Source organism: Colius striatus, chromosome 3 (assembly GCF_028858725.1).
Source record: "Colius striatus isolate bColStr4 chromosome 3, bColStr4.1.hap1, whole genome shotgun sequence".
Taxonomy (NCBI): domain Eukaryota; kingdom Metazoa; phylum Chordata; class Aves; order Coliiformes; family Coliidae; genus Colius; species Colius striatus.
Genome location: NC_084761.1, coordinates 19,815,144 through 19,877,216, shown reverse-complemented (window position 1 = coordinate 19,877,216; position 62,073 = coordinate 19,815,144). Strand labels below are relative to the sequence as shown.

The window sequence follows — 62,073 nt, the reverse complement described above, 5'->3', positions numbered from 1 at the left end:
TCCCTCTTTTCTGAGACCAGTTGAGATGGATGGGAATTAGCTGTGGGGGATGTTTTTCTTTCTTTTTTAAATTGCTAGCTAATGCTGACCCAAGAAGTTAGCTAAGAAATCAGTGAATTTGGGGGATTGTTTTGTTTTTGGGTTTTTTTTAAATAGCAAAACATCTGTGTTGTCCAGTAGCCTTGACCTCATCCTGCATTTACAGGAAGAGACATCAGCCACTTTCAGCTTTGGGGGCAGCGTTTTGAACTCTCATAGTTTATAGGAAAGCCTGGTTGTTTAAGAACATTTGACCTAACTCCTCCCTCACATACATGGCAGATTTGAAACTGACCTTTATCTGGAGTAAGTCTGGCTCAAAGTTTTTCCTTCCTCCGTTTCCTGCAAACCAATCTCATCTGTGTATCCCAGTTAAATATGTTCACTTCTTAGGCTGTTTGTGCTCACGTGTAAGCCCCACGCTTTTTAGCACTTAAGGTTCTCACACTTTAATCCATAGCTCAAACGAAAATGCGGTCGAGTGAGCTGCACTTCAAATAGCTATCTAATCTTTTGAGAATATTTCTTGAGGATCTCTCATGCTGCACAATGAAAGCTAGCTGTATTTACAGATGTGTCTTACACACATTCTGACGTGTACTCTCAAGCTGTTTCCAAAAATGCTGGCTGATTTTCCCAAGAATTTATGAAGATGCTGCTTTTTGTTACTTCATGTGTGTGTAACAGTGCCACGTGCTTCAGTGCAAGACTAGGAATGATTTTTCTTCCTGTTTTAAAAATGTCTTCTAACCAAAAAAATATTGTTTTACAAATAGGTTTTACTCTCGACAGACAAAACCAATGCAGATCCATCCCCATAATGGCAGTGCATCAAATTGGATGCAAGTCCTACAGAGAACAGCTCAAGTAAGTAGTGTAGTCTCTTGTCTTGTATGGTTTTAGTTTTGTAAAGGCATGTACATGAAGTGGCAGTTCATTACTATGAACACATGTATCTGTCTGCAGCAAATCACCATGGGGAAAAATATTTTCAGGAACAGAAAAATGTACATTTAACCTGTGTTTTTTCTTCTGTAAGCTGAAAAGGGTATGTTGTTCATAATAAAACCTCTCTGTGTTACTAGTGATAAACTAATAAAGCTCAATCCATACCCTTTAAATAATCACTGCTGTGAATCTGCTGCTCTGTCTGAAAAGAGGAGAGATGAATACTTGTGACAGTGAAAGAGGATTAAGGACAATATGGACTTGAGTTGAGCCTGTGTACTTTGTAAATAGAGGTTTTCTTTAAAGATGGTTAGTAAGCCATTGCAAGGTAATAAAAGCAAGTAAGTCTTTTGCACAAGTTCTTAAGACATTTTCTCTCATACTTGTTACACTCTGTAAAGAAGATCCTGAGAAGTCAAAGCATTCTGGGGGCTACTTTTGCTGGTCTGGTGCCAAGTGGTGTAAATCCATCATTGCCTTGAGTTGGGCGTGCCAGCTCACCCCAGCTGAAATTGAGGCCACTAGATGAGCTGCATCCATGATTCTCGGTTGCCCAACCATTGCTGCCTCTCAGCATTGTACAGACCTGTTGCTTCCCACTCAGATCTGTGGGATGCAATGAATCTACCTTACAGTGACCCTATCGGTGCATGAAGGCACTGCTCAGCGTGTACAGCCTCTTGTAAAACTGGCTGGTATTCAAAGGACAGCTTCCACGTCAAGGAGAGGATGGCGAAAGCCACAAGCGGGGATACCAGATGTGGAATCACATACCACGAGACAAAGAACATTACAGAAAGATGAAACAAAGATGTGTGTTATGATAATTGTTTTCCATACATTCAAATCTGAAAGAGGAAATTCCAATGAATTGCTCCAATTGTGTCAGCATCACTTTGTATCTGAATACCTACACAAAACTATAATTAAATGCTTTTTTTTCAGAGGATAAATCATGCAGGAATTTAAGGATGAAATTAATTATGAAGTGGAAGTTCTGGAGTGATGCTGCTTTTTAAGACATTTGGATGCCCACACACAGAAATGCTTTACTAATCATTGCAATCTTTCCCTTTACTCATTATGATCCCTGAAAGCAGACAATAAAATCCTTAATAAAGGGGATCAGCCCAAATTAAAGAAGCAACAAAAACAGTCATGCAGCATCAGAAAAAGCTACCATCTGCTAATCTTAAAGTGGTATACTGATTGCATGGGGCTAAGCCATCACCCTAGGGCTAGAGGCGACAAAAGGGGACTTAGAAAAAAATTCCGACTATATCATATCCCGTTTACTTGGGCATTTACAGGACAAATTTCTAAATTCTACTTCCACATTGATCTTTATTACATTTATCTTGCCAACTCTCTCACCATCTGGATAATGAATGAATGGTGCTGACATACAATGCTGTAATAACATACTGTCTTTTCTTCATTTCAGCATCTCCACACTTCTGTAGGCCTAAGAAAATGCACTCAACATAAGAAGTATGATTTGTAAGTACCAGATCGATTCCAGATCCCTGAATGAATGTGTTTAGAATTGCAGTCTGACCACGGAGATGTGGTATATCATATTCTGCAGTAACTTCTGTGCTCTTGTATCATAAAACACTTATAAAATGCAGAAACTGTATACTTGAGTCATCAACTATTAAACTGCACCTCACCATCAATACTTAAGTTCCTTATATGACGAGATAAGCTTATCGGTTCTATAATAAATTGGGTATCACCTTGCCTTTTTTGACAATGGGAAACAGTAAGGCAGAGGAAGAAGTTTTTTGCTTTAAAAGGAAAAGGCATAGCCACCGTTGCTGAGCAGCTTGTTTAGATAAAAGACACTATATTCCAGGAAAATGTGTACAGTAGGGATTTGGGAGTGGGATGTCCCTCAGCTCTCCAGTGATGGGTTGGAAGCTCCAAGCGGGGCCTTGCTTGATGTAGGGACAGAGTGTGTGGGCTGCAACAAGGTGCATGAGAATTTTTTTTTAAAAGTAGCCATAACTACTTGGCCACTGTCAAAGTAACTGAAAGATCTGCTGCTACCCGGAACTGCCTGGGCTGCCAGGCTGCGGCAGGCCAAGGGCTGGAGGGACAATGCAGTGTAAGCACTCACTGACCTTGAGACCACGGTGGCAGGTCCTGGTGCTGGGTGAGGTGTTGACATTCCTATGGCCTGTGCTGTAATTTAATAGACCCCTTCTACCCCTAGCACGGAGGCTCCCTGGCAGCGGCACATGTGTGTCGAGGGTCACTTCAGAAACCCCGGGAGATGGGAGATTATGGAAGGCAGTAAGTTCCTGTCTGTCTGCCCCGAGGTGTTTTCCAAACCGCGGTTTAGGCGCAGGCAGCATTCCGGGCATTGCGGAGGCCCATCGGTCCCTCGTGCGCAGGCAGAGCCCCTCCTGAGCATCCCTCGGCACCGGCCCCACGCCGCAGCTGGCCCCATCTCACACCTCTGTGCGTCATGCCGACGAGCAGACGGCAGGCGGCGGGGACCGGTGCTGAGGCTGGGATGGCTCAGAGAGGCCGGGCAGGCTGTACAGCCCTGCGGACTGTTTGCAGTAGTGCTCACTAGAATAAGGAAAATCAAATTTAGCTGTGCAGCCGGGCAGCAGCCGGGGGCTCAGGCAGGAGTGTGTCCGGCCGGGACCGCCCTCCCCTCCCGGGAGCTTGCCCACCCTCTCCCCTCCCCCCCGCCATCGGGGCACTGCCCCCGGGTTAAGGGGCCGGGGAGGGCGCCTGCCCGAGGCCGCCGATGCAGGGCGGTGCGGCGGGGCAAGAAGCGAGGAGGCTGGGGCCGGCACCTGCCCCGAACCCCGCAGAGGTTTCATCACCGGCGAGCGGGCGCCCCGCCTCTCCCGCCGGCACATAAAGGTCCGGGCGGCGCGGCCGGCGCTCACACCGCTCCTGCCGCAAGCCGCCTGCAGCTCCCTCGCTTCCTCCTTCTGCTCTCCCCGGGGACGCAGGGCAATGGACGCTGGCTGTCTGCGAGCCCGAAGCCTGTTGCTCTTCCTCGGTGAGTGCCGCCGTCGTCCCCACCGCGAGTCCTGGCACCTTGGCGAGACACTGAACCCTGCTCCCACGGGCAGGCAGCTCCTCTGTCCCCCGGGGCAGGGGCTTTCAGGGCTGGAAGGGGATTGGGTGCTGAGCCACGAGGCTGAGGCTTTCTCTAGCTGCTGGAAAATCTCTGGCAAAATGTAAAGCTCAGCATCCCTTCAAGTGAAGCCAATGTGTTTCTTCTCAGAGATGAAGTCATGGGCAGGGATGGGTGTACCTGGGTGGCTGTATGAGTTGAGGGGTGGTGCACACGGATCTTACTCTGGGTGTGCTGTTAGGGGCCGTTTCATCATTTGTGTGATGCCCAGGTGTGTCTTGTGACTGAGTGAAGGTGAATGTTCATTCCTCCTCTCCCCAACACTGTTCGCAGCGCAGCGTGCACAAGGCAATGCAATCTCTTCGTCTTCACTTTGTCCTGTCTTGTTTGTAGTCTGGTCCTGCTGCCTTCACCTTGGCCATGCTCTGGGTGAGCTCAGCAGGTGAATCCCCACAACAGCAGAGACTTCCTTATGGTAACAAAACAGGTTGTGGCCTCCTTCTGTTTGATGCTTCTCCACCTCCTCACTGGGAGCGTGTTAGTCTACTGAATGACATAAGCTACCTGAAAGTCCGGAGTGAACACGTGTATCCTTAGAGCATTGACTCCTGGAGCCTGGGTGTGCTGTGAAGCAACAACTGATCTTTGCTACACACCTCTGCTGGGTGCTGGCAGAGACAGGGAATGTGGAGAGCTGGCCCTGTGAGGTAACTTGAACTGTGGGCAGCAAATGTTTGAGGCAGGGTCGAGACATGGCACACTTGCGTGCTGCTCTAATAACAAAGCATATTCTCATACTCATGTTGTTGGGCTCAGGAATGCAATCAAATGGGAAGCTCAGTTACCAAGACTTCCCTTTGTTGAAGATGATCCCTCATCTGCCAAGCTCACTGCAGCGTGAGTTGCCATCTTTCATCTTGGCCAGGTATTCCCATAATAGCTTATGGATCAGCAGCTGCACAGCATCTTATTTGCCAGGACAGCGGGCTAAACGTCTTTTAGTTTGTGACTCAGCCATGCTTTTCACAGAACTGGCACTGGAAAGAACTGGTATGTCTTCATGGATTTGTGTACAGATTTATTTATTTCCGGGGCAGGCACAAAATCTAATATTAAGGGACAGATTAGTCATAGCTAGATGGCATCATCACGAGTGGTGAGAGCACTTACTGCCTTTCCCTCCCAGGTTAGTAGTGTAAGCAGAACTTGGTGTCACTGGCAGAAGTTGGGAAGATTGCCTGTAGCTGATGTTATGTCAGACACGGAGAGGTTCGCTGCTCAATGACTGAAGCCCAGCTCAGGTGACAGTCATTGTAAGCTTCATATGTGTGTACATATTGCATGTCTTCTCTCAGGAAGAGGAGTGTTGGACGCCTGCCTTGATGGGCATGGTCAGGCAACTGGGCACTGGGTACATCCTACCCAAAACATGAAGAAGCAGCCAGATGATGTACTCTGACTGCAAAGACAGGGAGCTGTACTCTGCCTGAGGTGGTTAAAATTATCTAGAATGACTGCTTCCCCTTTCCGAAGGAGAGAAACGCTCAGTGTACAGGGATAACTTGAACTTTAGATATGCTGTGGTTGATGTGAGGAATATAGTTGCATAGGACAGGGATATAGTTGCACAGACAAACCTTGAATAAGAGTAAGATGTTTGCAAGGCTTTTCTGGCAAAAAACAGAACCACTCACCTAGCCTTAATTGCCAGAGGTGCTTGCTTTCCATGAGATGGCCTGCAAATTTCTCTGGCTAGCTAGGAAGGTTAGCAGCAGAGAGATACAGAAAGCAATGTGCAGGAGTTAAATGGTGGTAATAGCGATGCTTACAAAGCCAATAGGACAGACTTTCATGTTTCCTACTTAGTCTATGCAAAGAAAGCCTTAGGCAGTCAGATATGCTCCAGATATGGAAGATCAGATGATGGGGATGCACTGTGGTCTGCCTCTAGAGTTAAAATGGGCCGAGATCCTCCAGGTCTGTGTCACCTGGACACCTCTGCGCTTAGTGGTGCTTTGAAATTGGAACCCACATGCAAAATGTAGGTGCCACTGCTGTGGCAGAGGGACCAGAGAGATGCCAAATGTGAAGCAGCATTGTGGGTTCTTCTTTAGATGAATTAGTACAAGCCTCGTCATCTTGGCAACAGACAATGTCAACTCAAACGGTGATTGACCTCTTAGGAACCTGACAATTCTCTTGCAAAGAGACTAGTTCTTACTTGCATGTGTCCTGCCTGTGCATCCTTCATCCTTAGCAGTCATCCTGTAAGTGGAAACTATAGCTGGCTTTCAGTGGATGAACTGATAATTAGCCCTTACGTGTCATCTCTGGTGAAGGCTGCAGGGAGCAATGGCAGCCAGTCTCTGTCTCTTTCCTTTCATCCTTTGTGAAAGAACGAGTCAATAGCAGCATTACTCTTGTTCCAGTAGTAGCCCCTGCTGTTGGTGTTAACCTTGCAGGAGTACCCGTCATGCCGGATGGTGTCGTGCCTGCATGCTAGTGGTGTATCAGTAAGAGTAGCTCTCACATTCCTGCGAGGCACACGTGAGTACCCACTGTCTCATTACTGTTATCTTGTACCCTCGGGAGTATTTGCTTAGTGAACAGTGATGGAATAAAAATATAACTACCTCTCCCAGGTCCGATGTTTGGTATACATCATCTGATAATCATTCTGGGAAAGGCTCCCCTTTGCCATTGCGGTGCGTGGATCCCTTATCCTCCTGCAGGATCCCCCTCCCACTGATGTCAGAGGAGAAATATGTGCATGGGGGAAAGGGCAAAATACAACAGTGCAGAGCGGGAAGAACTTTGCCCGAACACAGAAAATCCTGCTGGGTGTCAGCAAATACCCACGCCTGCGCTCCAGCCGTCCCGGCCTGCGTGCCTGCAGTCAGGCAGGGGAGGCTGTCGCTTGTGCGTGCCTGGAACGGGGCAGCCTTTGTTTGGGGTTGGAGGAGGAGGTTATTTTTTATTTGGCCCTCATAGGTGTCTGAGTTTTGGCCTTTCCTCTAGCTGGAAAGCGATGCTTCCTTCTGGAGCCAAGAGAAAAGCTCCCACACACCTAGGTTTGAGTTTCGCAAATGGCAGAAGTCAGGTTCTGGTAACTGTCCAACTGAGGACTTTAGATGAAAAGGCAGCTGCTCAGATTATTCAAGGACGCATACAAACCAAACCAGAAATCTATAGGCTAAAAGAGATCATCAGCTGGCCTAATCCATCTACTTGACTCAGTACAATAGAAGTGGATGTCTCAGGTATCTATAACATATTTTGCCTTGACTTACGGTCAGTATTGCTGTGTGGCCCCCAGACCAAATCTTGCTGTAGCACATCGCACAGAGATGATAGCAGCAGTACACGGGGAACAGGAGGGAGTCTCAGGTCCCTGTTGCTAGTCTCAGGATTTCAGCATCCCTTCTTGCAATGGCATGGTGTATACTTAGTGGGACAGAGCTGTCCTGTGCCATAGCTGCTCCCTGCCAAGGGAGCAATTTAGTCCATGGAGCACTCCTGAAATGTCCCTCTAGTTCTTGGGAAGAAGGATTGACTCGATATCTTCTTTCCGCAGCATCTTTTGGGACATGGAGTCTCTGACTGAAGCTCAAGGTCTGCCCTTCAAGCAGTAGCTGAGCTGCCATCATCTGTCAGCTCATGGCCTCATCCTTCAAACACATTAGGTCGTGGAGACTCAGATCGGCCTTACAGAACTGTTAAACTGCTTTTCCTCGTGAAATCTGTAGTGAGCACAGTGCTGTTTAAATATATATATACACATATATAAATATCCCACCCTGAAAGTAAACTCTTTGGTCCTGCCCCATTGGAGTGAAAGGCAGGTCCTGCTGAGTCACACTAGCAGGTGCAGGTGTCTCCAGCTTAGTCTCCTGTACAGTCAAGATCATCGCTCCCTTTCCATGGCTCTTACTTTGGTGGACCTAGTCTTTGTCCTTTCTTATAAAGAGTGGTGGAAATGTGGCTTTTGGCAAAGAATGAATTGTAGGGGAAGGTAAGGAGAAGGAATGGTGTTTTTAAAGAAACAGACACACAGGAAAACCCTGTCCCTCTAAGATGGATATTGTTGCTGTTCTTGTATCTAGCTGGAATAAGCCTCAAGGAAGCCTACTAATCACCTAGAAATAGATGAACTGCAGGAAATCCGTAACACACTACTAGATTTAACTCTGAGATGTAATGAAACTTTCTAATAACTGGAGTTGAATTAGAGTGATCAAGAAATTATGAAGGCACGCTCCCTCCATTAGACCTGCATGACCTGACAAGTTAATAGAGGCAAACAGCCCAAAGACACAAATTACAGACTCCCGTAGAATGGGGCTGATGACGAAGCAGTTCACGAGCCGGTTAGTTTGTGACCACAGCAGGGGTGTTAGCCAAGTGGATTTCATGGCCAGCTGGGGCAAACATTGACTGTTCCTCATGGGCTAGCCAGGAGTACTTGTGTTGGCCTTCAAATTCTGTTTGGAAATGTTAATTTAACCAGTACAATACCTGAAAGCTGTCCCTGTGAAGCACTGTACAGCCTGAAAGATGTCAAAATGCTTTATAAGCTGTATTTCTGAAAGGAGAGAGGAGGGCCCTTGCTGCCCAAGGAAATGCAGCTACTGCTTCAGTAGCTGAACTCAGCAGGCCGTGTGGTGCAGTCTCCTATCACGGCAGGTACCCACACCAAACCTGCTGAGCTGCAGTTTTCTTTGATGTGGCTGGTGAAGGAAGGCTAGAAATGTAGCTATTTTCTTCTGTGTTTCTGCTGAGATAAGTAACACTGGCCTGGGATCCGTAAAGTGATCAGTAGTCTTTCCAACCCAGTGACCAGAGAAGATGCTTTGGGAGCTCCTGATGGCTGTCTTTGCAAGTGGGCTTTTATGTGAGCAGCTCCAGCACAACAGTGGGTATTAGTGCAGGAACTGTCCAGCCTGACAGGCTGAGGAAGCTCTGTGATGATGAAGAGCAGCTTTTGTTTCAAACCTACCTCGAACAGTATGTGGTCTCTGAAGCCAGTGGTGGGGCACTGGGCCTGGCTTGTCACTGACCTAGTGTGCTGAGTCACCACCTGCACTGGTTTGCCAAGTCCTAGGAAATACTCTTTCCTGCTTTGGTTGCTCACCAAGAGAACTCTTCCTGTGATGAATGCTGGATTGTTAAGCCTGACTGTGGAACTGGCTCTGTCCCTTGCACAAATGCCGTGCCAGACTAGTCAGAAACCTAAGAAAATTTCTAATTTCTGCCTCCCCTATGTAATGTCTCTAAGCTTGTTCCAGCCCAGTATCACTCAAGTGTGGCTGGGAGATGGTCGCAGGCAGCAAGTTTCGGTTTGTTGCTGATCTACATTATAAGTTTGTATTTCAGAGAGGTCTCTCTGGGGCTGCACAGATGTCAGATTTCTTGGTTCTATATTTTTTTCAAGTTATAACACCGAGTTTTACCTACTAAGACAATAAGTTTCTCTTCTTCCTGTAAGTTGAGTACACCAGCTGAAATACTTAACAGTACTGGAAAAGCATCTTGTTTTGACTCTTCTTTTTATTCTCTTCCAGGTTACCTATTGCAAGCAGTTCTGGGCACAACAGTGATCCCATTATGTGGGCCTGGTGAAATGGAGAATTGCACAACAGCCCTGAGTAAGTGCACCACACAGCTCTCTCTGTCAATAACAGGCCTTTGGTTCCCATCTTCCTTGGGCTGGTGGCCTCACTGAGGTGCCCTTGGAAGTAATTTCTCTGTTGAGCAGCATTGCCAACATCCTGCTAAATGCTCAGTGGTGTTGAACAAGAGCCCTTTTTCTGCCCTCATTTCCTTTAATATCGCTTTTTTGGCAGAAGAGCTCTGTCTGGGGTGAGAAATATGCTGTAAAAGCAGAAATAGCTTGTGTAGAACTCCTGAAGGAAAAATCAATAAGCTCTGGAAAATCCTTTCAGAAGGCTTGCCTGCTTTAGTGCCTTCTGCATTGGACATCTATTGGTAGCAAGACTGCTAGTTGCACTTGTAAACCTTTCACATTGCTTGGGAAATAGAAGGGGAAAATAAGGCTAATGGTATGCTAACAAAATGCTAACAAAATCTCCTTGCAGTCCAGACAGAGGACAGTCCACGTGTGGCTCAAGTTGGGATAACGAAATGCAAGCCTGAAATGAAGGATTACTGCTTCCACGGACAGTGTGTGTACATAGTGGACTTGGATGAGCACTACTGCAGGTATGGACAGAGTGTAGGGTGTCCTCTGGACCTCCCAGACATGCCCTTTGAGATGAACCATGTGTGGCTTTTCTTCTCACTGCTGTTGGCACTTAGCTGGAATACCAATCCAGCAAAGTATTTAAATGCTCGCAAGAACTCAAGAGGAGCAGTATATTTAGAACACACCTCAGCTGCATTTAAGCAAGGTTTCACCCAGGGCTCTGGTGAAACCTGGGTGAGAGTCTTAGACACCTGAAATAAATTACTCACCAACTCAGCTTAAACTTGGGACACTCATTCTGATGTGCTTCCCCATTAATCTGTATTTACAGTACTGTGAGATCCAGAACTCAGGCAAGCAAAACTGTCTCTCCTTTCATCATTCAGCCTACAAAAGAAAGGTGCTCTAGGCATTTTTAAGGGTATTCCTCATTTACTTGAATTTACAACCATTTGTAGGACCACATGGGCTTGAATTACATTAGTTCTAATTGTTTGTCCCTGAGGAAGCAGTGTAGCATGCTTTGTGGACTGCTAAAGTGTAACCCCATGGCCATGTCTCTAATTCTGCATCTCCTCTCCTCAGGTGTGATGTAGGCTTCTCCGGTGTCCGATGTGTGCACTCAGAACTTGTCAGACAACCCCTCAGTAAGGAGTATGTGGCACTGACAGTTATCATAGTTCTGCTTTTCCTCGCCGCCATCTGCATTGCAAGCTACTACATCTGCAGAAGGTAAGAAAGACATTCCTTGTGTCTCAGGAAGGCAGGTCAGCTGTATGTGTAGCAACATGTCTGCTGAGTACCTCCAGATAGCAGCATACACTTACTTGTCTGCATGGAGATAGTCTGATATGCAGACCTGCTAGCCTGTGCTTAGGGAAGCGTTCAGAAAAAGCAGCACGCTGACTGCAAAGCATAACTCCCATTGCAGGCCAGGCACCACTACCCTCAGGTGCCTTTTAACCCTGATAGAAGACAGCATAGGTTAGTTCACATCTGTCTTAGAGGGTGTGTTCAGGCAAAGGAGAGAGCAGACAGAGAATAGGAGAATTGTAGTTCCTTTTCTTGGTACTGCCGTTTGCCCAGTCATCAGGAATTAGGTTAATAGTAGCTAATTGTTTATAAGCTGTGTGACTGATATCAGGAGCGTTTCCTTGTCAGTTTTACCAGGAGGACAGTAGTCATCTCCATCAACAGATCCACAAGCAGTAGGATTCCCTTTTCAGGCTAATTACTCATTCTAAGTAGCTGCCAGAGTCAAGAAGGTGCAACAGCAGGCAGAGGAGAGCTCAGCTTCACAGACCTGATAGGTAGATGGTCACAGCTGCAATTCCTCTTCCCCACCTGAAGGCTCAACAGCACATCGTCTCAAACAAAGACAGCCTAGCTGGTTAGGCTGCTCAGTTCTATGGCAGGGAAGGATCCACCAGGATTTCTCAAAGACAGACCTAGTACCACCAGCAAGACTCTAATGCAGGTGTGAAATCTTCAGTGAAGAGCTGCATGCAGGCTTTCTCCGTCCTGGAAATGAGCACAGACAGAGCCTAGCTGCTGGAGGTTTAAAACAAATGCGAGGAGGTCATACAGCTTTTTTTTTCCTGCCTTCCTGCCTTCACACACATCCACACACACATACATCCACACACACACTCCACCCCCTGCCTTTCACTCCTCAAAATGTCATCTGGAACAACAGGCTTCCCAGAACTCACACTTCTCTACTTCCAGGTACCGAAGGAAGAAGAGAGAAACAAATGCCAGAGAATACAAGGAAGTTGGTGCCGTGTAGAAGAAACGGTGGCTGCTTACAGTGTCCACTCACCTGGAAGGACTCAGTGGCTTCCCATCTATTTAAATGTTATTTTATTAATAATATTTACCATATTTATATCCTTTAAAAGATTTCAATTGTTTGGTGATCCAATCAGTATAGGTCAAGCATTTTATTTTCAGTGTTTTATTTTTTTATTAAATAATATTTCCTAACGAGAACCTCACCTAAGTGGTTCTGTGGGATAGAGATATATTTTTATAAAAACTCGTCTTCTTACTCTGAAGAGTAATTTTATATTTATTCTTGTGAATATGCTCAAAACAATTATGCTCCTTGAAATAAAAGTTCTAGACCAAGTGTCTGTGTGGTTTGACTGCAGTGAGACTTGGCATGGCTTGGCTCAGCAGGATGTCCGAAGCCCCAGCAGTTATTTTTGTTGATAGGAACCATAGTATTGCAATAATACATACCAGTGCACCTCAGTTCCAGGGAATGTAGCTGTTTCAGAGGAAGACTTAAAGGAAGAAGGAGTGCAGCTCCTAGAGCAGCTTGTCCAACATGTACTGCCTGACAGCAGGATGGATCTTGGCTCATCCATGGCCTCAGGAAAGTTGTGCTGGGTGTACCTTGGATTACAGTAGAAAGGAAGCAGCACAAATTGATGGGTCTCTGCAGCTGAACACAGTAGCACAGGGCAGCCCAGGGTATGAGGGTTGCTCCAGGAAGAAAGCTCCCTCCGAGCCAGTACCAGCTCTTGTGTCCTCTCCATAGTGTGTCTGCCATAGTGTCTATCATACAGCCGTGAGCAGGTGAAGACTTTTGAGTTTGGGCTTAATGTAGATACCTTGTTGGCCTAAAATAATGATACAATAGCCTGCTGGGCTTAGTTGCACCCCACTTGCAGCATCTGCCTCATCCCCGTTAATCCCATCACTTCTCAGGCTTCCAGAAGATGCGAGGAAAAGCACCACCTTTACGTCCTTCCCAGCCTTGGCCAGAGGCCTGTGTGAGCGGCCCCGGCCTGCGTGGCCTCGTGTTCATGGGTGTGAGACCTGCAATTGCTTGACTTATGCAACAGGATCTTTGTAAGGAAAAGCAATGGCACCTGAGACATCACAAAGTGAGGGTGCTATTTCAGAAGCTCTCAGTCAGCTAGAGGCCCTCGTAGAGGAATAGACTGACTCTTTCCCCTTAAAGTGCCCTCCTGTATTAGGTGCTCTTCAGATCAAGAAAATGAAAAGGGAAATCTTATTCTCAAACGTGACTTTCCTTGCTTTTCTGCCATATGTTCACCAGTCACAGTTTTCAGATGAGCAGGGCTTAAAATTTTTCAGGTGGCAAGGCTTAAATCTGCCTTGCATTATCCTGTAGAGTAGTGCCTGCCTGTGTCCTGCCATGAAAGGGAGCCTGTGAGTTGGCTCATGCCCACACACAGCATTCCAGAAGGAGGAGGCTGGTTGTGACAAGTCCTTGGACCAGCAATAGTCCTTGGGAGTGTTGCTGTTGGTCTGCTGTCTGGAGAGCCGCTGTGAGGAGGGTCCCTGTAGTCACGGCTGGGAGGCAAAGGTGGGAAAGTCTTGCCGGAGTTCCCTGGCCATGTGGCCTGTAGCCCTGTCTTTGGAAATGATTCATGTGAAATGTTAGCGCTGCCTGTTTCCCAGCTTGATACTCACTTCCTGACTTGGACTTACTTTCCCTGCTACCTTTCCTCTGACAAGCACCAACCACAGCAAAGGTGTGGTCAGGCAGACCTGAGGTGTGACCAAATAGCTCTGCCCAGAATCTGCCATTGCACATTGCACATCTCTCCCCGAGGGGGAGTGCCTGAGGTGAGGAGGAGCAAAACAAAGGCGTGATCTGAGCAGATGACAATACACACGATAGATGGCCCCAGCAGCTGCACAGCAGGAGAGCCCAGATGCTCCAGGCCACTGCACATGAGCTCTGGTGGCAAGACTACAGCCTGGGATGGAGTTTCTTGCTGTGCTGCTCAGTCTGCTGCATTTGCTACAGACCTTCTAGAACACTCTGCTCTCGTGGTCTTTCTCTGGCAGATACACCACCAGCTTCTGAACGCTGCAGTCACAATAGCATTTCTGCCTGCCAGGGGCCTGCAAGTAGGCTGAGGGCAATCATGACCCAGGCCTGCTCAGCCAAAGTACACGATGCTTTGCACATCACATCTTCTCAGGAGGAAAGCTTCACTGAGCAGCATTGAACAATCTTCCTGATCAAATATGGCAACATGGGGGTAAAAGGGACCTCCTCTTGGCCGTAGGCAAGCTGGCTCTTGCTGTTTTAACTTGAGGTCTGTCACAAAACAGCTTGTGTTGATCTGACCTTGGGGTATCTTGCCCATCTTTTTCAGCTACTGGGTTATCCTGTAGGGATTATGCTCGATGTGCTGGGTCTGTGTAGATAGCCTGTAGCTACCTTCTGCCATCTTCTTGAAATAACCTTAAGTTTAATTTTTGGCAGTGCTACAGATCAGTCCTTATCCAGCCCTCAGTGTGGGTCAGTCAATGTTTAAAATAAGTCTAGTCCATAAAAATTCTTCCCTGGTTTGCCTGGGCTTTTGTTTCTCCCTTCAGCATGGTTAGAAGGAAATCATTGGTCATTCCCAGTTAACTGGGTTAACTCTGCATCACAGGGCCCTTATTAGCTGCTTTTCACTTCCTCTCTCCTCCTGTAATCCAGCTGTCACACAGGAACCTGTTCTGCCAGGTAACTGGTGACAGCTAATGGCAACCCCAGCCACAGCCTCATTGTTATTGCAGCCTTTGGCAGTGGGAAGAAGGGGCAAAAATTGATTCTTGGAGCCTCCTTCCATTCTTGTTGTGACCCAGTTAGGATACTTGGTGACGCACCTTTATTTCCCCCTCAGGCATCCTTGCCTGTGCGTGAACTGCTCTGGCCAGTCCCTGTTCATTCTCCAGAAACTTTTCCTGGACTTCTCAGAGAGACTGAGCCCAGAGGCACACGCAGCCCAGCCACGTTTCTGCTCCATCTCCCACACTCTGTCCTTCCCCCTCCTCTGCTCCACTTGGCAGGAGCATCAAAAAAGGCAGCCCCGTTCTCTCACCCCACCTTTTGTAAATGATGACCCGATGTGTCTGAGGTCCACTGTTCAAAAGGCTTCAGACCCTATCCCATCCCTGCTGGCTGCCAGCCCCTCTGCACCTGAGCAGCCACGGAAGCCAAAGATGCATCTCTCTGCTGCAGTACTGTGGTCCACTTGCCCATTGCTACATTTGCAGAACTTTTTATACTGCAGTTAACAGTAGCAGCCTAGGGTTCTTCATGCCTTTAGCCACTTGGGTCAGGCAAATCTGAGCGGAATCATCCCCTCTCAGGCCTGTGCAGGATTTGTTTGCTCTTTTCTCTCTGTCCTAACTTTTAGCTGACTGTCTTGATTTGGCTTGGGCTTTCTCCACCTATCCTGTTTCTCATCTTACTCCCAGCCCATAACATCCCTTCCAGACCCTGTGTTTTTCTCACTCCTGCACATGATTGAGCAACTGAAAAGCTTGAGGCCACATACCAGCCTGCCACCTCAACAGCTTGTGCTGGCTGGATGTAGACTGCCAGTCCAGCAACCAAGCGGCCGGGTCCTGGTGACACACCCCAAATAATTTGTCTCAGAGAGTGAACCTCCCTCATTCTTTCCACGGTTTCTGCTGGCACCACCTCCATCCCTCTGGTGCAGCCCTTCCTTGCCCGTACCACCCACTGCCAGAGTCACCTTTGGCTGTAACTCTCCGCTGGTGAGAGTGCCTGCAGCATGCCTTCGAGGTGGCCCTGCCTAAGCCTTCCTTACTGAACAGCTTCGCCTCCCGCACAAGGATTACAGACTCCTACCAGGGCAGGTCTCCCCTGCCTGTGTCAAACAGTGGCACGGCAGGGTAGATACATGAAACAGGCAGAGACAGGGACTAGACACTGGTACTGAAGAGACCGATCTGATATGCAGCCATCTATGTGTGTCTTCACAAATTCATGGGCCTCTGACACAGCCCTCTGCAGATCTTCTGCCTGGGACACTTCTGCTGGCAGCTCTCTGTGGGGACTGGGCAACCTCATCTCTCATCAGGTGCAGTGGTGCTTCATTTGAATTCTCCCTGTCATTTGAAAACTTGCCCCATCCCAGACTTGCCCTGTCAGTAACCCTGCTGTGAAGTTCTCACCCACAAGTTTTTGCCACAATTTTATCTAAAGCCCATTCCAGCCTCTTGGGATTTGGGCAAAGGACAGGTGCTGCTTGCTTTCAAGCCTGGGGCTGTCTGACCTAGAAAGCAATGCCAACAACTCCTCCCTTGGCGCTCTGTGGAAGGACAGTGCTATTCTGAAGTAAGGCCTCCTGTAAGCTCTCCGTAATGTTATCCCTTTGTGCAAATGTTACTGATTTTAGCATTTCCCTCCATGTATCTGACTTTTTGAAAGAGGGCATTAGAAGAGAAATCTCTCCAAAAGCAGCAGCCAGCCGTAAAGTTGCAAAGAGATCAGAACTGGAAGAGTCGCAGTAACCTAGGCCATGTATCACCTTATCACTTCTCAAGTGAGAAAACTTTTTGGCGTCTGTGGTGTGCCCACTGTTGCCAAACCTGGAATTACCCTTACCACAGGAGTTAAAAACCAAGCCTCCTTTAGCACACTTTTCACCTGTGGCTCATGACAGGGCAGTGCTTTTAACTTGGGAGGTTGACCTTTCTCTCTCCAGATGCCATCTTGCCTGTTGCATGCTTCACGGTAATGTCACTAGAGGCGCTTTGGAAATCTCAAGCCTTTGTGAGTCATGTGTCCCCTACAGCAGGTTTCTTTGGAGTGCGTCAGCCGGTCATGTCACAAGTTTGACAAGAGCCGGAGGAAGCCTCCATGACGGACTTGGATTACATCACAGAGGTGGAGGACATTTGGACAACTGGTCCTAGTCCCTGCCTCTGGCACGTCATCTTGGGGCTTCTTGTGAGATGGGCACAGGGAGGAGAGAGAGCAGGTTAAAGGGGCTGAAAAGACAAATCACACACACACACACTCACTGCCAGTCTGGGCTGGGTCAGTGGCACTCATGCTTTGTGTTTACTATGAAGAAACAATGGTTGGATGGATAGATGGGTGGGTGGATGGACCAATGAATAGATGGAAAGAGGGAAGAAAGGATAGATGGAAGGTGTTCCATAAGTAAATGCAGAAGTCTGGTCTTGCACAAATAGTCATCATGATTTTAATAAAGCTAGAGCCAAACCTAAATTACTCCAACACTCCCATTGTATAATTCCATCCTGTATGATTAAAAGCTTTCCCAGCAAACTGGGAGATTAAAACAACTGATCAAAAAATATTGAGAAATCTCTCTGCCCTACCCTGATGGAAGCCAGTCTGATCCTTCTGACCCAGTCACCAGAGGGCATCAGCTTCTTGACAGGGAAACCCAGAAGGAATTTAGGAAACGAGATGCAATAGCAAACAGGCACCAGCCCCAACTGGGAGCCACTGTCAGTGGTCCTGTGATGGTAGCTCTTCCTATTCGGGTTTGTCATGCTGGTTGTTGCTGCTCTTCATTATAACGGGAAGCTGAGGCAGTTGTACAAGCCATGCAAGGGACAGAGGAAGAGAAGCCAGTTTAGCTGCCTCTCCCAGGATTGCTGTCATTTAGGCAGTTGAGGTGGGGAAATAGGGGTTAATTTCAGGAGAGAAGACTAGCTGATGAGAGGTGGATATCCATGTGGATACACACATGTGGAATAAGGCTTCAGGTCACTGCTGAGAGTGGAGTGGTGGAAACCCGACTGAAGAGTTTCAATAAGGAGGCAAAAAATAAGGGAAGAATAGGGTTTCTGTGAGGGCAAGAACAGATAGTCAGACTTTTGACTGTAAAGAAGACACAGTGTTGAAGAGGAAACAAGAGAACTCAATACCTCACAAAATCCACGCAGCTGTAGCTTCCCACGGCTCCTTCAGGAGACTCACGTGCTTAGCTCACCCATGCCAAGAACAAGCATCATGGAGACAGTGGAGCACGGCACAGCAAATTTCAGCCCCTGCAGAAGGCCCATTGAGAGGATGGGAGCCTCATTTAAATGAGGACAGTCAATATTAGAAACCAAGACTGGGGTTACAGCGGCAGGAAACCCCAGCAGTGTGAGTCTAAGATGTCACTTTCAGGCAGCCTGGTTTCTAACCAGCTCCTCTCATTCTCACTAGTAACAAGTTTGTCTTTGAAATGGGAAGAACCCCCAGAAAAGAGTATGTCCAACCCCACCCTCAGCAGCTGCAAAGGCTCAGCAGGGAAAAGGCTGCTGTCAGGGCTGCTGGTGCCCAGTCAGCCTCCTGCTGCTGTGAGCAGGGCCCCGGTTCCAGGCCATGCTGTGGGTACCAGTCCTTCACCCAGGCTTCATCCTCCTCAGCCGCTGCCTTCTGGAGGCATCTCACGCTGGAGATGCAGGGCTCTCCTTCTGCTGAAAAGTTCTACTGGCAAAGGAATTTTCTGGTGGAAAATACAGGTTGTGAAACAGACAAGTAATGTGACTTAGGATTGTTTTTTCTCCCAATATATCCATCTATTTAGTTTTCCTTTCCCCTGGGATAACTGAACTGGAATATTTAATTTCAGACAGTCAAAACTTGGTCGTGTATTTTTTTGCAACTCCCTCAAGTTGTGTTGTTCCAATGAGCTCACACCAAGCAGAGTTAAAAAACCCCATCCCTTCCTGGGCCAGTGCTCCTGAAGGGCTCAGTGCCCCATGACACCTCTGGCCCTGCTTTCATTCCCACCTAGTGGTCACCTCCAAGACTGCATTCCTCCACTCCAGATCCACATTTCTTTGCATGGGGCATCATGAACGTCATCCCACACAGCCCTGTGTGGGGCTCTGGTATCATCTCAGTGCAACTGAAGAGGAAGGTGGAAGTGCAACCTCCCTGCCATGTCCTGCGTGGGGAGTTAGCTCGGAAGTTTCCTGTGGGAAAGCAGCGCTTTGTGCTCATCCTGAAAACATGCAGAGAATGTTCTGAGCTTACAAAACCTGCTATTTTTATATGGATAAAAAAGTGGAAATCAAGGCTTTCAACATTTTCTTGATGCAAAATTTGGAGCATTGCCAACCCAAACATGGAAAAGAATACGGCTGGCATTTTGGTATAATGGCCTGCTTTGGAACAGAAATGGAAGCTGGAAAGCCAGACTTCTCCAAAGGGGCAGACATGTGGCTTTGGTCAGTACTGATCTGAAATGGATAGCATCTCTAGAAGACTCTCACCGCTCCTTGTGCATGCTGTCCTTGGGGTGATCATTACTGCAAGGCTCGGTTTCCCGATAGTTACCAGCAAAGCCATCCCTTCTTCCCAAACCAAATGCTGGCATCAGCTGCCAAGGAGCCATGCAGCCACAGAGTATGTTGTCAGCCCTGTCCCTTGCAGCCGTGGGTACCCCGGACCTTGGCTTGCCTTTGGCGGAGGCTGGAAGAGATGCCAAGTGATAGGACGGATTTTGTTCACCCACAGCCGCCCTTCCTATTAATTCATCAACTTCAAAACAAGCTGCTCAAGCTCATGATCTGACAAGTCACCATGTCCTCCCAGGGACTTGGCAGTGACCTCAGCCCTGATGTGTTTAGCCCACCGATGGACACCCAGCATAGCAAGATCTCTGATTGCTGGGGTGGCAACTTGACAGTCATGGATGGCAAGGAAATGGCACTTGTGCAGTTTTTGGCTCTCTTAGTGTGGAGTGCAGAGAGAAAGCCATCCCTTGGACTCCCCTCTCCTCACTGATGAAGTCATGCTTTACTTGTCTGTCTCCCTTGCAGATTTTTCCCTGCTGTGCAGCAAGGAGTCACCATTTCCAGCACCGGCGCTCAAGGGTGGTGGAGAGGCTGCCTTTATGCCCCACTCACTGCTCCTGGGATGGCCAGCAAAGGGACAGGGTCCCTTCCAACCCCTACCATTCCATGGTTCTATGATTCTATGGCAGCTAGTCTAGCAGTGCCGCAGAGCACAGGGAAGGTGTGGTAGGGTACACAGTGCCTGGCAGCCACAAGCAGCGAACCGACAGCCAAACCCCAGTCCATCTGAAAAGCTGTGCAGAGACCTAGGGTCGAGCCTTGGGGAAGAGCAACCAGGCAGCAGGGCTAAGGACATCGGAGCAACAGCTCTGCCTCCTCAGGCACGGAAAAACGTTGACTCTGCATTTAGCAGTAGGGATAGGACAGAGCCTGTGTGAAAATTGCTTTTGCAGAGGCATTTCTAAAGTTGAGTGTACGGCTGCATATTGTTGTAGGTCAGTAGGGCCCTGAGAAGCCTTGGCTCACCTCCTTTCAGTTTCTTCCAAAACATCTAATGTGTTTGATTACTGTGTGGCTTAACATGCAGCACCCAACACCTGCAAAGCGAGGAGTCTGGCATTCACAGAGGTCAGGGTACTTGAAATGTGACTCTTGAATTGGTACTGTGTAGCCATTTCTGAATTTTCCTATAAAGTCTTGTGCAATTTTTTGGCTTGTCTCTTTCTTTCCAATGTGTTTTTAAAATTTTATTTGCTGCCACTCTGTTAATGTCAGGGGGAAATGGCTTCCTGGCTGCACAGGGGCCTATTTCACACCTGTTAAGACAATATGTCTTTAAATCCTAAAATAATTTGAGTGTAGACAAACACCATTGAATTTTCTCTCTTTCTATATAGAAACACGTTAGTTCCAGGCAACTTGCGCAAGCTTGGGAATAGCTTTCTGGAATTAAGAGTGAACGAGGTCGTTCATCACCAGTGAAGCGGATAAATCTTGAATAAAGGTTTCAGAAGACACTGCATGGGGGCAGAGGAGCACAAATCCTGTCACCAGAAGCTTGTACATTAACAGAGTCCCTGTGGCAGACAAATCAAATCTGCTGTTCTGTAACTCAGAATAGTATCACCCAGGTGAGAGGGAATAGAGATAACTATCTCTACCTGACAGGCAGCTGACTTCATTACAAATCCCTCTCACTACCAGGATCTCCACTCAGCACCTGCTCTCCAGCACTAGTTCCCGCACAAGCCCAAAACCAGTGTAATTCACCTGCTGTAGCTGAGTTTCCTCTCACAGTGAAAAGGGAACAGAGCTGAGCTCTCCAGTACAAGGAAAGCCTTGGGTGGTAGAGACCAAAGCACTCAGCCTTGTGTTGGACACCTCCAGGTTCCTCCTTCCCCATTCAAAACAGACCTCTGCTCCTGCTGAAACCTCCTGGGTGATGCCCACAAGGAGAGGAGGAGCCAAGAAGACGCTAGTTGATGTTGAAAAGCCTTTTAGGAGTGGAATGAGAGCTCCTATCAGCAAAGCACAGCTCATGGAGCGGAACACCAACATCCATGCAAGGAAGAGACTCCGTTTTGCTTCAGAGGGGCAGAGTGCAGTCAGACTTGGGCGGACCCAAACATGCCACGATGGCATCATGGCGTGCCAGTGTAAACTGGTTTCTGTCCAAGGACTTCAAGAATAGGATTTTTTCTACATGAAGGTAAGCCTACCTACGGAAGGAAATGAGACTGAGCCAAGGAAACCTCCTTCACAGCATGAGTGTGCAATCATTATGCAAACGAGACCTTACTCATACAGTGTGTCTCAGCAGTCCTCTCCTGGGAAAGTACTGGCCCCAAGCTTCAGCCTGCCAGGGACACGCAGCATGCAGGGAAGAGGGGACACGAGGTACACTGCCTGCGGAGGTTTCGCTGGGACTGGGAGCAGCCATGCAAAGAATTCACTCGCTGATCCCACTTGAGCACATGGAAATGAATGCCCAAACTGCCATGACTGACTTATTCCAGCAGCACCTGTATGGTTTGCCAAATTTGATGCTTACTTCCTGGCACCTTGGCACAGTTAAAGGCAGTGACATCACGAGGGCACAGCACTTGTAGCCAAAAGCAGGCACTACCAGCAAACAATGGGATTTCCAAGGAAGCATAACAAACATGCTCATGAAATGGAGTGTTCTCCTGAGCTCTGCTTGCTCACAGCCTGTGAAAAAAAACCCAAAATCCAGAGTGATCTACGTAATCATTGTTGTGCGTAGGAAGGCTTGCTTGGGCTTTGTTCTAGGGGAAAAAATCTAGCTTTGGCAAAGGTGAGAGGAAAGGAGTTTCTAATTGCTGTAGGCTTCTCTTTGTGATTCATTGTTTCTTCACATAGAAATGACTTCAAGTAGGTAAAGAAAATTTACCACCTGATGCACAGATGGGAAGGCACTAGGCAAAAACTCAGCTGTGGTAAGGCGGTACCAGATGCCCTCCTCTTCCTGACAGGAGGGTGAATCAGGAGGAAAACCGTGCCCGTCAGGGGAAGTACTGAGTCTCGTGTATGCCAAAGAGCCTTTGCTCTGCTCCAGTTGCTGGCAGCTCAGCAACGCAAACCTGCACACGACTTGGAACAACAGCAAAGGGTGCACAACTTCCTTGTGGACTATTTCTGCTCAGTTTGCCCATATTGGGACTGGGTTTGATCTTTGCCTCATCCAGCCTTTGTTCATCTGAGAGAGTCAGGGGCTCTAGATCCACTTGCCATCAGGCCAGAGACGGACAGAGAGCATGACCCGCGGTGACCGCAGTGAATGTGAGAGCAGGGGCATGAGCTTATTTCTAAAAGTTCTGTTTGAGTCTCTCATTAGGCAATAGGACTTGAGTGCCAACAAACCAACAAATGCAGTGGAGAGCAGAAACAGGCACACAGCAACAAAAGGGCAGCCTCTCTCCCATGCCACAGGCTCTGTGTGTCTTTACAAAGCAGTCGAGACAAAAACTCATTCCATTTGGATGGGAGAGGACCCTTCTTGGCTGAGAGGGTTTCCCTGGGTTCCTTCAGGGGATGGACCCAGGCAGCTCACATGGTTTTCCTGCTGAGATGAAACCCTCCCATGCAGGAGAACATCCATGCTCTGCTTACCTGTGTGTGTTTATCTGCCTCGCCAGCTGTGCAACTTGGGAACCAGGTTGAAAACGACATTTTTGCAAGAAAGGTAAAATAAATTGCCAAGACTTTACCTGCACTTGCAGGAGAAAAATCCCAAACAAACCTCACACGTGCTTTGTCTCTTTATCACTCTGGGTGCTATTGGAAACAATGTGCAACACAGAAGGAAAACATCATACTATTTCTGTCACATGTTCTGAGTCCTCATGTGAGGCTGCAATCCCTCCAAATGTGTTGTACCGTATAATTTACTCACATGCTATGTGATTTCAAATGAGTTGTGATAAGCATCTCCAAGATGACTTCATACCCAAGCCACTAAGGTGAGGAAAGGGATATATAGCAAACTTGGCTAGTCAAACTAGCTGCTGCAGCTTCCATTGACACAAACATGCTTTAGGGCAGCCAGACTTTCTTAGAGGATCCTTAAAATTAGCCCCAAATTGTTGCCGTTTCATCTCAATGAGACCACCTCAAGGAAGTTCTCCTTGCCTTGTGCCTATAAAAGATTGTCCCTGCTGTTAGAAGTAGCTGCAGTCTTTTCCCTGATTGCAGCAAGCAGTGCTCCTTAACAAGAGGTTGCAGGCAGCATGTGGTAATTCAAACCAATCTGTGTCCTACAGCAAGTCACTTCAATACAGTAGGCACAAAAGTGGCACGGAATGAAGAAAGCAGAAGATTCACAGCTAAAGTTTCAGGCACTACAAGTAACCATGTTTCAGCTTTTAAAACCACCCTGCAGTGGCATTTTGTTTTGCGGAGGCTTTTTTAACATGAAGATTTTTGCTCTGGCTCATTATAATTTCGATGATGCTAGAGCAAAAAAAAGCCTTTATTTTCACAAGTAAAGATGTAATTTTTCCAACAGCCACGCTAAACTCATAATTACACGTGCTCAAAGCTGAGTGTATCCTTTGATTGAGCTGGGAGACCACGAGAACTTAATGAGCATCACTCATGCAGCTTTGGCTACCTTGAGTACAGTTCCACATTTAAATGGGTTTTTTTCTCTTCTTTTTAGATTGAGCACTTTTGGAGCAGTTGTAGAATGATCCAGTAGCTACATACACCTTGGGACAGCAACGAGCTGGGTGTTCTCCTCTATAGAGACTGTGCTAGGCTGTAATCCTGGAAACATTATAGAGAACTGATCTGATGATTCTGCCTGTCTAACAATAACGTGGTATGCTGAATTTATCAAATAACATTGCAGTGCAGGTGAAACACTATCATATGGAAGGTAAAGGGCCAGGTAAAGCAGTGTAATGGCACTGACTTCAACAGCTGAGCTCGGCTTTGGGTCCTTTAGGGATTCCTCATCAGGAGAGTGGTTTTGCATTGAGGCACCGTGGGTGGCCTGCCTCAGGGGGCACATGGGTAGGGCATGAGCCTTCCCTGACCAGAGAGTCCTAGGGGAGGTTTCTGCAGATTGCCTGAGGAAATGGAACAAAGGGCAGCAATTTTCAGGAACATGGTATTAGAGGAGAAGATTGTTAGCTGAAGGACAGCTCCCCATTCTAGTGTAAATCCAGTATTGCTTCACACAGCTCCCAGCTTCAGGCCGTTAAAATTACTGCTGGGGTCAGGAACTGCCTCCTGAGCATTTGCAAATTAAGCCATTGCACAAAAAGGAGTGGGTGAGCCTGGAGGATGTGTTTGGTCCAATGAGAGCTGGTTCGTTCTCTGTGGAAAATAGAACTGTCAAAGCCCAGGGCAGTGTGCTAACAGTGGGCAACTTCCCAAAAAAACTCCCAGCACGTGGCAGGGCCACTGTCCCGGGTAGGCCTGCAACACTTTTCCCACCACCAAAGCCAAACTGAGCCCGGCATGTCCTGCTCAGCTGCATCTAGTGCCAGTGAGCAATCAGGCTCCAGGAGGCTCCAGCAGGAGCCACGACATGGCCTTCAATATTTTACAAATGATCACGCCTGGTGTCCCCCACTGCCATTCATGAAAGCCCATGGGGAGCAAGCGTAAAAGCTTCCTGCTGTGATTTGGTAGCATTAAACTCTTTGGCACTACTCAATGTTTCATCAGACTAAGCAGGATGCTCAGGGTTGCCGGAGTTTACGTTGGCCAAGAAGGTACCCCTTAGATTTTCAGAGGGGCTGTTTGTCATTTGTGTTGATATAAATGAGAGAGAAATTGAGATCTTGTCAACATGGGGGCCAGCAGATTCCATCCTTTTTGGTTTTCTCTTTAGATAAGCTCCAAAAGATTTTGTGGTCAAATGCAGAGTGGCTGAAAACACATGGCACCAGGCAGACTTCCCCAGGGTGCAGAGCTCATGCAGCTCACGTGCATAAATATTCCCTTTCTGGACAGGCTTTGCTCACACAATCCCTGCTTCAGCCTAAGTCTCAGGGAAAGGAGTGGAGCACAGGGAGAATGTCACCATCTTAGAAAACCATTATCCGCTGAGGGCTCCCGGGGCAGGGATTCACAGCCACCTGAACGCTGGCGTCTCTGGGGGCCTAGCAACATCTGTACTCATTGCCAGAGAGGCAGAATCTGTGCCTTTGCCCTTCCCTTCTCCCCACTACCCTGACTACACATATACATCCTCTTTATTGCAGTAATCTTGACTTACATCAGCAGGAACCAGAGTCACACATGCCTCACTTCAAAGCTCCCTCCCTGCCTACGAGGGAGCTGCTGATAGCAGAAGATACTGGCGTCTGCAGATCACAAGTGAAGTGAAAGTCTGGTGAGCTGCCCGGACAGACATCACTCTGGTTTGAGTCATTACCCTTTTCCACCTGTTCTCAGTGGGATGGATGAGAAAGGATAACTCATGTTCAAACACCCAGGTCAGCTGTGCCCGCCCTTGCAAAATAAACGTTTGATGTCAGTGAAGAAAATTAATGGGCAGGTATTTCAGATACTTCCTTCCCTTCACGCATTTCTTGGGGTTTTTATCAAAAGTAAAGAGAGTGAATAATGAGCTCTCAGTTTACTCTTCTGGAAGACACCATGGCTGAGAGTGCTCCGCCAAGGCCCAGCAGCTGTCAGCATCGATGTCGCTTTGCCTCCTTGAGTCCCTGCTTACACTCTTGATTGCCACAGCATGGCTGGGGAAGGGATGGGATGTGTGCTGGCTGCCCCCTCCGGGGCAAGGGCAGGGTGGCTTTTCACCTTGTTCCCTGGGGTCAGAGCAGAAGGAAATACAATTAAAATGCTCTGCCAATCTGGGGGCTCTCAGCACAAACTAGAGCTGACAAAGTGTGATTTCACATTCTGGGCACATCTTTCGTTTTCTGTCATCTCAAGGCGCCAGACCATGGGCTGTGAGGAGACCAGAAGATCCCAGCAGCTGCCAAGTCAGCAAAATTTTCAGGGATTCACCACAGAGCAGGAGGTGCCGAACTGCTGCCTCAAGACATCAGGTCCTTGCCAGGGCTGGCCCTGTGGCTGCAAGTAGCCAGATGATATGTTCCTCCACATCAGGAAATACAGCCACAATCTTCATCCCTAGGAAGTTTGATGGAGATGAGCCTTTGAGATGAGAGACAGACTGACAGAAAATGCCCCTCCGCTGTGTCTGTGGTGCCGTATTCCACAGACACAGACAGAGACCAGAGGGGAAAAAAAGTTCTCACCAATGTCACCTGTGCTGGGTGCTGTCGGGCACTGAAAGTTTTTGGAGCTAACAAAAAGAGGATCAAGCCACAGGGAGGACCAGCTTGGCTCCTGCTGCGTCCATTTCTGCCAGCAAGAACGGGGCAGCATACCATCAGCCCGTCTCTTCCCCACTGTGCCACCAGCCCATGGAAAATAAGGTCTAGCTCAGGGCAGATGCCACAGAGAGACTCAGTCTATGCCCATGCATACAGCTCCTGCACAGGCTCCCTGCCTATCCCTAAAGTGCACCCTGTGGGGCTCATCAACATTTGGCACAGCTCCCTGACCTCTAGGACTGACACAAGGGACCAGCCACCATGGACAAGGGCACTTTGAGCAGCAAACCTGACCTGGGTGTGCTGCTGGAACCCCAGGGTGCTGCTGGGAGCTGCATTTCAGTAGATGGCACTCTCCATCCATGGGGAACCAGTACCTTCCAAGGGGAGAGCCTGCCCTTGCCTGCTCCGCAACCTGCCCCACCGGCCCAGCCGCAGTGGAGTAGTCCATGGAAGGCGAGGGGGGGGAGAACCTTGCAGCCTCCTCAAGGCTTCTCCACCTTTCACTGCTCCTGGGGACATCCTCCAGGAGCTCAGCCTGGAGGCAGAGATCAAGCGTCCTTCCAACCCTGGAAGAAGGCCACAGGCAAGCTTAGTCCCTGCTCCCCAACGGCACACAGCAGAACTAGGGCTTGCGGCGGGATCCCACCCTGAACATCCTGAAATGTGGACTCTGCAGGGTGTCCTTTGGAGAAGCAGCCAAGGAGGGTTTTGCCAGGGCACCACCATTTGGGGACACCTCCCTTGATATCCCACCTGAACCTCCTTGTGCACAGTCAGTGGCCATCACCTTTTTGCTGCATGTTCTACATGTGGAGGAACGGTGCTGGTTGATGCCAGGCTGCCCCTTCTTCTTCAAGGAAGCAGGAGCAGCAGGAGGAAGTTGGCAAAATGCCTGGCAAATTCAAAGAATGCGGAGCCAAATTCCTTGCTGCTGCTGCTGCTGCCAGACAGTGAGCCGGAGCCATCAGCTGGAGATTTGAAGAGAGAGGGAACATAGTGAGTCAGGCGTGGAATATGCTATGTTTGGTCTCCAAACAGCGCAGGTAACACGGGCAATTGCACCTGGGTCATTCAACCTTTCCCCTGCTAAGCTTCTCCTTTCAGCTGCTTAGCAGTTTGTCAAGCATGGGGCTGAAATAGGCAGTGCTCATTATGTTCCTCTGACTGAATATAAAAAACTTTAACTGAAGACATTTCCAGTGGATCTCTGATTTAAACAAACAAACAAACAAACAAAAAGGGTGAAAAACTTCATTTTTAGTTGCAAAAAAAAGAAAATTCGGGAGGGAAACTGCAGCCCTTGCTGAGTTAGCTGGGACAGGCCTTGAGCGTGGGAGAGGAAGGAAAAAGCTCCCAGCTTACAAAACCTCCCTTTGGTCATTCTCACACAATCAACCCCACGTCTCAACAGGAGAGACCCCAAGTCCAAGCCATTGGAGGAACTCCACACATGGACCTGGCCTCTGCTAATGCCAGGCCCTGAGACTTACAAGAGTTGTGTGGGAAAGGACCTCAGATCTAAGGGGAAAAAGAGGGCCCTTTGGAACACCTGAGTGACCCAAATGCTGACTGAGCTGAAGCCTGGGTGCTGCCTGCAAGTGCTGCAGCTGGACCAAGCACTCTCTGTCCCAGGGCTGCAGTGGCCAAATGGGATTCATCTTTGCTGTATATACTATGAGAAAATGCATGGGAAACGAGCAGAAATGCACCTATAGAAAATTCCCCAGCAGTAAAGCTGTCAGCTGAAGATGATCAGTTTTAATTGCACTACCCACAAAGGGGCTGAGGGAGGTTTGACGGGTCTATCTGTAACAGGTTATCATCAGAGTGACCAACCTGGCCACTTCTTTTCGGGAGCTCTTGGGTTTCACTTCTCAGGATCGGCACATTCAGGTATTTGGAGGATAGGGGAGCCACATATCCTCCTTTGGTCTACGAGGAAGACAGGAGAAGATGTAGAGACTGACTAACTTGGATCCTATCCACCTCAAGCAAAGGCTCCATCGGCTTCCTGAACCATGAGTAGCAATCCTGCCCTGTTCACTTAGGCCACTGGACCTTGCTTTCCCAAGGCTGGGCAGCATTGCCCCTGCTGCCCTCTTGCCCCGCCATGTGATGCTGAGCCTTTGGGGACCAGAGTGGAGGGATACTCATCCGTCCTTCATCCTCACCCCCTCCCAGGGCCTTTCTGGCTTCTTACACCACACCAGCACTTTACAACCCACTGCCCTAGTTTTTTCCATGAAAAGAGGCCCTGCTCCATGCTTCCTTACACAAACATGTTGCTCAGGCCACGCATCCACGGCCAGATGCCCTCAGCTATGGGCTACTGTAACAATCAGGAGCTCAGGTGCCCCGAACGAGCACATTTGCCGTGCCTGGATGCGTGCCCACCCTCCTCTCTGCTGGTTACTCAGTCATTACTCACGCTCTGCCCGAGCAAACGCACAGGGACCCAGGCCAAGGGCGAGCACCCGCTTTACTGCGGCAGACCTCCCGCCGCCCCAGGGCCGCGGCGGGCGCGGGCCCGGGAGCGGGCCCGTTCGGTGCTGCTGCGCGGCCCCGGCCAGCCCGAGCTCCCGCGCATGCGCCGAGCACCGCCCGCCGCCCTCACCTGCCGCCCCGCCCCGCCCCGCTGACGCCGCTCCACGTCTGGGCGCGCGAGCGGCGGCCGCCTATAAAGGCGGCGGCGGCGGCGGGCGGCTTCTCATGGACCGCTGCGCCCCGCCGCCACCTGTCGCGACACGCGTCGCTTCTCTGTCACGACACTCACCTTTCTGTTGCCGCCCGCCCCGGGACCACCAATGCGCGCCGTGGCGTTGGTCGCCGCGCTGGCCGTGCTGGCAGGTGCGTGCGGGGCCGGCGGGAGGGCAGCGGAGCGGGGCAGGGCAGGGCGCGCGGCTGAGGGGGCCTCGCGCGGCAGCCGTCGGGGCCGCAGGTGAGGCGGTGAGGGGGTCGTCGCCTGTCGGTGGATCTGAGCGCTGCTCACGGTGCCGTGTCCCCTTACAGCGTGCCAGCCTGTTGCCGGGTCCTCGCCCAACGCCACGGAACCGGAGCGGCAGGGTCTACCCGGGCAGCGGGAGCCCGAGGCCCGCGAGGGCGAGGCCGTCTCGGGTCCCGACTACGAGGAGGATGAGGAGTACGAGGAGGCACCACCCGTGCACCAGTACATCGTGGACGACTTGATCCGAGGTGAGACGGCAGCCCTTGCGGGGCCAGGCGTGAGAGGGCCTTATCAGCTTGATGGGGCTGGGACTGAGGTGTCCCACCTGTTTGCTGATTTACCTCTTCTGTGAGGCGCTGCGCTTTGCTCGTAGAGTGTGAAGCCAAAAGCATGCTTCTGCTTGAAACTGTTGGCAGTAAAAGTAGGCTATCAGAGAGGAAAACTTCACATTACTGCAACTAGGGTGTGTGGAAGCTGCAGCTCAGCTGATTGCCTGCTGCACTGCTTTCCTGATGAACCTGGTAGGCAGACTGTGATGGGATAGCTACCACCTGCTTAGCATAGAAGCATCAGTGGGGCTCATGGGGGCTGTTTGGCCCAAAATGTGGTGTTTAGCTCAGGTTCTCTCTCTTGCTGCAAGGATTTTCTAGGAGTTTTGACTTGATGGCTTTAGTTGACTAAAACAACTTGCAGGGAAAGCAAACACTTAAACCTCTGAAGTGGCTGCAAGAAAGCTTGTTAAGCATCATGCGGGCAACATTTCACCGCTAGTAGGTATTGTGTGAATTTATTGTAATTTGTCCACTTATTAAGGTGTGAGAAGGTCTGAATAGCCCACCTGACTATAGGGATGAGGGGATCTTGTTGCTTCTGCTGAAGTGCAATTGTAATGCAAGCTGAGAACCTACAAGCGATTCGAACCTCAGGAGATGTCAGCAGGCTGATGTGCTGTGGCCCTTTAGGGTGGATCTGGCTACTTTTTTGCCTGTAGAAACACCCTGAGACTTGAATGAGACTAAAGGATATGTTAGGTGAAGGGAGACTATGCTCCAGATGCTCAGTCTAGGGAATTTGTGGACATTTGCTGAAGTTTTTTCCTGAGTTGGAGACCTCCAGGGGAAACAGGAATGTCAAGAGTTATTGAGCAGTTCAGCCTGTAAAACTACTACTTTGGTGACTTAAGCGTTGTATAACTGCACAAAAACCAGAATTGTTACCAAAGGTGGTTGGTTGCAGACCAGCTCTTCTACTTGGCATGAGATTTATCTGTGGAGCCTTCAAGCTCTAATGATTCAGCTGTGGATGGCTTTCCTGGCTCTGCAGCTTGCAGACATGAGCATGGAGATCAAACTGACAAGCTGAGCCTTGAAGAGAGAAGAATGGAAATGACCTATTATGAAAGTGTGAACCTAAATATCAGGTTGAACTGGACAGAACAGGGTCCTTGGCTGTCAGTAGTAAGCTCACGCTTCCAAGGGTAGGAAACTTTGCTGCAGGAACAGTGCTTCTCATTTACATATTAATATAGCTTATACCATTTGAATCAGACTTCGGGTTGCTGAAGGCATTCTTGCTTTTAAGTAACTTCAAGCCAGGCTTGTTGCTCTAGAAGTTAAAATGATCAGCCGTCTAGACAACAGTGACCTACACCTTGCTGCTTTTTGCAGACTCCTTTCTTGTCACTAGAAAAATGGGGTTATGAAGTAGTTGGATCCAGTTGCATCCTAGTGTGGTGGTTGCCTATGTGCATAGTGATCTGGGTAAAATATTAGTCTTCCAAGAATTATTTTCATTGGGTTTGCACAGCACAGTAGAGAAATTGAAGGGTATCATAAATAGCTCGACTGTTCTCGAGACTTGTTCAAACTCACCTGATTAACTTTTCCTCCTGAATAGCAGTGTTGCATTGAGAAGACTTGCTTAGTGGGTAACAGTGAGGAGATTGTTTCTTCAGAGAACCAAGTTCTACCAGCATGCTCTAAAACAATGCTATTGAGCTTTGACTACTGTGTGGATCAGCTACAGAGTTTACAAATCCTGGCTTTTCCTTTTGCTGGGGAGAACAAGCTAGGCAATTGCCAATACTTAAATTCAAAGGCTGCTAAGTTAACATGGGCATGTTAAACCACACTCTTCTAGACGTTTGCTTTAATGAGATAATGAGGGACAACAGTAAGCAGGAGAACAAATTCCTCGACTCTTGTAGGCTGTCTTGCCTTCACTGCTTCAGTGCACTGAGCATCTTTAAGTAGGAGAACTGCAAATGAACTATCTTCTGCTGAAGATGGCACCGCAGGTTATTTAGGAGAAACAAGTAGGCTAACTAGTTGTAATGCATTTTGTCACTCATGCTAGGAGAGAGTTTAGGGCTATGGAGCCTGTAACCCTTGTATCTGAGTCAAAACTAGTGGATGGTCTGGCTCAGCGTGAACTCAATGTTATTTACAGATCTTTGTGTAAACCTGTACAGATTTGCTCAAGTATCTTATGCCGTGAAGAGTCCCAGTCCTTCAGCTCTGCTGCTCTTCATCTCTGGTAGTTTTCTCAGCTCATCTGCTTGTACTGCTGTTATTCTGCATTGCACAGGACTTGATGGTGGTAGAGTTGCACTTAATGAGCTTCTAAGCTTGCTACCTTTGTGCCCAGCTGCATGCTCACTTGCATCCTATGCTTTTTGGTGACAAGTTCTTCTGCAGCGACTATCCTCACCAAGTTCTGTAATTCAGTTTTCACAGAATCCAACTTTTTAGCATTGCTAGACTGAGTCATCTTCTCCCTGTTTCAGTTGAACCTGTGGTTAAACCCAAGCCAGCAAAAAGAGGGGGTGAGAAGAACGCTGTCAAACCAAGAAGGAAGAAAAACAAAGGGAAAAACAAAAAGAAAGGGACTCCCTGTGAAATGGAATACAAAAACTTTTGCATCCATGGCGAATGCATATACAGAGAACATCTCCAGGTGGTGACCTGCAAGTAAGTTGCTTGTACCTGTGAGTTAGATGCGATTGGCATGAGCCGGTAGCGTTTGAGGGCTCGGGAAAAAAAAAATCTGTCAACTTGGCGTAGATCCATCTCCTGCTGTATTTTGACTGAGAATCTTTCTGCCATGTAAATTAAGTGATGATGGAATCTGAGATGCATAACAAGATGCTGAACTCATCAGTTGGTCATAAACTCAAACCAAAAGAATGAAAAGGCGTGTCTTCCTGGAACATCACGCCCAAACTAATCTCGACTTGTTGAAATGCTGACAAACCTTGTGCTAGAGCAGTGACTGCATTTCATGAACATGCTCTGAAGTGAGCATCTTGAGATTCATGGGAAACTCTGAAGATGTCTAAGTGAGGTTTGAATGTGTGTGGGTGTCCTTGGCTCCAGACAGCACCAGAGCTGATAAGCACTTGTGTTAATGTTTACTTGCAGGTGTCATCAGGATTTTTTTGGTGAGCGCTGTGGTGAACAGTTCATGAAGACTCAGAGGAAGAATGATGTGGCAGACTATTCGAAGACTGTGTTGGTAGTGGTAGCTGTCCTGCTTTCAAGCATCAGCTTCATTACTGTGCTTATCATTGTCATAGTGCAGTAAGTATTACACTCTCTGGTAACTGTCTAGCATAAGCATGATTTGGGCTTGTGTTGAGTTGCCCCAAAATGTGTGTAGTTCATCTGAATTGCCACTATAGAAGTCATCCAAAAGGGCTAAGTTCTTATCCCAGCTTGGTTATGTCATGAGGGTGGAAGCAAGGTCTGAGGACTTCATAAATGACTGTGCAAATACGCATACCCTCTTGCTGTTGGCTGTGGACAGCCTGTGACCTGTATATTTTAAAACAAGAGCCTTTCTGCTCTTTCCACAGCCAGGATAGTTACAGTATGGCAAAGCATCAGCAGGAAGTGGAGGAGAAACATTAATGCTGACATAGCAATGCCTTCCCTAATTCTTGTGGCAAGCAATCATGTAACAACCTCGTGCATGGCTATTATCCAACAACTGGCTGTGCAGCTGCAGGGAAGGAAATGGTGCTCCAACTGTCCATTTATTAATGGAGACTGCTAGGCTTGAGTGCTTAGACTAGTGAGGAACCAAATGGGGAAACACGTGCCATCAATCCCCAATACTGCACTGCCTGCTGTTAAGATGGAGAGAACAGCTGTTTCAGCCAAACCAATTGCTGTCAGTTTAGGGTGATGGGTAATCAGGATCTGGGGTCCTGTTGTGAATAAATTGCAAGGACTTTTCTGGGTATGTGTTTCAAGCTGTATATCACTCTTTGCACCTGCTGAAGAGCACTATGCAGGAGCTTACACTGCCTGTGCCTTTGCTTCTTGCCAATGTGTTCGGCAGGAGTTTGGACCGAGGTTGGAGAGTCAGCATGGCAAGCCTGACTGCAGCATTCCCTGAGTACAGGAGCAGTCCTGTAGTTCTGACACTGCAGCCCCACCACAGCAGGGCTTTGGATGTTTTAGGTGAAACTCAAAAGTTCAGTCTAATTTTAGATCTTGATGAAGTACACCAAGTGAATTGGGTACGTGCTGTACCATTTCCTGTAATTCAGGGAACAAGGTGTGCGTTTGTCATTTGACTGTTTCTTCATATTTAGTTCTGAACTTGAGGAATGCTGAGACTGTTCTCTGAACACTGCCTCATGCCTTGCTTCTAGGAGAGAGAACCAGTTCTGTAGCACTGTAAGAGCAAATCATCATTGTCTCTGGAGCAAGCTGTGGTATAAGGTTGCATTTGTTCCATGCTCTGAACACTCACAAGCTTGAAGCATGGTGTTCATTAATCTGTACCTTCATCCAGAGAAGCTAGATGATCTGTTGGGAACAATTACTAGAAAAGGCTGGAGAACATGGGACCAAATCTGTAAACAGCTTTCTTATGATATGTTCAATGGACACATCAAGGGGACAGGGACTTGAAATACTTCCAGGTCCATAGGGCTCAGCTGTGATGAGGAGGAAGATAGTCTGGTCTTTGTAGTGATTCAGTAAAGCCACTAGGAAATTTGCCCCCCCGAAAGTCTTCTGGTGTTTTGCTCGGTTCCAATGATAAACCATCTTTGTCTTGTGACCTAATTGGTTTAAGCCAAGAAGCCTTGACTGTATGAAGCAAAACTACCAAGTGCTTAATTTGGAAGCTCGTAGACTGTCTGATACTGCTTTATGCTGAACGTTTGAAAACTCTCTTGTTTGAAACTTCATGTTGCTGAGGAGTTGCCTGAGGACTCAAAGGACATGAGTTCAAATGCTGTAGAGAATATTGTGGCTGGTAACAGCAGTATGTACATTGGAGTTCAAAGTGACCTCTAACATGGTGTAATTCCACAGAGTCAGGAAAAAGTGTCCCCAGTATGAGGAGAAAGAAGAAAGGAAGAAACTTCGACAAGAAAACAGAAATGGCCATGTTGGTGTGTAAATGAGGAAGAAACAGGTATGAAAGCTGACTTGAAACACCTTTTTTCAGGCTGGAATTTTCTGTAGGAGAAATACGTGCATGTGTTAAAAGCACAATTTAGCGTTACAAGTGCCTCAAAACACCTGTTACATGTGAATGACTGGCTTGGTTTTCCAGTTTCCTAAAACTCCTAAGTTTTGCAGGTACTTCAACAGCTCTAACTTTCTGGCTGCTGTCTTAAAGAACAAGTGAGGATAGGAATCTGTACAGAGATAAGTGGACTTAAGGGAAAAGTCCCAGTGTCTGGGGCAGAGGCAGGTTTAGTGCAGGAAACCACAGGAGACTTCCATCATGGAAGATGGTGCAGCAGCCAAGTGAATCATCACCTTTCGTGAGGAAAGTACTGAGCATTTTCTTGCCTATTCTGCAACACATCAGGAAGTTTCTGGTGCTTTGAGGCTGTAGACCCAAGACAAAGCTCGCAGTTCTGTGAGCACTATAGATAGCCTTTTGGTCAAGGTTCATATTGTTACGGAAACTGAGTGTTAAGCTCCTTGGCCTAGCTGTATCACTGCTGAGAGAAGTCTATTGGATTTTAATGAGCAAGTGAGTTGGTCACTTCTGAGAAAAAGTATACCTAACAGCAGACTCAAGCATCCATATTGCATAGGAGTTATACTGCAAGCTGAAGGAGGAAGTCATAAAGGATAGTCATGAGAAGTTCTGTCAGGACTCAGGTTTTACTCTTCCACATGTCAGCTACAGACCTTGTCCAGCTTTTTCCAGTGACAACTGGAGTGCTTTGCTCAAAGCTTGCTTGAAGCTGAAGAGTATCTAGCAGAATGTCCTTATGTGTGTGCACATCCTTAACCCACTTGACTTGGGTGTTGATTTGACCTGGTTCTAGCACAGAGTGCTTGTCTTTGGTGTTGATTAATGTGCCTGGTCTGCCCCTTACAGAACAGTTTTGATGTGGCCACTGCCAAGCTGCAGGGTACCTCTGCCTGCCTTACACATCCACCTGAACACTGTGGGCTGGAGCTGTTGCCCCTAAGCCCTGATTCATCAAAACAGAGGCTACTGCAAGGAGATGTCAACGTGCCACCTGCTGCTGAATTGCTTTCTGGGGAGGACAGTTACCACTATATCTTGGCACAAGGATGTGGAAGGAGCTGCTGCCATGGGGTAGAAGACCTGCTATCAAGACCTGCTGGAGACAACTGCTACTGAGCCCTCTCTGTCAGTGCTGGAGTTCCAGCCTCTACTGTTGTGTGGATGGACTTTCTTCTGTTAGCAAGTCTGCTTTGACAGCTCTAACTGTAATGGAGAGAGCTTGTTGCAGTTTTCAGGAATGGATGGAGAAAATTCCCTTCCCTCCCCTAAAGTGAAAAAGGGAAGAGCACTGGATGGCTTATCTCCCTAGACCTCAGTGGATGAAAAACCTGATTCTGCTGTCACTGTGCTCCCTGTTGATATCAGCTTCAAAGAGCTTCATCTCTAGTTCTGACTTGCAGGGCGTTGGTGACAGATCTTTGTCAGCCACACCTGGGCTCTGTTACTGTATGTGTGGAAAGTAATCCCTCTGAATTCAGTAGGACTCGTTGTGTGAGTGGAGCTATCCATTTGTGTGCATGCTACCCTGAGTGAAAATTAGTCTCCTCAGGATGCTGAGACAGTAAATGTGATATCTCAAGTCCTGTATCTGAAGGAGAAGATCCATGCCTCAGACAAGCTGATAAGCCTGGACCCATCTGTTAAAACACAAAGCTACTTCTGTTACCCAGATACTTGATGCTGCTTTAAGCAGCATTTAAAAGTGTAAAATGCTTCATATCAGATTCAGTCAGTTGAAGTTGACCAAGAGCCTCTTCCTTTGAGGAATTGAATTCATGCACTGACACTCTGCAAGCAGTCGTCTCTCTTATGTTCTACCTTCTGGTGTGAAGAACTCGACTTACCTCAAACTTTACTCACCCAGGTGTCCTTTGTTTCTTGAACTGTCTGTGCAGTCTTGAGCACTGAGTATTATTTGAGTTCAGTTTCTTCTTGGAAGAGTGACTATGTTCTGTATAAACAGAACAGAATTCTTCTGGTAGCAGAGAAACACCATTACTTGTCAAGTCATATCTGTAAATGTGTAAATATTTATTACTGTATTTAATATTTAATGTTTCCATAACAAACTTATTTATTTTATAATTAAACTTTTTACATAACCTAATCATGGGAAGATTTTTTTTTTGCTTTTGGGAGTACATGTAAACACTTGAAATTAGAGCTTGGATTCTCTTTAAAGCAGGGATTTCAACATGAGCACAAAGTATGGCTGTGAAGAACTACAGTCATGTGTGAAATACGAGCTTGGTGTTCCCACAGGAGTGCAAGTTGTTTGTAAACAAAATATGCCACTCCAAGTATCTATTTCAATAGGAAGTCTATTTAGTTCAACTACAAAGGAGTCTAATTTTAGTTACTGGATTAGGGAGGGACTAAGTGAGGCACCTTGTTGAAAGTGAGGTCTCAAATGGTTTTTGAGTCAATGACTAGCACTCTGCACTGAACTCGAGATGGGGATAGGGGAGAGGAAAGAACCTTTCATCTCTATGGGCACAGAGAGTTTGGACAGTGGGTTGAAACTTGATCTTAAATGAAATTCAATCTTAAATAAATGAGGAAAAGCAAAATAGCCTCAAGCTTGGGACTTCTTAAACAGAAAGGGAGCCTAGGCCCCCACAGTCCATGTTGAATTTCTTTTCCTCCTTAGGTAGTTACAGGTCCAACTGGATGCTGATGTTCCCTCTAGACACTTCTAGTAGTGGGCTGAGGTCCAAGTTCAGCATTGCCTGGAAAAATGGATGTTGGGGAAATTGAGAACCTTGTTTTGAGGTTCTTTTCTCAAAAGCATCTTCAAGAGGTGCTGGTGGCTGGAGGTTAGCTTGAAGGGAGGAGGAAGAGGAACAACTGTTTTCAGTTAGCACCCAAACTGCTGACCCAGTTTAAGAGCAGAGCGTAGGCCTGTGTGAAGTAGCTGAGATGCATTTGCCTTGGCCTCCTGAGTTAGCCAAGCAGTTCTCAGACTGAGAGCAGCCCGTATGGTTATGTAGCTGAGGTACAGGTAAGTGTATTGCAACATTGCTTGGGAAGATTGCAAGGCTTCATTCCAGGGAACTTGCTTCATCAGCAAGGTAAACAGTACTTCTCCAAGAGGCTTTTCCACAGACATTTGCTATTAGAGCTCTGGCAAGAAAAACTGTTTCTGTCGGTCATGCCAAGCTTTTTGCTTTGGAGTAAACAAGCTCAATCTCAGTGGTAAGCAAGCCATAGCATAGTGAGACAGGGGATGGATTAAAACTCCCATTTGAAAGCCATGAGACTCTTTTATCTCCAGTCTTCTTTCTAAAGTAAATATTAGGTTTTCTACTTGATGGCTAAACCAATGCTAGCACAGGAAACTAAACTGTTTTCCTTCTTCTCTCCTCAATTTGAAAGACTAACAGAAGCTACTAGTGTAACTTTTAAGTTCTGTGTGTTATATATTTTTCATACACTGATTACTGAGTTGGCTGGAGGATATTTTGAAAAAATAAGCAGTTAGGACCTGAAGAGGCCCAGCGGAACTGTTTCTGGCAGATTGGACTATGGAAAAGCTGAGCATCAGCTAGTGGTGTCCTGGATTGGATTTGAACTTTGATCAATAATGAGGAAGGAAAATCCTTGTTTGGTCTCCTTAGATGAGGGCAGGCTTCATGGAAGACTTCTTCCTCTCTAAGGACTTAGGTTACAGCCAGATTTTCTGAGAGGTAGGGCAACCACCGACATCTTTGTTTATAAGACTTTTACTGTGATTCAGTCACATCCAGCATTGCTATAGTGCTTCTTAGCAGAGCTTTTCTGTGCCCAAGAGATGACTGCTGTCTTGTGCTAGACAGGGAACTTCCCATGTTCCCTGTGATGGCTTGCTGAGTACCATCAACTGTTTTCTATGTTTGCTGAGGGAATTCCTTTTGGAGACCTTTCATGCAGAGAATTGAGGGCAGATCTCCCTGTTGAGGAATGACATAGCTAATTGTGCATTCACAACTGATGTAGGGTTTGCATTTTTTTAAAAAATCTCTGAATTATGTTTTTCATCAATTACAACTTCTAGCAAGCAGGAATTTCTATTTCTTTTTCCTACTTGAACTATATCCCTGACTAATAACGTCTTGTTGCCAGCTTCCTAATGTAAACTGCCTGCACAGGCACCATCGAGGCCTACGGTGTCTGGTGGGTTGTTTGCTTAAAAAAACCCAAAAGCAACTAACGGGTGGAACTATATCTCTGGAAGTCTCTTGCTGTCCAGGGATGCTCTACTTGTGCGACAAGCAAATCTGATCTGCTGCAGGGCAAGGCCCAAGATAATTTTTATTTTGATCCTGCACAGCCAGATCTGCTCTTCAGGCTATACACATCATCTGACTTTAACCTGCTCCCCTCACCATGGATGTACCTTAATCCTACTAAGCATGTCTGGGTTTCTGGTCTCACACTTTCTTAGTACATTATACTTCCAGATCTTTCTTGACCTTGCGGTGGCAACGTTACTTGGACAAGAGAGCTTCTATATCCTTGTCACTGGTAGCTGCCTCAGCTGAGACCTGGAAGAGCAGCCTGATTTTCTTGCACAATTTTCTGCACAGATGGTTGATTTTGCAAGATATTTTCAATATCTGGATCATTGTCCAAGAATTCTGGTAATGTGAGGATGATGTCTGCTTGCACAATTCCTTCTTCTTCTCCAAATGTTTTGTTCTCCATAATTATTGCATTTTGTAGGAAAAAAAACCCAAAACAACAGCCTCATGATGTTTTTCTTAGCTGTGTATTCATGGAGCTTTTGAGTATTTTGCAGTTGTCTATGGTCAGAGTAGCTTCCTGTCTACTTCTGGACTTCTCCCACCTTCCTGCCAGTATGCCACTTTTCCCTCAGAGCAGTAGCAGGTGTTTCTTTTGAGTCGTGGCCTGCTGTCAAGTTCTCTGTATCATCAAAAAGGTGGAATTTAGGATGTTTTCCTCAGTAAGCTCAGATATACATTGATGACTGAAGTTGTTTTTACTGGCAGCAGCCACAGGTAGATGTTGTGCAGCGGTTTGCCTAAATCCACCTTTGAGTTGTTAGATGCCATTTCCAGTAACTGGTATAAGTTTTGCATTCTGAAAATAACTTTGGGTGGTTTTTATATCAATATACTTACCTAGCCTGTTAGCACTGCAGATACTTGAGTGAAGTACTTGAGTAAATATATCTAAGGGGAAGGTTGTTATGTGGGACAAATGCTTGTCTCTCTTTGAAGAGGTTTCCTTGATGCGCTAGCGGTATGTCTCGCTTCAGTGAACAATCCTGCAATCACTTGGCTCTTGAGGTGTTCCCTTTGATAGGAAGCCATGGCTTCGTGTTCTTTGTGACAGCTGCATGCAGTGAGCGAGCTTCCTTGAGGAGTGAGAGCCAGTTGTCAGTGTCAGTGTTGGAATCTGATCACATGAGATAGATCAGAGAGTGGACAGAAGGGTCAGGCAGCCTTTAATAAGCAAACCTTGATTCCTTCTCATTTTGTGAACAAAGCTGTACATACCTTTCGTTCCTCTGCTGGTTACACCTTCCTTGAGCGAGTAATCCTCATTTGCTGCAGGTCTGGCTTTGCCTATGACTCGTGAGTTTGCTTGGTTGAGACAGGTATGCCTGTGAATGTCAGAGGGAAACAGCTATTGTTTGCTTTGTGTGGACCTAGGCCCAGAGCCAAGGAAGCAGGACTTGTGCTTTTCTCAGCCAAAGGAAACCTGTGAGGTGGGACATCTTAAGTCCAAGGTTAAGAAATGCTTTCAAACTGGATTTTCCTAGTAGGAAGAATAGCAGTTCTTCTTGAGAAAGAACAAATTTTCATATATTTTTGTGTCAGAAATATATATATTTTTGTATCTAATTCAGTAAAAATAACCCAAACAAAACACTTCTCAGCTCAGCTTTTTTGACTGAAATAATGCATCCGATTCTCTTTGCATTTAGGGACAAAAAAAACCCCCAAAGCTAAACAATCTGAGAGTCTGATCTAATCCAGCATTTCCAACATGTGTTAACCTAGATGTCATACCCTCATTCCGTGCACAGTAGGTCAGATAACACTGTCGTTACTTATGACTGCCTTGAAGTTCTTGCCTAGTGACTCTTTGGTCCAGACTGTGGAAAATTGCTTCCTCCTTTGAGTGGGATTTTCCTGACACAGATAGCAATGACTTTGTGTTTGGTTATCACACAGCAGTTGCTTACAGACTGACTTAGTTCATGGATGGTGCTTGGGGCCTGCTGGTTTTCCAGAAGTATATGCTTTAGCATCAGTTCTGTTCTTTTTGCCGTGCAGATGAATAGTGAAAAAAAGGTGGAAGCAGAAATGACTTGTAGGTGTCTAAAGCAATGAATATATTTTAAAATGTCTCTATAAGAACATCTACAGCTCCTGTCAGTGTAGGATCTTAGAGGCTCAGGAACAATCCAGATCATGTGATGTGCTGTCAGATCTGCATTCCACTCTTTATTTCACTACTGGGATTTTAAAGGGAATTGGTGGTGGTAGAACAAGATCTGAACCTGGTAGCTGTCCCAAGTTTTAGCCACAAGACTTTTCTTCCTCTTGTATCCTTTGTCCTCACATCTCTAAGCAGTGTGATTTATGTTCAGAAATGATTAAAGGTACACACGGAAAATACAAGTAGAAAGAGTTGCAAATGAAACTTTCAAATGTAATTTCCATAGGCATAGAGTTAGTGTGGCTCCCGTTGATACCTGTCTGCATTGCTTTCATACCCCATCTGCCTCTTCTGGATCTGTCTCCTTCCAGTTAAAGACGCTTTCCTGTCTTATGCCCGGAGATGATTACTGTCAGGGATGAAAGGCAGATACCTCTTGGGTGGAGCAGAACAGAGCAAAACCAAACTAGGGCTTAGGGCAACAAATGCCCTGTCAGGTCTTAGTCGCTCTTATTTATGATAAAAGCTTTTCAAGAACATGAACAGAAGCTATGTGTCTTAATCCTGTTCAGATGTTCTACACAAGCACTCGCATATTGCCTGAAAAAGATAGTAGCAGTTGGTAATCAGCTGGAAGCAGGGGCGAGGTGGAAGGATAGAGTAGTAGAGGAGAGCAAAACGGGACAGAATAAGGACAAGTTTTTACATTATGGCTTCCCAACAAATACCCCTGCCATGGAAAAATAGTAACTTCCCTTTCAGTTTTAAAGACTTACTTAGGATAATTCCCATGAGCTCTGTTACCACCTGTGAAGGAGCTCTTCAAGTGCTAAATTTAGCCAATACCTCTCTCGCACCACTGCAAATACTAAGGAAAGTTATAGCAAGGTACAGCAAGGCATATTAAGACATGGCCCCTAGGCTCTGTAAGTGCATACTCTGGTGCCAGCATTCCAATGCCTTTTGTAGGCTCAGCAATAAGCACCTCTTACCGGTCTGCAGCAGAGGAGAAGCTTGATGGGATACTGACACAGCGATGCACATTGGGATGGGGATAAAACCAGAAGCCATTTCTAGGCCTTTGAGAAGCTTGTATCAGCAGCAGCAAGAAGAAGGATCCCCTTAGCATGGCTGCACACTTCTTTTTCTCAGTCACATTCTAAGTTTATGAGACACCATGTAGAAAAGATACCTTGTCATGAACTACACAGCCATGCCTTTAAAAGATAAAGTTAAGATATGAAAGAAGACATGAGGCCTTTAGAGAGAAATGCTCATTAGTTTCAAACCTCTAATTAGATGTGCAGAAGCTGCTGTTGTACATACAAGCTTGGTGATGGCACTTGCATATAGATAGTCAGGGGAATTTTGTGTCTGGAGCAGGCACTCTGCAGATTCAAAGGGCAATTCTACTTGCAGTGGAAGATACTCAGTTACTGCTTTTATGCCTGGTTCTTGGTTTTCTATTTCTAAGAAAAGGAAAAAAAATCATTAGCACTTCTTTTCCGCTGTTCTTTGTCCATCTCAGCAATGCAGACTGGAATTGAACTGGTTTTTCTGTGGGCTGGTGTGATTTACATAAGAAATCACTCAGTGCAATGCTAATTAGCAAGCAGTGTAAGACTCAACAACGTGTGTCTGTTAGCAAAAATATCACAAGAAAAGTTGTGAAGGGGTGGTGAATGGTGATGGTGGGAGCTTGATAGCCATCAGTGCTGTCTCATCTCAGTCCTGGTAGCATCAGTGTAAGTTTCTTCATCGATTTAGAGGGAGCTCAAAGAAATCGGTGTTCAGAAGATCCCATCTTTTTGCTGGGGTCTGAACAATTCTGCTTTTAGACACCATTAAAGCTTTTCATAACTATTTTTGTTGAAATGCTGTTGGCTTGTGCTAATAGCTGCTTTTGTTTAGAAGACATCCATAGGTAGCTGAGGCCTTCCTGGGGCACCTGGAATGTGCTTTAAGCACATAGTTTGAATTTGCATCTTTCTCTGTTCAAATACCGTTTCTGGTCGTACCTGGTTCTGGCATGTGCTTAAGCCATGCCCACCATTCAGCTGTCTCATCTCCAGGATGCATTTAGCTCCATACTTTGCTACAGAGCATGCCACATAAAGCTGTTAGACACTGAATCCCCAGTGGGAGTAGACTGAGTTTTGCCACTGAAATAACTCTGTGCTTTACCATGACATGCTGATGTTGCACAACAGTTTCTGAATCCCATTCGTACGTCCAAGTGATTGAGCTACGGTTCAACGCTGTGATTCAACATCCACGGTCTCACTGGTGCTGGGGAGATGCTCCACAGGATGGTAAACTCGCAGCAAAACAAGGCAGCTTGTGTTTTCATGGGAGGAGCCAATTAATAACAAGCATTATCTTCATCAAATGTTCCCAACTTTAATGAAGGCCGAAAACCTTTCGTCCCCTTGCTCAAATTTCATCACGGCCGTCCCCTGGTCTGGGCTCAGCATGCAGCCAGTCTGGAGGGAGCTCTTTGGAAAGCAGCCAGTTGGTCTACCAGGAGACTGGATCCAGTTGCACCAGCATGGGAGCAGGAATGTTCCTGGGGCTGGTGGGACCAGTCCTGACTGGTTTTCCCAAAGCTCCTCCCACAGGAGTTCCTGCAAGGAAATCCACTTACCTCACCAAAACTGGGGTGATCCAAGGATCCTGAAATTAGAACAGCTGTTGCCTGGCAAAAACATGGAAGGGATTAACCCTTCTCTGGGCCCAAAACCTGGTGACAGAGTGAAATGGCAAGTGAAACAGCACTAAAAATGCTACCAAGTCGTACTATCTTTCACCATCGTGGCTGCAGAACTATCACAGACAAACATCTACCAAAACAAAGATGAGCCAGGCCCTTGTTTAGTGGAAGATGAAATCAATTGGTCTGTGCTGATTAACAGCTGATGGCACAGATAACTTTATGGAAAGCACTCTAGCCTCTCAGAAAGGATGTCTCGGACCGATTGCTTTGTGCAGGATTATCAACATTCATGACTTGACTGTGAACCTTTCCATAAGTGATGGTGCTTCAAGGAGAAAACAGTTGTAGTTTTTTGGTCTTCTTTATTAACAGTGTTTCAATATGAAGCTTTGTAGGAGCTTAAAGTATTTTTTACACATGTTTGTACACATGCATATCAAATCTAAGTATCTACAGCTGCCTATGAAGGACTAGATGAGGCAGTCCCTCCAGGGACCCAGTCTCTTGAGATGCTTAATAGTGTATTGCAGAAAGGACTGCCTCCTAGCCTGGAGGCATGGCCTGAGAACTTAAAGTTTCACATACCTATTTTGAGCAAGGACATTTATGGGCCCTAGGACCAGAAGAGATGAAGTGCAGTGTGTGACCTAAATGTTACCCTAAAGACTTCTGAAAACAGAAAGCCTTACTGTTTCCTCTCAGGTTTTTGGAGTCAACGTGGTGATTTGGGAGGCCTGTCTGGCAACAGTAACATGAGTTAAACTGGGAGCCCAAGACTATGGGCGAGAAGCCATCTTCAAACTCAGCAGGTGAGTTTTCGTCTCCCATCCAAGCAGCACAGAAGCATGATATGGGCAGACATTCCAGCCCAGCTGATCTCAGGTGCTTTGAAGGAAGTGGGACAGGCAGCAGACAAACCCTCAGGCCTGTTTATGAAACATAGTAGCTCTCAAAGTGAAGTACAGGAAGGCTCACGGTTGCCAGGAGAGGAGGAAGAAGGTGTTGGACGAAGGCACTTTGCTACTAATGCCACAACCTATGCAAAGAGAAGCCTTGGCAACTGCTTCTTCTGCCTCCCACCTTGTGCTTGACAATCGGAAAAGCTGTCTCCAATGCAAAGCATCTGGGATGGCTTCTGGTTAAACAGATGATATCACCCATGAGCACAGCTGAGCTGGTGACCTTGTACATGTCTTGGGAAGAAACAGGACATGCCACACAAGAGAGTGTGTTGTGCTGAGTGGCTGTGCCTTCTGCAGTGGACTGTATGACATCTCTGCCTGGCCTCTCAGAGGACATTTGCTTGCAGATACACTGCCGTGGCTCACGTGGCTTATTGCAGCTCAGAGGCCTGGCCACAGTGACTGGGGCCACTGAGCACAATGACAGGGCACTGGGCAGAAGAGTGCCACTGGAGGTGGGTTATTTTGTCTGTGCTGTTGTGCCACAGCCTCCTGGTATCTCTTGTTCCTCCTTGCTGTAGTCTCTGTCCTGCAAGCAGTGTGGCACCACTGAGCACACCGCCTGCTGTTCCCCCCAGTCAGTACACATGCCCTTCTGAGCTGTGAGTGGCAGTTTGTTTCCCCAGGAAGCCCAGTCCTCTGTTTTCCCTTCCTTGGGAAGCTGAGCTTGATAGTCCTTCAGACCTTTAAGCATCTTTTTCTCACTAGCCTTTGTCAGATCTGTGAAATGTGCTATGCCTTCTCAGAGAATCAGGACAGCTAAGCAGGGAATTTGTCCCTGACACGGACAAAGACTTGACAGTTGTGGATCTCCTGTGAGACTCACCTCTGTGGATGTGTCTCTAACTTTTGTGACTCACTTGTGTCCATTAAGGGTCCTATGAGTGTAATAGCACTGCTCTGATATCCTGGACCAACTTCAGTGTGATGGTGAGCCTCTCCCGGACCTCTTTGCTGTGTCCTTCAGGCTAATGCTCTCTAAGCTCTTCCTCACTTTTTGTCCGAAGCGGCGTGCTCTTAGCTGTTGCCAAGAGTGGAAGGTTGGCTGGAGGTGCCAGCAAGACACAGCCAGGTTTTGAAGTGTCTGTGTCGTTACCTCAACCTATGGACCCTACCTTGAAGAGATTAAGTAACCAAGACCTCATCACTCTGGCAACAATATTACTGTGTGACCTCCTTTCAGAGCCATAGGAGACCAGAAACAGGGCATTGACCATTGCCTCATGCACAGCTCCTCAGGTGCTAATGTGATTAATAATTTCCAGTGGATAAACCAAACTGATCTGTCTTCTGTAAAGAATCTTAGACTGGTCAGCCCTCATTTATTGAGCCTTAAAGGTTCTGCCAAAAGAATCAGAGAATACTAGGAGCACAAGAGTTAGTCTGGCAATTTCAGCCTCTCTCTGCACAGCCTCCCAGAAAGGTTTCTTTCCTCGTCTAGCTAGGTGTGAGTGAGACAGATTCTCTGTAGTGAAGTGCCCTAAATATAAACCCATTTTTTCTCCACCTTTCAGCTGATGAGGTGTAAGCTGCAGCTTACAAAGGGGGCACTGAGCCAGGCTTGGAAAGGCAGCCTTCCTTTTCATATTGGCTTCCTCATGCAGTCTCACCCCTGCCTCCCAGTGCTGCTGCAAATGTAATGCAGCTGCCTGAGCTCACTGCTGAATCTAAGCCCTATCAGTTACACTCATGCACAGTTCCAGCTGTCTGAGTTTAGCCCCCAGAAGAGAGGGCCTAATTGAAGGTCTCAGTCAAGACAGGCCTTTCTCAGAAGTGCCAGTTGCAGCCCTGTAGGACTTTTGGTGAGTCACTGGAGAACAGAAGGTGAAGAGCGTTTGCCGTGAGAAATGCCATGCAGCCTTTTATTCTCAGGCTACTGCTGCACGTTTATTTCTTTCTATGCTACCAGGACAATATGTAGAGTCTCTGTAACTGGTTCTCACCCATCCACTATTTCAGGATCTAGGTGTATCTACTTAGTGGCAAAAAAATTTATATAGGTTAATTCCCACACTCACAATGAATGAATCATTAAGGGAACAAAGAAAGGTGCTTCCTTTAAAGTATCACTGCCACCTGCATTATGAACATACGCCCAGGTTTACCTGTGCATATTTAACCCCTTATCAGAGCAAATAAATGAGAGTCAGCTCTGGCACTGCCTGTACCTCTGCTGTGGACAGCAGCAGGAAACACATTCCCGCACTTGAAAGTGGTGCAAAAAACTCAAAAGAATGCTAAAAAGGAAAACAAAACCCTGTATAGGATTCGTTTAACTACACAGCTAGACCTGGCCAGAGGTATGTCCCACCTCCCACACCCTCTGGTTTCCAGGCAGATTGAGGAAGAGTGATACCCTGCAGAAATGCTTTGCATCTGGCGAAACTGAGCTGGAAAAGTGTACCTCCCACTAGGAAAGCCCAGAAGCCTCTTTGCTAGTAATTGATGAGCAGTCTGAGTGGAGCAACTGACTGTCAAAGCCAAAGGATGCAGTAGCTTCCAGGGAGAGCAAATTGTTTCTTCCTGAATGCAAGTAAGAACAGCATCCCTTTCAGCTGAGAGCTGCAGATTGGCCTGGATTGCAAGGGGGAGGGAGGGGGACAACTGTATCTCCTGTGTTTTTTTCCCACTTGGTTGGGTTGTCAGTATACAGTCTGCACAGAGGTGTGCCCCAAGGATGTGAAAGGAGATAAGCCACTGAACTGTATTAGCACATGAAAGAAAAAACAGTGGGAGCTTCCAAAGGATGGCAAAGGTTCAAAACCTACTCACAGAAGCACATAGTTGTGGATGATTACTGCAGCACACTCCTCCAGCTGGAGGTGTGGCAATGTGAGATGAGAAGGTAGCAGAAAGTGAGTAATGCCAGTGCCATTCTTAGTAAGGAAACCTATTTTTAGTACAGATTGGCTTGGAATATAAATGGCTTTAAAATCAAAGAGCCAGTGAAAGGAGAACTCCAGTGAAAGGTGCTGACTGCAAAGGCAGAAGTACCGCCTCCCTCTGAAGATGACCCTGAGACACGCGATAGCAGACGAATGGTGTAGGCTCTTTGGCCCAGTGCTCTGCACTTGCACTGTCCCATTGCCTTTCAGACACTGTTAGAGGCAGGATTCTGGGCTTTTTGTTTAGTCTCTGCTCTCTGCAAGCACCCACTAACATGCTGTGCAGCTAGGGACTCATTTTCAGCCAGGCAGGGAGACAGAGACATGACGAGACACCAAGCAGCAGACCTATGCAGCAGGTGGGTTGGTGTTCTTGTGTTGCATCTAACTTGTCTCCAAAGAAAGATAGAAATCCCGTCTCTTGGTCTAGTGGTTGACAGGCCTAGGACAAAGGCTGGGCTTGATCTTGAAGGTCTCTTCCAGATGAAATGATTCTATGCTTCTATGATTCTATGAATTAGATAGAGAAGGGGAAGCACTGCGGTAACATTTTCCCATGCACCTAACTCTGGGTACTCTGAAAGGGTCAGTCACCTGATATCTGACAAGTTGCTGGCACTAAAAGGAAGATAGTGCCTAAGTCATTTTGCATCCCAAACTACTTAGAAAATTAAGTCATGCAGGAACAGTGGACAGCTCTGGTATCAAATGGTGTGCAACACTTGGATTATTGTAAGCAACTTATTGTCCTTTGGATGTGAAGTGTGTTTCACAGGTTGGCCAGTTTTGACTAGGGTGACAGGATGTTTGCCAACACAAAACAGAGGCAGCTGCAGTCTTTGTAAGGCCCAGCTTACTCAAGGCAGGAAGGAGACCGAGAGGGGTGCTGCAAAAGTTTTTTTCATTCTCTGGAAAAGGTTTGCCTGAAAAAAGCTGTAACGTATTTTCCTTTCTGCAGGTGATGGCTGGAAGGGTCAGCTGCTTGTATCGATCCAGCAGTAGTCACAGCTGAGGCTGTTGAATACTGCACGAATACTGTCTATGCAGAAAGCAAGGACACCACATCCATTACTGAAGTGCAATGCCATTAGTCAGGGCTATGCTGGAGGTAGTTGGGTAAAACAGCCATTCCCATCCCAAGGTGTTGTCAACGCAGCTGTTAAAGCCAAGTCTGGCAAGCTCTGCTTCTCTTAGCTGCCCCTCTGTGCCTTGCACTCCTGAACCTTCCTTCCTATTCGCTCCATCACCTCACCAGCACTGGAGCAAATGGTCCAGCACCAGGGAGCCTGTATTTGCCTGAAATATGTCGTCAGAGGAGGAACAGAGGTTTCAAAATATGCAAAGCTGCTGCTGGTTTCAGACCAACTCCCATGTTTGTAGCATACCATAGAGGCATGGGCGGCGATGGCCTCTGCCTGTCCCTCCAGGGCCTCCGCAGTGCAGCACAAGCGAGGCATCTCCAAACACATACATAGACTGTCTGCAACTGTGGCAGGATCCCAGGTTAGCCACAGTTTTGAGGTGGCTCTGCCTAGGCCTTCTCTGTATCATCAGCTCTCCAAAGACCAACAAGGCTTTAAAACTCTGGTTATATTAGAACATAAACTAGAGTAATTAACTTCTTGAGTAGAACCAAAAGGACAAAGGGTGGGTTGAAAGTAAGAGCTGTCATCGTCAGTAACCCTTCCCTGCTACGCACAGACACCTTCTCCTTGCAGGGGCTTGCTTTCTGATAACTCTGTGGCTCTGGATTGCAGTAAACTGCACAGTCTCTTCTGCCCCACAGGAAAAGCAAAACCTCTCTTTCTTATCTTTGAGGTCTAGCCAGTCGTTTGAGCAGTCTGCTTTTTTTAAAGAGCATAGCACCCAAATGAGAGCCAGATGAATAGAACAGATACTGTCTCACCGTGACTCAGAAATAGATAGTCTGCCTGGAGGTTCATACATGTGTTGCAGAAATGGCTGTGATTTCAGGAGATCTAATGCCCTGACTCATCTATAGGACATGTAGAAATCTTGGACAAATATGCAGAGGCCTCACAATCTGCCTGGACACCATTTCCCAGCAGAAAAGGAGGAACAAACTAGGGAAACCCTGGTAATTTGTGAGACCTACTGGGTCCTGCACATACACCTGACCTGCCTGATGCTCTGACTATCACTTGCCCTCAGTTTACAGACAAAGAGATGACTTTGCTCTTCTGGTTCTTCACAGTCTTTCAGTGTAAATGACAAAACAAAAACCCTCTCTCCACTGTCATGTTGCGATTTCCTTGTCTGAAATCCAGGGCACTTTTCAGAATGGGTTTTACTCCTAGAGCAGCTGTTGAGATGTTGAAGGTAGAGGGATCTAAGGAACGGTGGAGAACCATATTCTGGAAAGCCTGTGCTGCAGAGGGAATAGCTTGGATGGTTCCTGTTTGGTTTTTCATTTGCTGTGCAATATTAGAGATACCATATGGGATTTCTCTCCTTTTCTAATTGGTGGGACATAGAAGAATATTAGGAAGTTTAGTCTGATGTGACACTTGTCAATGTCTGTCTGGGCAGTGGGGAACTGTCTCCTGACTGAGACCCTGTGGTCAGGAACTTGTTCTTGCACGGGTAAAACATATGTAGCTATTGCAATTCCGTGTTAATTGACTTCTGCACTTAGATGGAGGGAACTTCTCAGAACCAACAGCAACCATCTCTGTCACCCAGGGACGCTTTGCTCTGGCCTTTGCTGGTTGTCCTCACCTCCAGCCATGAGCCCTGTACTGAGCACAGGCTCATGTGCTGCCCTGCACACGGGGGAGCGGCGAGGACCCTGGGTGACCTCCCTGCTGCTAACACATGCAGCTACAGAATACAGTTCACTTGAGAAGGTTCAGGTATGCGAAACGATGGGCGTGACCTGAAGGCTTGTGTGTTTGTTTTAGAGGTGAAGAAACACATTTTAATGCTTCAAGTACTCTCCTTTGATTAACATGGGGAGACTCTGCAGGGGAGATTCTGCCCTAGGATCAGCAAACGCAGTTATTGGTAAAGTGCCTAGCTGCCGGTCTCTGGCCACAATTAGAGGTAAGAGGCATTTCGGGGAGCAGACTGCTTTTCTTGCTTCTGATCAGAATGGCTCTCTGTCAGATCTGTGAAATTAGTTCAGGAACAAAGAAAGGTTGCAAAAAGGTCTAATTTCTCCCTTTACAATAAAAAAATGGTCTATTTATTTTTAGCTCCCCCCCCCCTTTTTGTTGGTTTTGATTTATTGTAAAACCGAGAAATCACTCAAAGCAGCAGAATGTTTCATTGTGAGAAGACAACATTTTGTTTGACCTGGAGTTTTGTGTTTGAGTATGATTTCATTTGGGTGAGAAGGCAGGGGAATATCCACAGTGAGGTAAGAGTTCTCCAGGCAGTCCAATGAGGCCCAAACACAAAACATGTATGCACAGGTACCTACCTGCTCATTTGCTCCATGCTGCACATGATTTGAAGATACCTTTGTTTACAGTAGGGTAACCTAGCTGTATGGCTTTGTCCTTGCTCCTTATCCATCCAGACACACCTCAGAGTAAAATATAAGTGACTATAAATAGTTTGGGATTCTTTAAGACAAAATACAGGTGCAGTGTAAGCACATCATTTGGTCCAGGTTTCACCAATGACAGAAGGTGACGTCCTACTGAAATCTATGGTAAATTTTCTAAAGACTGGAGCACATCCTGAGGTCACTAACTGGCATTTTCCTGCTAATCTCAACAGGTCAGAGTTGAGCCTCTGTGGAAGACTTGAAAATATGACTCTACACTTGTGGATCTGGTCCCATCACCTGCTGTGAACTTCGTAATGTTTCACCACCAGAGACAGCAAGGTCTGGCAGCTCTACTCGCCTCCACTCTAAGTGCTTAACAGGTCCTGGTTAGTAACTAATATACAGCATAATTGCTGAAGAGATTGAAGCCCTTAATAACAAGTATTGTCAAAATTTTATGTAGGTTTTTTACTCTGTTGGGGAGGCAGGAAAGTACAGGTAAGACGACTGCACTCATGTTGGAGCAATTTGGGTTTAGCTGAGCAGTTTGCAGCTTACAGAGTCCTGATGTTTGTTTCTTCTTTGTTTCCCCTCTGATTGTGTCTGTGTGAAAATCCCTGGGATTTTCTTAATGTGTACTCCAAGAATGAGGCGAGAGGAGCAGGCCCTGCAGAAGCAGGATACAAACAGGCTCTTGGTTTCAGTAGGAGACGCTGAGGAAGTGCCATGAGTCTGGGTGTGGAGGAAATATGTCAAGACTCTGAGCCAGGGCTGGATGGCACTGAAAAGCAGGGAAAGCAGGAATGGAGTTGGTAGGGTCTTGGTGAAGCCACCTGATGAGTGCGTCTGAGGTGGGGCAATAACAAGCACCGTAAGGTCAGCCCACAGAAAAGGAATATGATAGAGGAAAGGTGGAGACTAAAGAGATGTCAGAGTCAAGAGTGATAGCTCTGCATGTCAGCACAAGGCTGCTGTGGTGCGGAGGGTAGATGATTTTGGTCCCATCTGTTGTGCCTTTGTGCTGGCTTAAACTTTGGAAAATGGGAGAAGAATGGTGCTTTGTGCACCAGCAAATTCGACTTGGAGATGGCAAAGCATTTAGTTTATGCTGGACAAATCTGGATGCACCAGTACTGCTGCCTGACCTTCCTCTGCTCTAAGGGGTGAGCTATGCAGCCAGGCTGTATTTCTTACAGTGCTGCAGCCAGACAGCTATAAGGGGTCTGAATGTATAATGTCTTGCAAAATGTCCTGCCCAGCTGCAAGTTGAAATAACACTTTGATTCTGGTCAAGTGAAACCATTTTTTTTGGCTCAAACTAGTCCCAGACAAATATACCAGAAATATTAACATTTTGTGAGGCAGTGAAGGAATTGCTTGGCTTCCTTTTTTCCCCCTCCATTGTCTATTGGCAGGAGAAGGTATTACTCAGGAGATAGGAATGAGGAAAGTGCAAGACATTATCTCCTAATATAAATGACAGGTCTCATCCTATAGAAAGACTCGTGCTTTTCCATCAAGGTGGTTGTATGGGTCTCGGAAGAATAAGATAAATTAATATTCGTGGCTTGGGCTTGGCAAAGAATGAGCTCTGAAATCTCCATCCCCTTTCTTTCTCCAGTGACTGGGAAGAACCCAGCGGTTTTCAGAAATTATGGAAAAGTGCTTGGAAATGAGGGGCCATTCAGAACGGGGCTGATGGAGCAGGCAGGCTGTGTATTCTTGTTTTAATGCAGACATGTGGAGAGGAGGTGGTCTTGGCCTCAGTGGGACTTACCCAGTGTGCCCATGGCTTTTGAAGGCTAACTCTCCCATTGCACACAAGTCACCATATATATTTTTGTTGTGGTTTTGCTTCTCTAAGCCCAGTAGGTTCTGCACTGGCCAAGGACTCTGCATTTGTCCAGATTTTGATTGGTTTTTTTTTTTTCTCCTTCTGAATCTGAAATCTATCTGCAAGAGTATTAAGCAGCAGTACCTGTGTACCTCCAGATGCTTGCATGTGCTCTCCCATGCGTGTATGCAGACATGACTCATCTGTGTCACAGGCTGAGTCCTGTTAAGGAAAAGCCCTGCATGCACCATAACGATCTGGACATTTTCTTGACTTGTAATGGTTCAGTTCTTCTGCAGAGAGCTTGGGTTTTCTTACAGAGAGAGGCTAAGTGAGATACTACTCCCTCAGATGCCAGTCTTCCTGTGTGGTGGGGACTGGCTGGCTTCACCCTTCCAGGACAGTCTTCCCAGAAAGCACACAGAGCTGTTGCTAGCTTGAGCAGAGCAAAATCAGAAACAGGTCCCTTGGTTCCTTCATCCCAGCTTTACTGAGATATTTCAGGCATGCATGATATAATGACAGTGTGCTGCAGCCCAAAGGTGTGGTGGAAAATCTGGTTAAGCATGCTGGCTGAGCTGCTCCGTGGATCCTCAGCTGGGACACACTGTAAGGCACAGCTCAGCACTGTTAGCACAGCAAAGACAGCAGCTGCTTCTCTCTCACTTCAGCCTGAATAAACTGCCTTTTTCCATGTTGACCTTTTCCGATCAGCTCTGCATCCCTACATAAGTGCTTGTGTACATGTTTGTGTTTCTAGCTGTTAGGTGCCATCTCATATTTTCCTTACAATCATCTCTTGAAGCCCCATTTGGGATCAGGAGTGCCTGTGGTACCAAACCTCTTGAATCCTTCAGATGTAGCTCTTGGAGGCAATTGGTTCTCTCCCAGCTGCACAGCCTCTCTAGTGTGTGTTCACAGTCCTGCTCTGGGTTCTCTGCCATGTAAACTTAGTGTGTGATACTGCAGAAGTTCAGAGGGTTCGTCTGCAGGGAATTTATTGTAGGATCTGTTGTCATACCTGTGGTGTAACGTGAGCAGACTCAGAGATATGATCAAAATGATGCTCACAAGACATGATCTACAGCTGTGCCCTCAAAGGATTCTACAGGCCAGCTGCTTTAACATGGGAGCTCCTTCAGGGAAAACAGAGGTGTAGCGCGTTTTTTTCCAACGCCTGTATCAGTCCATCCTGGTTCAGGCTTCCGGAGACTTCGCACCCAGAGTTGGAGCAAACTGAAAAGACTGTCCTGATCCACTTGGGCCCACATGGAGATGTGACCTGGGGAGGACACTTTGATAAGCAAGTCATTCTCCCTCAAAAAACAATTGCACTTTTCTTGTCCCAGATAAGATCCAACAGCTGCTATTTATTTAACATGAATTTCCAATAAACTACAGCATGAGAAGGGTGCAGGAATGTGACTCAGACTACTTTGTCTCACTTCAACCAACCTGAAACACTTTAGTGCAAGTCAGATCAATATTAAGCCATATTTTCCCACAGCAGTACATGGCTTGATGAACATTGTTTGCCTCCTTGTTGTCCTCTCTGAACTAAGCCACCTGACCACAGCAGGCATAAGGTATCAAAATCAATTGCTTCAATGCTGTACCTTGTATTATGGCTGATGGAGTTCTAAGAGGGGAATGAAGACCTGAACTGTTATTCAATTAAAATGGGGAAATCCAGTGATGTATTTTGCTCTATTGGTTAAAGGTTCAGAAGGGGAAAAAATCTATTTGTTTTTCCTAAACTAATCATCTTGTTTTCCTTGGAAAAATGGAAACTTTGAATTTGCAGAAGCTGTATTTGCAAAAATGACTGCAAGAGGTTTATGATTTTAAATGTATAACCGTGAAGAATTTTTGAACAAAGTGTAATAAAGGAACCAGAGAAAAGCTGAACTTTACAGACCTCTGGTGTCAGTGTGTAGTCTGACCTAAGGACACTGATGTTTCCATTAGTAATGGCTGCAAGTCCAGCATGATTTGGTATTTGATTTGGGCACTCCCGCTTGTTCAGAAACCAGCAGCAAGGCCAGCTGTGGGCAGGCCACTGTGGCCAGGCATGACACACACCTGCCCACTCTCCTGCTCCTGGCCCTGGGCTGGCTAGCAGGTGTGGGCTTGCACCAGAGGACACGGCAGAGGCACACCATGTCCCCACAGCTGTGTGGGGAGAGCAGAGGGACTCCCATAAAGATCACAGATATACCTGGCTTCATTAATTTCATTAAGCTTCCTCCAAAGACTGCTGGGCCTCCTTGTGTGTCTTTGGGCTACACCATCACCTGGGAGTGAAAAATCCAAGCATCTTCTTTCTTGGGACTTGCAAGGAGTGCTTCTTGTTTCTGGTTCTGATTTTTTGTGCACAAAGCCCTTCTGCAGGAGAGGAAATGAGACTGCCAGGTCCAGTGGCTGGCATAGGGATTGCTACTCAAGGCAGAAGTTTTCTTTCAGCTTCTTTGTCTGCTGCCTTGGTTTCCTCGTCTGTAAAATAAGATTTGTTCCTGTCCTGCAAGCTCTTTCCTCGAAGAGGAGAAGGGTAAGAGTGCAGAGAGGTGTAGGCACTACAGCAACATTCCTGGTGTTCCTAATGCCTGTGTGCCAAGGAGACTGTTCCCCATAACACTATACTGAGAAAAAGGAGAAGATTACCTGTGCTTCCAAGTGTTGGTTTCTGATCCATAGCTGAATTTCTTGCCCTTAGAGCTGCCATTTTTGATCACTTGCTCTGGAAAGACTGTCTTTCCCTCTGTAAACACACATACATGCTTGCACAGGGGAAAATGGTCCACATCAACATACCTCACTTTGTGCTCTTTCTTGTGATAAACATTGATATTTCTTTACTTTCATCCTTTCAAGCACTCAGGGTTCTTCCCATCTGGGCACTGTGAGCTGTTAGTGTAAACAGTCCCCTTATTCTGGCATGCCCTTACTTAAGCCATAAGAAATAAAAACTTGCATGAATGACATGAAAAGGGAAATGCAACACCTAGGCCAACAAAGGAGGCTTGGAGGAAGACAAATGGCCCAACTTGCTTTAATTCTAGATGCACACAGGCTGATCTGTATTAGGGCAGCAACACTTGGTCCTGGGAATCGAGTTAGGTTTGCATTGTCTTTGGCAGATGGAGGACACACACACCTAAGGCAAGCCTCAAGAAACCCTATTTTAATCCAAGCACTGTGGCTCAGGCTTGGTTGCAGCATGTGGCAGTGGCTTAGGTCAGAAAAGGGCAAGGCCAGCTGAGCTGTACACAGCCCCAAGATTTGCCTGGACTTGTACCTGGGCAGAAGGTTCTGCTAAGGTGAGCAGCAAGGAGGTGATTAGCAATGCCAGCCTTCACGGCCAGAGTTGAGTAGAGCAAAAACCCAGGGTCTTCATATGGATTATATGCAGAAGAGGACATCTTCCTCAGCTCAGGAGCATGAAGCTGGGAACGTCCTTTTAAATTCACCTCTTGATAAATGGACCATTCAGCAACTTCAGGTGAAGAATCTTGAACCACAACTCTGAAATGGTGACAAAAATCTTAGAAGTTTGTTTGTGTAATGGCTACAGGAATGGACAGACTGATGGCTGTCTGCACATAACTTCCCTTCATGACTTTCTGCCTGTGATAACAATTTACATAGCAATGCATAAATAAGAGGTAACAGATTCACTGTAAAAGGGAAGGGTATAAACACACAGGGTTTTTTTAAAAACAGATCTTGTGAAACAAGCCCTCTGGGACACTACCACTAGAAAAGAAATGCAAAAGGGTAGTTTCCCATTCAGGAGGTGGAATCATATCTTAGGAACAAAATTTTTCAGATATATTCAGGCTTTTGTGGGTCTCCCAAGCCAGACCATTAAAGCTACTCCCCACCAACGCACTGGTATTGTAGCACTTGTGATCTAGATGTTTCCTGCACATGAGCAAATTCTTCAAGAAAAATCTCATTTTAGATGGTTTTTTTTTTAGTTGGAGTTTCACTTAGGAAATAATTTCTGGATGAGACTGCCATGGGGCTCCTTCTCACTTGGCTGTTCAAACAATGCCTAGGTATGGTACAAGGAAAGCCCCATGTGCCACTTGTGACAGGAGTTATTTACTGATGTTATTTACAAATGGCCAGACACGGGAACTCTTCAGCTGTTTAATTCTAAAACTTGTATCATTCTTTCCTCTTTGTCCATAATCTCCTTTATTAGGCTTAACAATGCAGGTATTAATAGCTCCTGTATCACTAAGAAGAATAGTTATTAAAATCAATCATGGAATTATAGTAGCCCCAGCAACATGAATTATACGTATGTGTGGAACACCAATGTCACATTTGCATACAAATTGATTTATGTTGTTTATATTGTGTTGCTATTTACTGTGAGTGATGATAATTGCTGGGCTGGGCAGAAGCTGTATGGGTCATTCTCAGCTTGGATTCTGGAGGAGGTGAGCCTGCACAAGTATATTATCTGTCTCATCATTTGTCAGTCTCCTCTTAAAAACTTTTGAAGGTATTGACTAATTTAACTACATTTAACACAGGAGTGGAGGGTTTTGTGGTGAGGAGATTAAGGGACAAAGGACAAAGGTACCTGGTGAACTAGAACTCATAAATTCTACTGCTGAAAGAACAGCTTGTTTGGAATTAACCTCAGGAAATGCCCTTTCCCTGGGCCCAAACTTTCTGGCAATTATATGGTTGTTGTTACATTTTACTTAAATCATGGCAATCATTCTGTTTCAGCTTGCTGGACAGGGACCTTTGTGTTTACCTTCCAAAATGGGTTTTCGCTTAGACGTTTGTTAAGGTTTGGCAAGCCGAATCAGATCATAATCCCAGAGATGATATGGAGAGGAGGTGCTTTCTTACAAGTGTTATGATCAGAAGGATTAGATTAGATTAGAGGTGGGAGATCAGGAAGCACTACTAATCTGTTCTCTAGAATAGTGGACCCGTACATAAACACGATTTTGTCTTTAGAAACTGCTGATTGTAAGCGCTGTTCATGGTTAGACAGAGTTTGTATACGCCCCGTCCCTCAAGGTCAAATCAGATATTCCTCTTTTTTAGTTTGGAAGATCCAGATATTCACAAAGCCATGCTACAGACCTGTTTCTTGAAAATCCTGTCACGACTGAGAATGGGGACAGAGTGATTGAGTCACAAGATGGTGACGTCTGCAATGTGCATTCCGAGCTGAGGAGACTGGGTAACCATGCCTTTTGTAAGGCCCATGCCTGCATAGAGTAGCTGTGACCACTGCATGGCCAGACTCACTGAAGTGACTTGCCTTTGAATGTGAGTAGCATAGCCAAAATACGGCAGTTCACGTAGAATAAGAGACTGCTTTTATCAAGTAAGGCTTGCCGGTGGTTTGCTTCTCCAAGAAGGTTCAGATGACATTGCAGACCAGTTTCTCAAGATATGAAGTCGTTCACAACCGTAGGCAATCAAGTCTATAAGTTTTTTCCTTTTCTTCAACATTACAGATTCCCAAATAAATACATGATACAGGTACAGTCATGAAGTGGAAACTAAAGAGAAGTAATGTGAGGTATTTGCTTATGAATGCCAACGTCACATATCTGGAGCAATTTCACAAAGTTTTGATGTGAAAAAGTTCCACTTAAACATAAGAGAAAACCCAATTACTACTCGTCATCTCACAAATAGCAGGGCTGTATCTGCAGGGAATAAAGCAGAGATTTAACTTCAAATAGCAGGAACAGACCACCCACGAAAGAGACTGCCCACCAAGAGACAAAAGATTGCTACATTCTCCTATAAGAGCAGCAGGCTCTTTTGTACTCAGATACTGCTTGTGCACAACCACTCCTCTGCTCTATCTCAAGACCAGAGTAAAGCAAAAGTTTATTTGTGATCCCAGAGTGGATGGTGAGGATCTAGGGGGGTCATTTAGAAGACTCATTATTGTTCCATTCCATTTAAATATAAGAAAAAACTATTTCACCGTTCAGGTGAGGGAGCCCTGGCACAGGCTGCCCAGAGGGGTTGTGGAGTCTCCTTCCTTGGAGGTCTTCAAGACCCGCCTGGACACGTTCCTATGCAACCTGATCTAGGTTGACCTGCTTCTGCAGGGGGGTTGGACTAAATGATCTCTAAAGGTCCCTTCCAACCCCTACCATTCTATGATTCTATGATTCTGTGAAAACATAAACTCTCGACACTTTTTCTGGATTGCGGAATGTCTGCATCTGAATTTCCAGTATAACCAGAAGTGTTCCTAGATGGAAATAATGGGAGACCAGGAAAGATTAAAAACAAGTTCAAATTACATGAGAGGAGGAAAGCAAAAAAAGAGGAAAGCAAAAAAAGAGGAAAGCAGTAATTGAAAAAGAAAAAAAGAGTTGGTTTTCTTCCTGTAAAAACATTACAATTAAGGGCTTTTCCCCAGCACTTAGAAGATGTGATTTATTATCTTGCTGTTGCTATTTTTGTGGGTTTCTCAAAGATTTTATTTGAATGGGGAAATGTAACAAAATTAAATGCTCCCAGAACTAAGCCTTTGCCTTGTAATTCTTGCTCAATATCATCAGCCTAATTCCAAGCAATGTGAAGTCTGTTATTTGACATTACCTTGAAGGCAAATTTCTATGCCAAATTTGAAATAGGAGACTCTGATTTATATTTCCTTCTTTTCATCAGAAACAAGGAACGTGCAAATTAAACAGAACTTCCTGTTTTGAGCTGCTCAGCAAGTGCATGTTTCAGTTTGTGTTCCTCTCCCATTGCAGGAAAAAAAAAATTATGCACTTGAAAAAGGATGTGGATCCTTGCCTTCATGTTATGTCTGCAAGAATAAGTATCAAACATGTCTGGACATGACAGGATCTTAGTAAGGGCTTTGATTCACAAGTGGGAACACTTTGTATTGGGACAGCTGTTGTTATTCCTGCCCGAGCTCTCTGCTCCAGCCCTCAGAGGATACCGCCTCCGCTGCAGGGGTGTCTCAGTTGGTCGTGAGGCAGCTGAACTGCCACAGTTTATAACCAAACAAGTTAAAGTAGAGTTGTGCTGATTTCACTTACCTCGCAATGTGATCAGATGCACAAGAACTTCTTTAGTGTCAGATCTTCAGCTCATGAATATCCCCCTAAGACATCAAATAGACACAGCTATTCCAGTTATACCAGGTGAATATCTAGCTTGTTCTGGGTGGCCCGCCTGTGAGAAGCACCACTGGGAACCCTGCTATACCTATTAGTTGGTATAACTCAGAGTAGAAGATGGGGTTGTAAAAGAGTTGGCGTGCTCACCTCTCTGCTCCTTCTCCGCTGTTGAGGGGACACCATTGTGCTAGGCCTTTATTTTATAGGTGCATCGTCAGTTGAAGCTCTCCTGGGATGAGGCAAAATGCTTGAACACTCCAGATTTAAGCCAAGCTGCCTGGCTTTTGGAGTGCACAGAGGCAGAAATATGAAACATAATGGAGGGAACAAGTCTTGCAAGAGAAAAGCAACAGCAAACTTGACCCAGCCTTGCATTCATCACAGGTACTGGAAGTGGGGGGGATCAGTCTATAGAGTACCTTGCAGCAGCTGGAGACCAGCAATGGCACTAGAGGAGCCATAGGTGACATGCTGCCTCTTGGTCATATTTACTATTGCAGTCATTTTTTGACACAATCCTGAACTGCAGAGTTTTGGGGGTGGATTGGCCAAGCTCTCTACTAGCCTTTGTGGGACAGGAAGTATCCCCTCATGGTGGGTCATGCTGCAGTGTGTCCCGTGGCACTCATGGCCCCCACACAGCACTGGGGCCAGCACGGTGCTGCTCTGTGCCCTTTCCAAGCTCCAGTGTAAGGCCCGAGTTCCCCATCAGGCTGTGCGTTTTGCTGCAGCCATCAGCAGTAGCATGGCTAATAAGTTGATGTTTGAATGGCTGTAATTAGGCTTCAAAGTAACCATTATGATGAAAGGGGAAAATCTCACATTCCTCTCCACACTATCATTTCAGGGTGTCTGGCAGCACACCAGAAAGACAAAACTGCATCACTTGATCTCACCAGAGTTACCTGTTTGCAAGGAACATCTCACCTGTGATTTATAAAGACCTTTTTTTTTTTTCCAGGGACAAAAAATCCATGCACTTTTCAGTTAAGTATTCTGCTCTCTCCTTTCCTGTGGGTCGTTATCTACCCACTATGTAAGCGTTTTGCAAATATTTGACTGGAAATGACAAGAGATAAGGACAGGTGATAGCTTGCTCGTGCTGCAGCAGGCATGCCCCTACCAAGCTGCACGGTAACTGCAAGGATATTTTTCAGCATATGCTATCTTAGAATGAGTATGGTCTTTGCTGAGAGCCTGCCTCTACTATTTATTCATTTAGCAACAGCAAATTTCACTTGAATGTCTGAAAGATTGGCATTTATTTATTGCATTAGTCCTTTTTGTCCCCCACTCCATGTTCCAGACAAACCTGGTTGCGTAGCAGCAGGAGTGATAGGCATTAAATGCCAATGCTGCCTCAGCACTGGCTTGTTCTGGAAAAGCACCTCTTTCTTTCGAAGCCACTCTACTTTGGGAGGAGAGTAGTTTGGAGAATCTCCTCTCGAGTGCAGTCTTCTGTGTTGTGCTGTTTGTTCCAAGTCCGTTTTGAAGGATATTAGCAGTTTCC

At 46.6% G+C, this 62,073-nt stretch overlaps 2 protein-coding genes across 3 annotated transcripts; both read left to right on the top strand.

Annotated features, from left to right (window-relative positions):
- Positions 1 to 848: 848 nt before the first annotated feature.
- EREG (epiregulin) lies at positions 849 to 12,413 on the top strand. 2 transcript variants are annotated; one of them, XM_061993692.1, is made up of 6 exons: positions 849 to 906; positions 2,432 to 2,487; positions 9,652 to 9,735; positions 10,186 to 10,309; positions 10,878 to 11,024; positions 12,021 to 12,413. In XM_061993692.1, exons 2-6 carry the CDS (start codon positions 2,481 to 2,483, stop codon positions 12,079 to 12,081), a joined length of 423 nt encoding a protein of 140 aa, XP_061849676.1. In that variant the 5' UTR covers positions 849 to 906; positions 2,432 to 2,480; the 3' UTR covers positions 12,082 to 12,413. The 2 variants fall into 2 exon arrangements, with proteins under 2 accessions (XP_061849676.1, XP_010208809.2); XM_010210507.2 differs by lacking the exons at positions 849 to 906; positions 2,432 to 2,487 and adding an exon at positions 3,709 to 4,012.
- Positions 12,414 to 29,382: 16,969 nt separating this feature from the next.
- On the top strand, positions 29,383 to 37,141 carry AREG (amphiregulin). Its single transcript, XM_061993353.1, has 6 exons — positions 29,383 to 29,530; positions 29,693 to 29,875; positions 32,413 to 32,596; positions 33,047 to 33,205; positions 34,955 to 35,057; positions 35,982 to 37,141. The coding sequence occupies exons 1-5, from the start codon at positions 29,488 to 29,490 to the stop codon at positions 35,040 to 35,042; spliced, it is 657 nt and encodes a 218-aa protein (XP_061849337.1). The 5' UTR covers positions 29,383 to 29,487; the 3' UTR covers positions 35,043 to 35,057; positions 35,982 to 37,141.
- The last annotated feature ends 24,932 nt before the right edge of the window (positions 37,142 to 62,073 follow it).

Excerpts from the sequence above, each read along its gene's own strand:
- EREG (XM_010210507.2), top strand. The coding sequence starts at position 3,967 with ATGGACGCTGGCTGTCTGCGAGCCCGAAGCCTGTTGCTCTTCCTCG. Across the intron at positions 9,736-10,185 it reads GAATTGCACAACAGCCCTGA|TCCAGACAGAGGACAGTCCA; the intron begins GTAAGTGCACCA and ends ATCTCCTTGCAG. Across the intron at positions 10,310-10,877 it reads TTGGATGAGCACTACTGCAG|GTGTGATGTAGGCTTCTCCG; the intron begins GTATGGACAGAG and ends TCCTCTCCTCAG.
- AREG (XM_061993353.1), top strand. The coding sequence starts at position 29,488 with ATGCGCGCCGTGGCGTTGGTCGCCGCGCTGGCCGTGCTGGCAG. Across the intron at positions 29,531-29,692 it reads CGCGCTGGCCGTGCTGGCAG|CGTGCCAGCCTGTTGCCGGG; the intron begins GTGCGTGCGGGG and ends GTCCCCTTACAG. Across the intron at positions 29,876-32,412 it reads CGTGGACGACTTGATCCGAG|TTGAACCTGTGGTTAAACCC; the intron begins GTGAGACGGCAG and ends TCCCTGTTTCAG.